The sequence below is a fragment of the Euprymna scolopes genome, chromosome 12 (assembly GCF_053919585.1).
Source record: "Euprymna scolopes isolate OS-2025 chromosome 12, ASM5391958v1, whole genome shotgun sequence".
Lineage (NCBI taxonomy): Eukaryota > Metazoa > Mollusca > Cephalopoda > Sepiida > Sepiolidae > Euprymna > Euprymna scolopes.
Genome location: NC_136493.1, coordinates 97729072 through 97789246, shown reverse-complemented (window position 1 = coordinate 97789246; position 60175 = coordinate 97729072). Strand labels below are relative to the sequence as shown.

Genomic DNA, 60175 nt, shown 5'->3' with positions numbered 1-60175 from the left:
AATTCTTAACCATGTTCTAATAATTCAACTTTTAACCGTTTCTACTCTCACTGTCTTTTGGCATGTGCATTTGCTTCTAACTACAACCGCCTTTCACTCTGACTGTTTTTGTACTTGTGATACTATGTGATACCACTCCTACCCTCATCACCAGATCTCTGGGGGAACGTTGGGAGGTGATACACGAGGGCGGGTTGTCAAAAGTAGAGTCATAACCACAATGAGAGAAAATGATTTACCAAGGACAAAAATAAGTGATCAGAAAATAGAAAAGGGCAAGTCATTTTCTGTTTGAACGAAGACGAGATGCTCAGGACTTGTAGTCCTGAGTTAATATATTTAAGAGTCAGAGTTAGTTTATGAGAGTTGATGAGTTTGTGATAGTATTATGGTTTGGAGCAGAGTTTTAGTGGATGAGCCAATCAACCAAGAATGATGCCTCAACAGACAGCTATCAACAATGTTAAGGGTTTTTTCTTTTTTTTTTTTTGACACTGACAGTATCACACACACACACACACACACACACACACTGTATCAGTTTTGGTTCTTTCTTGGGAGTCTCGTTCTGTTGCTTCTATTTTTGTATAATTGTAAACCAGTGCTTGCACTCTTGGCAATCAGCAAGATGGCACGCCCAGAATGAAAACAAGATCATGAAGGAGAAAATCATGGCACACAAGTGTTGGGTTTAGCGGCTGAGGAGAGATGTCTATGGTTTTTATTTGGATAAACCTATAATACAACCAATCCTCCTCTATGGTTCGGAATCATGGACACTTTCCAAAAAGTTGGAAACACGTCTGAACGGAGCATGTGCCCACTTTCTCACGGAAGACCCAAGCAACAAATCTATGGCAAATTTCCATTTGCATCATCTATTGCTAAAGCAAGACATGTTAAGTTTGCAGGCAATTGTTTTAGAGCAGTAGATGAGGTTATTCCTTTCTACTTCTATGGAACGCAACTATTCATTCCAGAAGTAGAATGGTCACATGCAAGTAATGTCAATGTTGAGAGGTGAGACCTGGAAGCAGTCCTGCAGGACTAGGTATCTAGTGTGAGCATGTGAACTCCATCATCTCAATTACTGTCGAAATATGATGGTTTTTATGAAGCATTTTAAGTAGGTGAGTTTCCTCGTATGCAACTTATGAATAAGCATATAATCTCCATTCCAGTCATGTAATTTACAACTCTTGTAAATGGTCACCAGAAACCGTGGTTGCTTTGAACTGGATAAGTGCAAGCGTTTATCATCACAGAATTATTATAGTCAGTCTCTATATTCACAATTGCTAATAATAATTTTGAAATATAGAAAATACAAAGTCTGTTAATATTCCTGTCATCAGATCCCTGTGCATGTGCGAGTACTGAGATTACCTCATTTTTAAGGCTGGGGGGGGGGGGGGGGAAGGCTTATTCTAAATAAATAAGTCAATGAAAACGTCATATTTTTTCCAAAATGTTTTTTATTTTATTACAATTTTTTTTTTTTTACAAGGGAGAGAAAAGTACAGTAAATATTAATTTTTTAAATTTTAACTTTCAATTTCGTTTCAGTGTTGAGCTGATTGTCAATTATATACAATTATTATTGCTGAACTTTATTTACATGTGCCAGTCAATTAGAATTTATATATTTATATATATATATATATAAGTGATGGAATGATTCCAATATATTTTTCTCCAATTCTCCGATTACTGATTCCTTTTAAGTTTTTAAATATATAGAGTTTGAGTTTGTTGTTTTTTTTAATTTTTTTTTTAATTTTCAGATTACCCATGTAATATGTGCATATATTTTGGCAAAATGCAAAAATACACTTGTACGAGAAGAATCTATATAATTAAGGTTTTCTGGTAGCTCAAAAGTCAATAAATATTCATCATCTTATTACCAACCAAAGAAAATTTTGTTTAAAAAAAAAAAAAAAAAAAAAAAAAAAAAAGGTTAATTTTTAAATTAAAAGAATCGGTTTTTGGCATTGGAAAATAGGAACAAATTTTTTTGATATCCCAAAACATTTGGATTTTTCCAATTCATCGTCTCAGCACTAATATATATATATATATATATATATATATATATATATATATGCAAAAGGCGATTTTAATCATCTTTTTTTTTTTAATCTAACAATTTAGTAAGTTACGGACAAATGTTTCTTTTTCATACTGAATAAAATTAATAGAAAAAAAAATCATGCCACATTTCTCTTCATAAATACAGGATGGCCCACTAAAAAGTAGCCCAATCTATCTAAGCTTTCTCTTAACGACCAACTGACACCACCAGACAAAATGCAATTCTTTTTCTAACAAGATGATGCTACATGCCACACATCTCATAGATCACTGACATGTTTACAAAAGAGAGAACAATAAGCAAAGGGTTATGGCCACCACGTTCCCCAAACTTGTCATGTGATTTCTATCTTTGGGGGACTTTAAAACAAAAACTTCGTGCAAAATAATCCTCACAATCTAGACCTACTAAAGGAGAACATTATCAATGCTATCCAGAGAATCAACAGAGAAGATCTATAGGCAGTATATGCAAACGTTAAACGTGCCCAGAAACGAATAGATGTCAACGAAGAGCACTTCCAGCGTCTTTTATAACACTACAGGTAATTTTTAAAAAATACTACAGGTAATTTAAACAATAAAAGAATGTTCCTCTTCTCTACTACATTTTCTGGGCTACTATTAAGTCGGCCACCCTGTATAATGTTCAAACGAAAAAATAAAAATGGAATATGCTACCTTCACATGGAGTCAAGTTTCACAAAGAGAACTGTATGATCCAAATGCTGAAGTAGCAGAGAAAATCTCTAAACAAAAACTCATTAAGGTGAAATATCTGGCTTCAAGTTTTGCATGGCATTTAACGACAATCCTCAGGTAATTAATAGGCTCAATCTCTCTTGATTATCTAGCAAGCGTAAATTTCTAAATCACAATATTCCTTAAAAATGAGCTAATGAGTGTGTAATGAAAAGATTTGGCGATTGTCCAAACTTCCCTCTACGTTAAAAAAAAAAAAATCTGTTTAATGTATACTCCTGTGACGGAAAGAAAATATCGGACACCAAAAATCATTTAAACTTCTATTTACATGATTTTTGGAGTAATCTTATAATCTGTTGAGATTGGAATTGAAGATGACGATGCTGAAGTTAGCAGATAAGCAGTCCTGTGATAATGCGTTCCACAGATAGGAAGTTCTTGGGAAGAAACTCTGCTCTGTTCATGGAAGGTCTATTTGGTTTTAAGATACATAGGAAGAACAAAAAGTCCTTTGCAGTTTAGTAAGAAGACGAGTTCTTGCTGTTAAGGTTTTTCAAAGGCAATTGTACCCAGGGCATTAACTGTGTAAAGATTGTGGTCAAATCCTGCATCAAACCTGAAGTTTCCACTTAGAGATAAAGATTCTTTTCTGGTCCACAATTCCCCTTATATTAAAAAATAAAGAAAAATCTGTGTGATGTATGTACCCATGACAAAATGAAAATATATTCCAAAAATCATATAAATTGATCAAATAGTTTTATTTTTAAATAAGGACATTAAATTTTATAACTGAAGAGCGACTGTATTGTCTGTCATTTTGAAAACAATCTAAAAGAAAGTAAAGGTAGTTAAGTAAATTTAAACTTGCGAGATTTGTTGTAATGGCTACGAATTCCCATTAATTGCTTTAAAAGGATTGATCAATTTATGTAATTTTTTAGACTATTTTCATTTCGTTTCGTTACAGATACATACATCATGCAGATTTTTCTTCATTTTTTTTTAAATATAGGAGGAATTCTGGACAAGAACAGAGATATGTTTTTATACAAAAATAAAGATTTTGTTTTTTATTAAATATTATGTTCATGCACTTATATACAGAGGAAAGCTGAACATGTATTGAATATGTTGTTAAACTGAAGCACGATGAACATTGAACATCAGAAATCATTGGTGCCAGCAGATGCAATCATGCTAAAATGTATTAAAAAGCCACAAATCGACAAGTGATTTTTTAAAAAATATTTTTACAAAGTTTTTGAAAAAAAAAAAAAAAAAAAAAAAAAAATGTACAAATGTCAAAACAAAATTTTTTTTTTTATCTTTGATTAAAAATAAATTATAAATAAATTAAACATAACCCTCTTCCCTTTTTCTCCAGATGAATTATTTTTTGGAAGAAAAGTGTTTCATCCAGAATTAAATTTTTAGTTAAATTAAAAATGAATGTGCAAAAAAAAAAAAAAAAAAAAAAAAAAAAAAAAAAAAAAGGCCCGTTTAACTTTCACTACAAAAAAAAAAAAAAGTCAAACTTGTTCAAATTCTTTGTTTTTTATAAAGACGTTCAAAAACAGTAATGTTATTTCTGTAAAATATAGCTTTAAAGTAATTTAAAAAGCTTATGGAAACATTCCTCTCCAGTCTTTAATAGATTAATTGTAACCGTCTTCACAATTTTTTTTTTTTTTTTTTTTACACAGGCATCACCACATTATCAAGGCCAAGAGGTCACTCGAGGATAAGAGTTAAAGGGTTACATTGTTTCCCAGTGGACTGTTGTGCACGTTAACATTTTACTTTACTATCATTAAACCAGGGCTGAAGGGTAAGAAAGTATATGATCTGATTTTGACTTCTAGAATTTCAAATTATCTTAAAAAAATATTTCTGTTAACAAAAAAAAAAAAAAAAAAGCAGCTCCCTTTAATGAAATTCAAATTCCTTTACAACTGACATCGCATTTTTAACAATATTTTTTTTATTATAAAAAATACACATTCTCTAAGTTAAATTCCTTTTAGCATCTCAAATTCTATTTGGAACAAATGCATGAATCACTTATTATATGATAGTTACTTCTTTTGCGAAAACCAAAACCCAGAACTTGCAACTCAAGCTACGTAGTAATCAGTCTCCTGACTCCGACTCCTTTATTTTTAAAGTCTTCCAATATTCAGACAGACTGATTCTTCAGAGATAAAAAATTTGACCGAGCATTTTTATGAATGTGATTCAGATTGTTTCCCTATTTCAAACTTTTAACATGGAATCTGATGTGCTCTCCATAAAACATTATATATATATATGCACGCCTGTGGAACTCTGTTCCATCTGCCTGCTTCCCTCCTGACTACAACTTGGATGTCTTAAAGTCCAACGTAAACAAATTCCTGATGAACCGCCCCCTTAAGTAGACACTTTATTAAATATCCACACTAACGTACTGTACTTACAATAATCCTTATCCCTGAGTGGCTTCCGGGCCTTGATAAGTGGTGACGACCTTGAAAAAAAAAAATATATATATGTCGATGTATTTTGTTAACTTTCTGCATTAAAGAGTTTCGAAAACAGTAAAAAATGTTTGGTCCCCCAACAAAAGGAGGGTGAACCTGTAAATTCACTCTTGTCCATTTGCACTTTCCTCAATAACTACGCCTTAGAATTTTTTGAAATTTTGCACAAACATTAAACATGATATGAGTAAAAAAAGTAACAAAACGGATTTTCCGGGTAAACTCCAGTTTGCCCCCACTAGGGGTGCCTTTCGGGTTAAAAATGGCTAAAATTGACACTTTTGTGCTTATTAAAAAAAATTGATGCCTTGGATTTTTATAAAACTTTCTGATAAATTGTAACTAATTGATTTCTATATAATTTTGTTTGTCTATACTTCACAATAACACTTGGCTGTGCCCCAGGGGCTCTTTTAGGGCTAATAAAAACACTCCATTTTTGTGACTATTTTACCATATTTGTCCAAAATTTTCTGTGTATGTCCATTTAGCAGTTTTGCATGGTGCTGAACTTAAATTTAAATATGTTAAGCCCTTGGGGGACTTTGGGCGGGGGCAAATGATGGACTTAGTCATTTCTTTTTTTGCATGGTGCAGAACTCAAATTTACATATGTTAAGGCCTAAAACTGCACCGTTTGTTCATTTTCACCAGGATTTGACGTATCCTGGGGACTTTTGGGGCTAAATGGGAAGGGGGGGAGCAATGCTGAACTTAGTCATTTCTTATGCCTTGTTCAGTGTGCAATCATGCATGCTTCACTTGGTTTTTTTAAAAGTCACTAAATATTTGTAACTTTTTAGAGGTATAAAGTGATCATTTCCATCTACATGAACATAAAAATAAACATCTCACACACACATATATATATATATATATATATATATATATATGATGATTGCAACGTCTTGTCTGACGAGTACCATTCCCTCGGACACTTAAAGTCCATGAGCCCAAAAATGACTTCCATCACCGCAGGACCATTTTAATGGACAAATGCCTGAGGAAGTATCTATACACAGATGATGTTACAGAGTCTTAGCTTTGTACGATAGCTAAGTCTCTCTCTCGGTTCAAAATGTTGAGATCCAGCAACAAGCAAGAGCAAGAGCCAGCAACAAGTTAAACTGCAGATCAGCTTAATGCGAGTACTGGTCTCCCGCTTTGTTTTTTTTTTTTTAAATCAGAGATTTGCTTCTCCTAGAAAGGTTACCTTCTCCACGGCTTACATATGCACATACACACATCAACATTTTATATATATATATATATATATATTATATATACATACACACACACAAACATTATACAAGGTGGCCAAAAAGTCACTGAAGTGTTGAAATTCTTTGTCATGTTACCATTAATGATTATTTTTTTTTCTATTTTAGATATTTTACAGATAATATTTTGGAAATTAATTATGAATAAGTATAGCGTTGAACAACATAAGCAAGTTATGAAATTGTTTTACCAAAATAAGAGGTAAGTTTAGTGACTTTTTGAACACCCTGTGTGTGTGTGTATATATATATATATATATTAATATATATATATATATATATATATATATATATAAAAACACACATGTTGAATACTTAAAAGGGATACACTATTATTGTGGGGGTCTGCATACCAACTTGAATATATAAAAAAGGAATCTTATTCATTTCTCATAATTTTCAAGTTATGAATAAAATTTTTCAAATGCTATTAAGGTGTTCAGGGTTTGGGGATAGATTTTATAAAAATCCACATTAATTGCAGGGAAACATTGAATGGGTCTCAATTAGGGACTATTATAAATCAAAAGAAATTTATTTTAATATCACATTATTTACATCTTACACCAATCCATATGGCATATATTTTCGAACCTGCATTAAATATTAAAAACCCACATTAAATATTCAATATTCGTTTAATATCAATCAGATGGTGAATATGCAAAATCACACATCAGGTAAATTTGTTCACCATTTTGTTTTGATTATTCACATAATGTTGACACATTTTAAGCATGTTTTTCTCAAGTTTACACATGTAATACTAAGTTGATTTTAACTCATAATGATTCCTCATTTATGAATATTTAACAAAAAAAATAACATAAAACCATTTTTAATGACAATACAGAATTTTTTTTCTCGTATTCTGCTTTGTTCACAATCTTTAATGCTTAACAATATCTGTTCGTCAAAATTTAAACACAAAATATGAATATGATCACTTCACCAGCCTTAATAGATTTGTTGTAATGCATATGAATTCCCATTAATTTTCCTTATAAAAATAAAACTACTTGATCAATTTACGTGATTTTTGGAATATGATATTTCATTTGTCACATCTGCTTACATCAGACAGATTTTTGTTTATTTTTTTAATATGGGTGGGATTCTGAACAAGAACGAGATATATTTTAGTTTACAGGATATAAAATACTTAGGATTAAATTAGATATACATAAATAAGTTTTTTTATTCTAAAATTTTGTGAATATTATTAAGCACCAAATTTTCAGACTATAAAAAAATAAATAAATGAAAAAATATCAGTTCAATTTTTAGTTGGGAGCAGTTTTCTATGTATGTTTAAAATAAAAATATCCCCATTTTTATTTTTTAAGCTGGCTTTAACAAAAGAATCCCCTTCTAATGATTTAAAAGTAAAACTTTCACTTGGTATGTTTTTATAGAAATCGCCCCAGACAGGGTATGAAGCTACCTGATGTCAAAAAAAAAAAAAAAAAAATTACTTCAAGGTAAAAAAACTAGCTAACGATAAATATGAGATTAATAGACTATGACTCAAAACAGCAATTCTTTTTCAAAAACATCACTCCTGGAATGTGAGGACTAAAGGACAAAATAAAAGAAGCAAGAGTTATCAGCTACTGAAACTAAACCCAAACTACTTCCTACTCTCCTGTAATTGAAAAAACTATCACACTTACAGTGGATCTTGGGTTTAGTTTCGCCAGCCGCATAACTCTCACTTCTTTTATTTTGTCCTTTATCCTCACATTCCAGGAGCGATGTTTCTGACAAAGAGAGAAGAATTGCTGTTTTTTTGGGTCAGAATCTATTCTACCTAACACTTATCGTTGGCAAGTATTTGACCTTGAAGTAGTATATTTTTTAGCTCCTTACATGAAGTGGCTTCATGCCTGGTCTGGAGCAATTTCCAAAAAAAAAAAAAATACAGAAATGTTTTAATTACAAAACTTGACATATTTTTAGACTTTGTTTTATCTAAGAATTGAAACAAAATGTTCATCTATTTCAAAATGACTTTGTATTTTCAAAAAAAAAAAAAAAAAAAAAAAAAAAATCATTCAGTTATTTGTCTTTAATTCCTCATCTCGGATATTTATATAAACACTGGTTATATCATCACCGTCACCCATTTTACCGTTTTTTTTGGTCAGAAGATTGATAAACTAAAATCGTCTCAAAGAGAGATGGAATTGTTTCTTAAAAATAAAATTAAAAAACAAAACAAAAACAAAACAACTTAAATCTCACCAATGATTGAAGCACAAAAAGCAACACAAAAAATGAGACCCAGAGTCAATAAAAGAAACATACCCCCCCCCCAAAAAAAAAACTCTTAGAATGATAAGTACTGCTTTCAAAATAAGAGACATTAAACATGTATATACGTAAAAGAAATGAAAACTTATTAGGAGTAAGGTTTTATTTATTTATTTTTTTTTTATTGTCAACATTTTGCTAAATCTAAGGATGAAAAATAAAAATGTATTAGCTCCTATTGCTACTACTGAAACACCACTTACCCTAGGTAGGTTGAACCGGTTTCCTCCAAAGGAGGAAGTTTCATGGGAATATCAAATTGACAAGTGGTCCCCAATCATTTGTATGTTGGCCCCTGTTAACCACAGGTAGACATGAAGTAAAATAAAATTAATAAAATATTCAAAATGAATATTTTATTAATTTTATTTTCTTTTACTATCAATACATTTCTGTAATTCGTCCTGAGGAAGCTCAGAAATAGCAAAAGAAACTATAAAAAAAATAATAAACACAACCTTACTTCTACTAAAAGTTTTCACTATTCTTTGTACTTATTTTATCCATATTTCATTAAATGTAATCAGGTTTCAATCACAGATTTCCTCAAACCGTTATAATGCTCTAATATGTATTGAGCACTATTGAAATAAATAATTTATCCCAAAATGTTTTAAGATATTATTTTGGAGATTATATATATATATATATCTATATTTTATTTGATATAAAATTTTATTTATACAAATATTTTTGAAACTCGGTCTGAAGAAGTTCAGCTGATTTCTAGCTGGAACTGAAACATTACCTGCAAATGTGTAGCCAAAAATGCTTGTATAAATAAAAATTTATATCAAATAAATATACAGCTGTATTTATTTATTTGATCAGACTTTGGGTAAGAACGATCAATGAGCAGGACATTTACATCATATTTAATGAGATATATATATATATGTGTGTAGATTACAGCTTCAGCTTTTGTATAAGCTATATTGCCTGAAAAGGTCTCTAGTTACTAATAACTAGCTGGCCGAAACATGCTCATGAATGTGTAGCGACATTAATTCTTATGTAAAAATGTATAAAGTATTTCTTGTCCTACTTTGGTATTGAGCACTCTTGTTCACTGGTTATTTTGCTTCTGGAAAATATTAGCCTAGAATTATTTATATATATATATATATATATATATATATATGCTAATTTTTACTTGTAAAAACACTTGCTGTCACATGTACTCTCAAAAATCCTGATGTCAAATCCCCATTTTCTCATTGATCTTCGCTTTTCCTGGTTAATTAAAAAGCCAGAAGTTATTTTCAAAGGCAGAAGATAAACGTTTATGGTAATTTGTTTCCTTGTTCGTTTGTGGAGTTTCTTGTGCTTCAGACTCTGTTCTCATGAGTATCTTTTGCCCTTGACGTCACAGTTTGAATGATTTGTTCAATGAAAGGACGTTCCATTGGATTCACAGCCATCAGCATTGTTATCGTCTCCTCCAAGTGTTTGGAGTACCTGTTTCAAAAGAGGATGAAACAACATTTTAAATGATGCAGGTATTATGGTGCATCAACCATTGTTATTTTGCTTACAAATAGATTTGAGATAAAATGTTTTTTTTAATATTCTTCAAACAATCTAGACTCAAACTCTGGTAAGTATTAATCCAAGCATGAAAGCACAGAAACATTATGAAAGGATATTTTAAATAAAAATTGTACAAAATTGGTCAAGTTTAGTTTTTCAGAAAAGTTTCATTTTCAATCACTTTTTCTATCAAAATATACAGTTCTTTTTATTTTTTGGGTCAAACTTTGAGCAAGAATGATCAAGAAGTATAAGATTTACATCATATTTAATGAAGTATATATACATTTTGATAAAGGACAGAAGATTATCTGAAATAGTAAAATAGCATGTATTGTTCATAATCAAAATATATATACACATGTGTATATATGTATGTACACTATAAGAATACTGGTCCCGTGAAAGGTTCATAGCATCTGTATATTATTACGCTTGTCGCTTCGTCTGTTATCATCATGACCATACTTTAGATTGAAAATGGAATATTCCAAATGGCTAATAAACGGGTCAGTTTAATAAAACAAATTACCTCCCTTTGTGGTCACTCATTTTCAAAAAAAAAAAAAAAAAGTCAGTCTTTTTACAGTTTCAAATTGGCTATTTTATTTTATAATTAAAAAAAAAGTCATGTTGAGATGAGACTAACACCCTTTTCTCCCCATGTTAGGAATGTTTTGGTTTTTTTTAAATAATAACATTATTTCAGTCCAGTTAGTTTTAAATTTGTTGTTTTTTTTTTGTTTCATATTTTTTATTCATTTGGTAAAACTTGCAAAGAACGTGCTGTTTTACGGTCGTTTTAAAAATTGAACGGGAAATTGAAATTTTGTTCTGTTTTAATTTTTTTTTTTAAATTGCGCATGCACCCCCAAAAATCGAAAGTAATCGAAAGAATAACAATCATGTTATATATATATATATATATAAAAATACAAGATTTTTTTTATAAAAATAAAATTTTATTAACAAAAATGAAATAATTTAATTTTTAAATGAAAAAAAAATAAATAAATCATTTTTTTTTAATTTTTGAAATCATGACTATAATAATATATACAAAATCCGGACAAATTAAAATATCCTATTTCAGCATATTTTACAGCCGGGCAAAGCCAGGCCCCCTTCCCTAGTCTATATATAAAGTAAAAATGTCTCCACGGTTAATAATGTTTGGGATTTTTAATCAAACTTTAAATGATAGAAAAAAAAAAAAATGTAAGAAAAAACCTGATGCTTCTTAGAGTACAAATGAAACCAAAACTCTTAAATGGACACAACTTGTAATAACTTCAACATTTGGTTGTTTACTACTTTTTTATTGTTTTGGATATAAGCAGGGTACCTCTCATTGAAGATATAAAAAAAAAAAAAAACTGGGGTATCTATTCTATAAAAGGTACTTTGAATTGTAACAATTATTAAGCTCAATAAAATTGAATTTTCACTTTCAGAGCATTTATATCATTAGTTATCATTCCCAAATCAGATGTATTTAATTCACACTCATAAGTTTTTATGAAGTATGTCTTACACATTTCGGTAAATAGCAGAAGACCACTAAACAACTCATAAAAAATAAATAAATAAATAAATAAAATAAAACTTATGAGTGTGAATTAAATGTCTTCTGGTTTGGGAACAAGATTATATATATAAAAAGAGAAATTCACATAAGTAGGTTATCAGAGAGATGCAAGTATCACTAGTGATATGTCAGTTGGTACCAATCTAAGGCTATGAGCGAAATCCAAGTATAATTGATAAATATATATATATATATGGTACTAGTGCACTTATTGATCAGTGCTGAAATAATAACATTATTTAAAAAGCCATTCTTAACATGGGGAGAGTGTTTTGTACTTATTCTATACTTTAACCTTACAATTGAATAAAAACCATATCATAAAACTTTAATTAAACTTGGAAATACGATTTAAAAAATAGCACGGATCAGTAAGTGCACTAGCACCATATATATATATATATATATATATATATATATATAACTACTTAATTTATTCACATAAAATTAATATACGAAAGTATAGATTTATGCGTAAACTTTAAGTATTTACTTCAAAAGTGCTCAATATGTAGGTAGAGCTAGTTAGTAATTTATAAAATATATATGGCGATATCGCTACACTGAATATTCGGCGTTTCATCCATACTAGGACTCCTCAGGCTTATGCGCGAATACAACCACAGAATTCGCGCATAAGCCTGAGGAGTCCTAGAGTGGATGAAACGCCGAATATTCAGTGTAGCTTAATCGCCATATATATACATATATTAAACTTCAATTCACAATTTTTGAAAACATGTTCCTTTTTTTTCTCATGAGTATATGTTACAGATCTGTTTCGTTAGCAATCTTCCAAAAAAAAAAAAAAACATTAAAAAAAATGTTATCACTGTATTTTTGAATGTAGAAACGTTATCACTGTATTTTTGAATGTAGCAAACTTCAGAAAATTCTATGGAGAAAAAAAAACATACAAACACAATCTTTACATGTCACAAACAATCAAATTCATACCTATGATGTTGAGTGTTTAATTTACATTGTTGGTGAGGTCTCCATCTTTTTATGTATGGCTAACGAAATAGATCTATAAGATATACTCTTGTGAGAAAATAAAAGAATGTGTTTTCAAACATTGTGAATTGAACTTATATGCTGTGAATATCATTGCGCATCAAACAAATGTAACATATTTGGTATTGTACTATTTATATTATTGTCTATCCTGATATAACTGGAAAAACATTACTCTTTGAATATTTACAAGAAAACCATAAAAGTAAGTGTGTGTGTGTGTGTATATATATATATATATATATATATATATATATACACACACACACACATACACACATGACTGAATGGTCTACCAAACTACTGTACATTTTTAATCTACAGATTTAAAACTTGATATATAGGAGATTTGGACATGTGAAGCTGGTAAAAATAGCTGCTAAGAGGTCAAAATCGAAAAAAAAAAAAAAAAAATATGGAACTTGGCAGTTTTAAGTCAACTTAAAGTGCTCTTGTGCACTTGCACAAATATACATTTATACATTAATGTCAGTTAAATTTTACCGTTTTCTTCTTACGATAGCTAAGGTTGGAGTGCTAAGTGTTTGGGTTTGATTCTACCTGATGGCACCCAAGTAATATTTTTTTTTACTTTTGAAATCACTACTAAGTACAATACAATCTATATACTTAAAACAGTAGATGTATGTGTGTGTACAAATATTTAACCAATAAACTCTTAAACTACTGATCACATAACACCAAAATTAACAGAAAATAGTAATCATACAGCAAGGATAGTTTATAACAAGTAAAAATCTTTGTTTGGATGGATGACTAATGCATATAGAAATATGTCGGTTAGTTGAAATGCAAAAATGTTTATTTCAACTTGCTGACATATTTCTATTACTTTTGTGCATGTGCAAATTCATTCATAGCTTGAAGTGGTTTCATTTTAAATCTTTCTTATCTATCTGTCGATAGCTCAAACAGTAAGGAATATAGCTGGAGTGCTAAATGTTTTGGTTTTGATTCTAGTTGATGGCACCCAAGTCTTTTTTAATAACTTTTTAAATCAGTACTATACATTAGATACAATATGATATTCAATAGAAAATTGGCTCTGTAATAATAGATAAGAAATTTGCATTAATTAAAATATTTTTTAAGCAAACTTTATGACCAGGCAATACCAGGCGGCATACTAGTAAACAAATGGATAAATGTGAAAATTGTTTAAATACATCATTATTATATTACAATCAAAACAGGTTGCGGCTAAGCAAATTAATGATACAAACAAGTATTTAGAAACATCGTAGAGACAAATGGCTCATATAGAGAAATTTGAATGGATCATTTGCATAACTATTTTTTTTAAACAGTTCATAATAAATTAACATAAGAGAAACTTAACTTCGATATTACAATGGTTCCTCTGACTTGGCTCAGGTAACTGACCCTGTGGGTCTTTACATTTTTAAGGAAATCAATAGAAAGGTAACAGCTATAAGAAGGGCTCTTATAGAGATGATGTGCTGTGTTAACTCTAGTAATAGAAATTTAGCAAAAAAAAAAAAAAATGTTAGAAATTTTTTATTTTTTTATTTTTAGAAATATTGACCTAAAAATAACCATTGACATTATAAGGAACAATAGCACTCGTATTAACTCTTCTAAGCTCTTCCGCGCACACTACACTCACATCTTTCCTGCCTATTTGTTTATTCCAATACCTACCAACTTATCTGCTTAACAACTGCAACCCTTCTCTCACCAGCTACCCTGAATATATCTATCTTTATTACTCCCAACCCTTTCTTTTATTAGAGCTGTAAATCAGGATTCTGGCCCTTAATTAAAATGTAAAAACTTGACAGTTTTTTTTTTTTGCTTTTATTTTAAGAGCATGTCTCAATGAAATCAGAAGTTTACGTTACTCAATGAAGGTCATCATTTGACTAAAACAGGATCTTTGTTATTGTCGTAATCATGGAATTTGTTTATCTAAAATTTCATAAAAATATATCTTTCTCTTTTTATTGAGCACTGTCAATAACATTAGATTCATTTTTTTTTTTTAATAATAATTATATAAAGATATATTTGTACAAATCTAAAACGTGAAAAATAATTTTATTGAAGTAAAATCTGTAACATCTGGCATTTCTCTTTCGTTAGTTTCATTACGTCAGTAATCTTCAAGTTTATTACTTCTGTTTTCCCGATATGGCGTCACAGATGGGAGGCACATATGTCAAAATGTTCATTGCACTCAAACTAATTATCATAGGTGAGGTTTCCCAATAGTTTAAAATGATGACAACTGATATCAAATGTTGATCAAAAGTTAATAAATATTTTCAAAATGCTATCCAAGCATATCAGAAATAGAAAAATCACTCAGCAGAAATTGTCCATTTTCTTTCACCAAATTTACCTGGAAATATGCTCTATATACTATCGAAATAAAAATTTTCCAATTTCGTATTCAAATATAGATGTTAATAGCATAAAAATCATTTACATAGCTTGATGAGGCAATACTACAGCTACAAATACTGATGTTCCTGATACCGGACAACACCAAATCACATTGCCGCCATTGTCTTATTTCGCTTAGTCACGTAGGCAGACAGAGCTGTAGAAACTGCAAATTAGATGACCGAATTTGGCCAATCAAATTAACCTTTTTTGTTAAATGCATGGGCAGAGGGATGTGCTGAGATCAGACAAATGTTGGAAAAATTACTTCTGAAGTGATAGCCAACATGAAAAGGAGTCCCCTCATGCAATGTCATCACTGAGAGTAAAAAAGCAGCAGAAATGATTCATGTCGAAACACGTAATGTTGTACAGACAGGAAAAGGCAAAAGCGAAAAACATAACACAGGTATTTTGAAATGTGTCTTTCTGGGCAAATTTTATGGATAATTGAACTTTCCAGCTTCTGAACGAAGACGCACAAGGCCTAAAGTTTGGAGTTACTAACCCATTGGAAGTAATGAAGACAAATGAGAAGATATTTTAGTTCAAACGGAGATAACATTATGAACGTGATGCAGCTCAAGTTGGAAGTATGCAACTTTCTGAGAAGGAAGCTTTTAGCACAAGATCTTTCATGAAAGATGGTGTAACTAAAAAAAAAAAACATAATTGCAACTTCTCTTCCGATTTCCAGATTTTGTAATCATGCCCATATTCCTTTATTTTCTTTTAAAGTTGATGAGTTCTTTTCTTCTGATAAGTTAAAGGCAAATTAAATTAAAAAATTGACAAAATAATTACATAAATGATTCTGCACTATATGAAACAAGTGCTGTTAAGAATTGAGCATTTCAACATACTTAAAGAAATAAATGGTAAGATGGTCAACATCTTGAAATTTGAAATATATTCTTTTGTCATTTATTTGTATACTAGCATGGGTGCCCGGCATTGCCCGGGTGTTTAGAGGTGTGTGTTGAGCAAAAAAAAAAAAGAAAAAAAAAAAAAGTGGTAGTAGGAAGGCAGGCTCGAACCCGTACCACAAAGGAAGAAAAGAATGGCAAAAAAAAATGTGACGTCTTTGCTGTTACGACCACCACTAAACAAGAAGTGACGTAGGTTTAAATTAAGGCTAGACAATCGAAAAGAGGGGATGACTTTCGAAAATATCGGTGAAAAAAGCGACCCCTCCCTGTAGAAAAGTGCCCAGTTGAGGATGAAGAAATTAATGCTTTTAGCCAATTTTTCGTTATTTGTCGTCTGAAGGATGGAGCTTCAAAACGATACTGATCTTGTGAAAATCCATCACCTCTGTTGAAGGTTTTAGGCAGACATGCAAACATACATCCATACATTTATATATTGGTAGCTCAAATTTTCGAGCCAAACCGATTAAAAAGCTTGTCCTATCTCTGAATACCCTTTATGTAAAATTTCAAATGTTTAGACCAGAAATTGTCTGAGTAATTTGGTAGAGACCACAGAGGTCAAATTTTTTAAACTTTGACCCCTATTATGACCCCTTAACATTTATTGTTTTGGGCTCAAATCAAGTTATTAAGTTAGATCCATGTCCAAAGAACCTATATCTAAAATTTCAAGTGTTTGGACCCAAAATTGTCAAGAGTTTGGTAGAGTTCTCAGAAGTCAAATTGTTGAACTTTGACCCCTTAACAGCCAAATTTCTGGCCGAAAACGGATTACAAAGATTTTCCCAAATCTCCATACCCTGTATATCAAATTTCGAGTCTGTAGACTAAAAACTGACAGAGTTATTGTGTAGGGAAATGTACACAGACAGACACACACACTTTCAGATATATAGATGATTTGTAGTTACATAGAGTTTCTTAAATTAAAAGATTGCTATAAATAAAAGGTGAAATATAATTGAATAAACATATTTCCCCATATATATATATATATATATATATATATAATGCTCTCTATCTTAGGTTGAGCATTTGGGAAGTGATACACAAATTACCATTAGCATATGAAGCGATGCTCTTTGTGTAAACAAATTGAGCTTAGGTACTTTGGACAATGTCAAAACATTAATTCACTACCCGCATAGCAGTAGCTGTATAGCGCAACGGTTAGAAGCTCCGACTGTCGTTCGGGTGATCGGGTTTTGATCCTGGCTTGAGGTAGTTGCTTGTCTAGCTGCACTGATGAGCTGTGAAACAGTACTATATGTGGCTGACATATATATATATATATATATATACACACACACGCACATATTCTTTCGTTTGTGTGTGTCCGATTAAAACTCACAAAACGACTAAGGAAATGTATATTAATTTATCATAGCAATGTTTTATCAAAGAATTATATATTTCTAATTTTATGTCTTTGCAAAATCAAGAACATATAACATTTCAGAAAGTACGGTCGATAATAAAAAATATCTTAAAATTTAATTTGAAAATTTTGGAAAAGATTTTATTAAATAATTAAAACTATTGTTTTTTGGAGATTTTCAGTGTAAAACATTTTTTTTTTTTTTTTTTCCCCTTCAAAAAGGTTTTCTTTGAAAAATGTACCTTACATTAAAAGTCTCAAAAATAAATAAATAATGATGGTTTTAATCATTTAATAAAATATTTTATAAAATTATTTGGTTTTCTAAAGTTTTCAAGTTAACCTTATGAAATAATGTTTTCAAAGATGTGATCAAGCTCCTCCTATTCATCTTGGAATTTGTAAATTGCTGTGTTTTTTTTTATATAATGAATTTGAGAAAAATTTATGTAAATCAATAATTAATTGAATTACAAAGGAATTGCCCATTACTGGTGGAATGGGAAATGTTTATATTTTGCAAACTTTCTAATTATTTAACAATTAGATAATAATTAAGGAAATTAAAAAAAAATAAAAATTAACCTTTTGAGAGATGACATTATAGTCACAAAAAAAAACAAAACAATATTAGAATAACTCAATTTCCATGCAAGGAACAAATTTGAAATATTTAGTATTAGAAGGTGAGGGACGTGCATTTTTAAAAATTTTATTTATCTACTTTCCAAGAGGTTACACAAGGTTAAATGTGGGTTTGACGAAAATGTTTTAATGGAATGAACTAGATTTAAACTTAGAACACCCAGGTTTTAAGTCAGTATAGTTAATCACTTAGCTACTATCACAATTTTTTTTTATTTATAATGAAGTAAATATTAAAGAAATTGATAGAAAAAAAAAAATTGAGAAAAAAAAAAATTGAGAAAAAAAAAAAAAATCAATTACCCTGTATTTTCTGGAAACTTAACATTTCCTCCGAGGACGGCAAGAGCAATGCTATTTCCTCTTTGGTAATCTTGCTCGAACGGTGATTCCAGAAAGGCTAAAGCATACAACAGACATCCCAACGACTGAAAATAGAAATAAACAAAACAAATAAATCAGTTATAATAAACTAATATATAAAATAAAAGTGCATGGAATCGCTGAAGTATTAAGGAAAATAGTGGGACTAGAGTTTTGCAGACAAAAATAGACAGGAAATGTAAATAATTATCGGGGAAGGGGGGTTATTTTTTTCTTTTCTTTTTTACTGTAGATTTCTGTTTGACTTCTACTGTGTGTTAACTGTGTATTGCTGTAATTTCAACCTTATATCTCCCAGATGGGAGAGAGAAACAATATCCCTACTACAAGATCATAGGTAAATTAAATTATCACAAATACCAAACCATTAAATATGGCACAACACAATAATAAAAGCTGTGAGACTCTGAAGAAAAATTTGAGTGTCATGATTGGCAGGTGGTCCCTTGATGGGAGATAGTGTTAATATCCTGTGAATGTTGGTCTCAAAGACCAAATATAGTTAAGTAGAAACGACCAACACAACAAACAAAAACTGATCCGAGGAAAAAAATGGACCACAAAAGAAAATAGGGGAGTGATGGGATGCTACTATAAAAGCCACCCCACCCAAAATCTATATATATAAAAGCGAAAATGTATATGTATGTATGTTCACTTTTTGTGTATGTCTGCAAAATGATTTTTTTCAGCAGCTTCTCGAGGCCGTTGCTCATTTTTAAAACTTTTTATATCACGTCAAAATCATAATATCTATGAGTTATGAACGGGGGTCGCGTATGTATTTAATTTGCCCGACTTTCAAAAGCTAAATATTCAACATTTTTCGATCGGCGCGTGTAAATTCGCCTTTTTCATATAATAAAAGCAAAACTAATAAGAAGGTTGTTGCATCGTTTCCAGTGCGATCGCCGGGAACGTCCAAAAGCAATCAGCTTTGATCAATGCGGTGTTTTCCTTATATCAGACAGTTGCTATTCAATTTGGACAATCCCCTTTCAATGGGGAGCTGGTTTCCCCCTCCCCCATCATCTTGGGGAAGCCCCAAACTATCCCGCAGTAAATGAAAAAACGGTCCCGCAGTGAAACAAAGTAAACAAACGCCAAAAAACTGCCCTGTCACCGTAACGCTCCCGCAATGATCTCATTAAGCAGCCACCTGTCAATCAAACCTCCTTGACATGACTCACTTTAATCACTCTTACATTAACATTGTTGCTGTATCGCAGGTGCTCAGGCTCAGTCTATAGGCCCCAAGGCTCTGGGTTCAAGCCCACATGCCACTAACCCACCATCTTCTTTTTTTTTTTTTCCTTTTTGTTCTGATTTACCCCCCTCCCAACACACACACCTACAAATACCCGAGCAACGCCGGGTATCCCCCCCCCCGCTAGTATATATATATAAAAGTAAACGTGTCTGTGTGCATGTGTACATTTCCCTATGCAATAACTGTAAATTTTAAGTCTACAGACTCGAAATCTGATATAAAGGGTACCGAGATTTGAGAAAATCTCTGATCGGTTTTCGGCCAGAAATTTAGCTGTTAAGGGGTCAAAGTTCAACGATTTAACCTTTGAGAACTCTACCAAACTCCTCGGACAATTTTGGGTTTAAACACTTGAAATTTTAGATATCGGTTCCTTGGACATAGATCTAATTTAATAACTTGATTTGAGCCCAAAACAATAAATGTTAAGCAGTCATAATAGGGGTCAAAGTTAAAAAAAATATACCGTTTTTTTTTTCCTTTTTTTTTTTTTTTTTTTTTTGCTCAACATACACCTCCAAACACCCGGGCAATGCCAGGCTGAAATGCTAGTTTTGTATAATGTCACATCAACCCTTAAGCATATAGCTTTCAAGACCACCTCTCACTTGGTCAAATAGCGCGGTTCAGTTGTCTCTACCAGATTCTTCTTTGCAAAGGAATGTTCTTCATGCAAAAATAGAAATGCAGTGTCTTCTGTATTTCTTCGATGTAGTTGAGTTTATTGTACTTCAACGGAGTTTTTCAGAAACACATCAAGTTCTCTTTGCTAGCCCTTACATCTTTGAGGAGGAGGAGGAGGAGTCTTGCAACTCAGTAGGCTATATTTTCAAAACATGCTGTTGCTTTCTTGCTCCCAAGGATAGCCCCCCCCCACTTTCACAAAAAACACTCGAGCTGAAACCATTATCAATAATTTCTCCCACTCTTTATCTGTACCTAAACCTAAACGTAGATTCCATGAACAAAACTTCTTTCTTAGACCTGCACTCCTGTGGAACTCTGTTCTGTTTTCCTGCTTTCCAACTAACTACAATATGGCTTCAAGTCCAATGTGAACAAGTTCTTGATGAGCCGTCCCCTAAAGTATTCCAATTTACCAAATTTCCACTACTAATGATTACTATATTTTTCCATCGACTTCCATACACTCATTAACCCTTTCCCTCAAGTGGCCTCTTGGCCTTGATAAGTAGTGACTCCTTTGTAACAAAAAACAACTTTCCAAAATCATTCCTAGATTCTGTGACATCACAACTTGGTGATAAATCATGGTATGTATCAAATGAGTATGAAATACTTATTAACGTAACTCTTGTGTCACATCTTGTCAAAACAGACTTACAGCTGTGTTCATGACAAGTTTGAACTCAATAACTTTGTCAACTAAAATTTATACACTAGCTAATTTCTGCTTGTTCTCCATCGTAATGTCACAAAAAGGCTCCCTGAATCAGACGAAGAGTTTATGGGGTGTGTCTACTCATAGGGAAAGTAGACAACTGCAAATCAAGCAAGACATCTTTGAGAAAGGACGATTCTCTGAGCTAGAACTGATGGAAGTGAAAAGGTAGGTGATGCAACATTTCTAAATATTTTACAAAAAATATAAATAAAATGTGGCACAAGGCCAAAAAGAGGTGAGATAAGAGTCCAAACTAGCTAAGTTTAATTTATGACCATCATTCATACCACACTACAAAAAAAAAACAATTCATAAAATGACTATCCTACTTAAAACCCACATATATAAAAAATATACAATGTTAAGGGGGGGGGGATAAAAGAATTTATACATAATATGAAATATATACGATGCAGAAAATTTATTAAGTAAAAAGACCGCCAATTTCTAAAGATGTAGAAAATATGCAAATTTGCCAGTCCAAAAAGATGATGCAGGTGCCAACGTTTTATTATATTCAATGCTTCCTTTGAAATTTTTGAAGGAAGACTTCCATTTCTGACAAATTAAGCAATTTGTCACCTGATTGATTGGGGAACTAAAATTGCGTGATAAAAAAGGGGGGGGCGGGTAAATAAAGAAAAGGAAGGGACTTAACAAAAGGATAGATACACTCGAGTGAAAACTCACAAGTCTGGCACAAGATAAAAACTGAAGTTGCAGAAACGAACGACTACACAACCACATAACTCACAGACAAATAAAAGTTTTAAAAACAAAGCTCTATACGAAGATTAAAACCAAGATCTCAAGTTTTATAAGAAATTTGATGGTGATAAAATTTTTGTATTGAAATTGTTTGCAACGATACTGTGGAGTCTGCATTCATATTGGACATTAATAGCAAAGACAACACTTTATTTTGTTGAAAATTTTAAATTATAGAAATTAAAAAAAAAATAAATAAATAACAAAAATGGTAATTTTTTTACTCTTTCTCATCATAAACAAAGCATATTGCCACTTGGAATGTAAGGAGCTACTATTTGAGATTGTGTCTAACAAGGGACTGTGCAGAGTTGAGCAGCGAGATGTCTGTTCACATTATATTTAACTTTCTGCAGGTGAGTACAGTTAGGGAAAAAGGAAACAAGGAGTAAATTCCAAAGTCTATCTACCCAAAGGAAAAAAAACTATTAGAATAAAAACCATTTCTGGCATATAGGGATCTCAACAGTGAAAGGGTGAGATTTTGCTGCTTGTTAGGTTAGTCAGGAATATGTACGTTGAGGGGGCACATGTGCTATGAGTTCATCAGTGCACATTCAATTAAAGTACTTGTAAAACAGGCACAGAGATGCAACATTATGGTGATGGGACATAGGGTGAAGCTTGGTTGATAGTGCAAGAGCTATTAGATTTGAGACTCTTTTTTTGGACCCTAAGAGTGAGAGACTAGTAGTAGGTGCACTAGTCCAGATGTGGCAACAATACTCCATACATGGGTTAATTATTATTATGTAAAGATAAAGGATACACTTTCGTGCGAGTAATTTTCTAGCAGAGTAGAGGGAACTCACTTTCTTTGCAGCAGCCTTGGCAGTATCCTTTGTGTAGTTATCCCAATTTATGTTGCCTGTGAATGTTAAGCCAAAGAGTTTGAAGGATAGGCTTTCAGGTAGCGTTGTCATGACAAACGGTGGCTGAAAAGCTTTTTTTACAGTTCTTAAAACAAAGAAGTTTAGTTTTACCATGTATCTATGGCCCTATTCCAAAACCGACTTAAGGTTGTTTTCTAGAGTTTTTGCCATTGCCTTGGATATGTGTACATTCATAATATGGGATTCATGGCTAAAAGCAGGAGTTTATAGGGTATTGTAGCAGAGTGTTGGAGCTATATCAGTGCTCATTCATTTTCAGGTAACATTGGGTGTGCATAGTTATAGGATATATATGAGAAAACAGTTAATAAAATATGTTAAAAAACACTTTGAAATGAGTTAAAAACATATCACTAGATAAGTGGATAGTCCTTAATCCGCGGAGTTTCAAAAAAATACTTTCCTTCTCATCAGAGGGTAGGAATTAGCAAAATGTGAGATCGGATTTTGATTATATATGTTTTTAACTCATTTCAAAGTGTTTTTTAATATATTTTATTAACTGTTTGCTCATATTATAAACTATTTCCTATTTGGTTTTATCGAGCTTTTACATCTGGCTGAGATAATTTTATAAATATTAATTCTTTAATATTTATAATATACTTTAATTTTACCATCTTGGATCATTTTGGTAAATTTAATTGTAATTTTTATTTTATATATATATATATATATATATATATATATATGATACATATTACCTTTTCTAACTGCAGTAAAAAAAAAAAAATCATTAAAAAAATAAGTCATCTCACCCAGATGTCTGTCCGTTCATCGATGTGCGCTCCATTTTCAACATTAAATAACTCTGGGGCCCGATACTGCATTGAGCAACGTTCAGCTGCAATATCCTGAAATTAGAAAACAAAACTAATGTGAAAAGAGAATAGAAATAAAAAGAGCAAATGTTAGATTTCATATTTCTAAACTTTGGAGATAAGGTTTGGTTATTTGTATTATTTTGGATTCTTCAAACTACTGTTCTCCTCTTGAGTGTCATTTTCACATTTCGGTTGATGTAACCTCCGACCTTCTTCAGGTGTATCTTGCCGAACTCTGGAATCTGGACGGAAGGACCTGTGGCACAGTGATTTGAAATAATCAATTGTAAAAATAATACTCTCCTGAAGGTTGGAGGTTCAGTTCTCAGTGTAAGCGATTGAAAAGTACAATTGCAAATTACTTCAGACCTCTATCCAGTCATGGCTGATGGAACAAGAGCATGCTACCCTTGTGAAGTAAATAAAGAGTTCTGATTTACATTCTGTCCAGATTCCTGAATTCGACAAGATACACCTGCAAAGGTCGGAGGTTACATCGACCAAAATGTGAAAATGACACTCAAGATGAGTTCAAAGAATCCAAATATATATTTAGATTGTTTTCCTAGCTCTCCAGATTTTAATCCTAGTTGTCACTAAAAGTTTTTGTAGCTAAAGCAATGTCCAATTTAAACAAAAATTACCTGATCCTAGCATGAATGTGATCCATAAATCACATAGAAGCCATTATCAAAGGTGAAGGAGGCTTCTTTTTATTTATTTGTTTAGTAATTTTTTTTTTTTCTTATTATTCACCCCAAACATGGCATATTGCCACTTGGATGTAAGGGGCTACTATTTTGGATGATGTCTACAGGAGCACTATGTGGGGAGTTGTGCAGCAAGATCTGTTCACATTACATTTTAATTTCTGCAAGTTAGTACAGTGAGGGAAGCAAAAGACAGGGAAGGAATACCAACATCTAGCATTTCGTGAAAAGAAACTATTCAGGTAGAAGAGTCTCTATAGATCTCTACAATAAAGGGGTAGGATTTGCTATTTGTTAGGTTAATCAGAGGTATTTATGTGGAGGGGGCACAAGTGCTATGAGTTTATCAGAGCACATTTCATTAAAATACTTGTAAAACAAGCACCTGGATACAAAATTCCAGTGATGGGACAGAAGCTGGAGCTATGTTAATAGTGTGGGACCTATTAGATTTGAGACTCTTTTTTGGAACCCGTCTAAGAGGGATAGACTAGTGGTAGATGCATCAGTCTGGATGTGGCAACAATACTCGATGCATGGGTGAATAATGGCTTTGTAGAGATACAGGATATCATTTTTTTTGCACACTAGAGAGAGAGAGAGCATACCCTGGCAATGTCCTCAATGTATTATGGTAATTGTGCATCAATGTTATCATTTTTTTTATTTATTTATTTATTTTTTTTTTTATTACATTTTCACCCCAAACAAGGCACATTGCCACTTTGGTGTAGGGGGCTACTATCAGGGGAAACATCTACTGGGGAACTATGTAGGGATTAGGGCAGCGAGATGTTGGTTCACGTTGCACTTGAACTTATGCATGTCAGTACAGTTGGGGAAGCAGTGACCTGGAATGGAATTCCAAAGTCTAGCAGTTCTGGGGAAGAAACTACTGGAGTAGAAAGATCTTTTACATCTAGGGATCTCTACAGTGTGGGGGTGGGATTTTGCAGCTGTCGAGGGTGTTCACGTTGTGGGGGCACAAGTGCTTGCAATGATAAAATAACATTATTTAGAAAGCTGTAACATGGGGAGGATGTTTTGTAATTATTCTATTCTATTTACTGACAGGTTTGAATTGTTTTTTAGCACAGTACAGAGAGAGAGAAAAAAAGAGAGAGAGAAAAAAAGAGAGAGAGAAAGAGCATACTGTGGCAATGTTCCCAATGAATTAGGGTAATTGTACATCTATGTTATCACGATAAAATGACATTATTTAGAAAGCCGTAACTTGAGGAGGATGTTTTGTAACTATTCTATACTTTCACCTAACAATTTAATAAACAAAACAGCAACAAAGACCTCTTCACGCAACTTTAGCTTTTGTTGTTCAGTCTTATTAAATAAAATTACAAAACAATATTTCTTATTCTTATCCTCAAAAACATTTTTCAGTTAAAAAGACATTTGTTTGTAAAAGTCATTTTTGTATACATAACTGTCCTCAAATACGTTACACGACCTATGTGCACACGTGTATGTGCGTGTTGGGTTTGTTTGTTTGTATGCCATTTACCCTAGGTGGATTGAAATGACTTCCTCAAAAGAAGAAAGTATCAAGAGAATATTAGATTCACAGGCAGTTTCCAGTCGGATTTCCACTGGTTATGTTAGATAATTCACAGCAGAACTTACTTGCAAAGACCGTGCCTCTTGCATCGTCCGGATGTCCACTCGCGCAGGGGCAGCGGAACCAAGATCCATAAGAACTGGCGAATTGTCATCAGCAAACATGACATTGGCTGGCTTCAAATCTCTTCAAATAAAAAAATTAAAAATTCTTGTTAGCAAATAAGATATTAATTAATTTAATATCAATACAGGATTTAAAAACATTTTTGTGAGACAAAAAAAATTATGATGAATTGTTTTTCTGGCATCTTCTCACAAAAGTTACAATAATTCCAAGTTACAGTGTATGGATAGACATTAATATATAATGATTATTATATTTAAATGGTTAGCAAATAAGATACATGGATCACGATATGGGATCAAAAATGGAATAGGCAAATCAGGTCTTGGGTTTCCCCAAGTCATCCTGAGCCAACCAACAGCCATCTCGGGTTTATAAAAATGCCCAAGCAGAGGCCATACCACCTCAGTTCACAAAAACCCATATACGTAGAAGCACTGTCAACTGATGTGCTAGCCAAAGAAAGAAAAAAAAAAAACAAATCATATTAACAATTCTTGTTAGCAAATAAATTATTATTCAATTTAATATTAATACATGATTAAAAAAAATAATGGAGAATTATTTTTTCTGGCATCTTCTTACACAATTTACAAGGATTCCAAGTTACAAGATATGGACAGACATTAAGTGTAAGTTCCAGTTGAAAAATAAAAAAAAAATTTTTTTCTTTTCGACTAACCAAAATGCTCCGCGCCCAAATTTTCCCCAAGTCGTCCCAACCAGGTTATAAAAATGCCTGAACAGAGGCCACACCATCTCAGTTCACAGAAGCCTGTGTATGTATAAGTACTGTCAACTGACATACTAAGAAAACATCATGACAGACAATCCACCAGTTCAGCAGCATTGCCAACAAGAAGGGACTACTAACATCCCAATACCAAACGGAGAAGAAAAGTACATAAATTTAATCCTTTTGGTTTAGATTTTTCTTATGAGCATATGCTTCTTTATAACAATTAGCAACTACAAATCATGATATGGGATCGTGTGGGCCCATGTAAAAAAAATGGAATCGGACAGATCAGGTCTTGTTTTAGGGAGAGACGAAAGTTATATTCGGTATCCTAAACTAAAATTTTATTTTTACTATCTTAAAACTTTTATTGCGTGTACACAAAAATATTTACAAAACAATCATGCCAAATTTATTTCAGCCATCAAATTATGATCATTCAAAGTTAGAAAACTTTGCGCCATTAGTGTTATTGGCCTACAAGTCAATTGTCACAGTGTATAACTAAAACGCAGGCTTTGAACAAGTGAAAAGTCTTTAGAAACGTATCATGTCAACTTTTGAGAAATGAAAATTGATCAAATTGAAGCAATAATTATTAGATCAAATTCATGTAAACATTTGACAAAATCCCATTAGCTCTAATAAAAAAAGAATGTGAAAAAAAAAAAAAATGACACAAAAGTGTAGCTTTGACTGTTTATATACATTGTATTTCAACAACAGTTAACACATTGGATCTTCTTAATATGATTCATAATGTCAGATATAAATCTAGATTTTACTTTTAATAGTAAATCCATTAGGAAATCACCATGTAAAACCAGACAGGTACCAATTTTTTAATAAAGCAAAAATGTAATCCACTAAATTTTTTTTTAATTAGAATCATTTTTGTGAAATGATAACTTTAAATGGCAAACCAGAAGAGTAAGTGACTAAAAGTCGGCAGCAAACGGTGTTGTCAGATTCAGTTCCTTAAAACTTCATGCACAATTTAAATAAATTCCTTTGAGAGTTTCAGTTTTCCAAATTTATTAAATTGTTAAGAGAAAATACAGAATAGTTGAAGTTCTTCTCATGTTAAGAATGGTTTTCTTATTTACTTTTGTAAAAGAAATTATTAAAAAAAAAGACATTTTATTATATGTCCCTTTTTTATTTAGAATGCCATTCTTAACATGGCAAAAAGTGGGCTTTGTTAACCATTCTGTAATTTTATCTCATAAATTAATAAATAGAAATTAGTACAAAACCAGAAGAGTAAGCGATCTAAAACAGGAAATCATTACTATCAGGAACTGAATCTGACAGATCACCGTTTGCTGCTGATTGAGCCACTTATTCTACTGGTTTGTTGTTAAAACCTGTATTTAATTCCAACCATATTAACAAGTGCCTTTTTTTAAAGATGAAACTATCTTTATATACATGCATACACAATATCGCAAACATTAAATTTGAAAAACAGTGGCATCGGCCACGACAAAAAATAGTAACTTAATTTGAAATAGCTTAGAAAAGAAATCTAATAATGACTCGTTTAATGTCTTTTTTTTTTTAGAACGATTTGTCTTTGATCTTGAAATACGCCCAAGTTTCCAATATGATTTTCATTAGAGTCAATCTTTTACCCTGGTGCATTCCTTTGACATCTTCAAACAGCCAATAGTTGCTGGTGGCTAGATTGGTGAATAAGGTGGATGCAGAAGCCATTCGAAATGCAATCCATAGTTTTACCATTGTTGCAATTAACTTGTGACACACTGCATTATTTTGGAGAAAGAACTTTTTTTTTGTGGCAGTTTTTGGGCTATCTCTTTAAGTGCACCAATAATGAAATATTCATTATTGATAATTCTTCCTTTTTTTAAGACAATTAATTAACAAAATACCTTGCATAGCCAAAAATATGGAGACCAGAAAAGAAACTTAGTAATCACACAATAGAAAGAATGATACGTTTATAACAAATAAAAGTTAAATTTTATTTACATCCAATTTTTGCTAAAAAATGTAAAAGATATTTGAAGTTAGAATTAAAGGGAATTCCAGTATAATTACTCATTTCTATTCTAAACTAGGTTGGTTTGTGATACCTTGTTATGCAATCAATTTTAAGATGACAATTTTCGATAATCAATACCTGTGTGCGTAAGGGGGGTTGTGAACATGCATGGCTTTCAGCCCCTCACAAATACCGAGGAACACGTCCCACAGTCTATCTTCATGAATTTTGTCTCCTTTCCGAGCTAACAGTTCGATTCTGTCTTGAAGAGATCCTCGCTGGAAAAGAAAAATTTTATTTTTTATTTTTCAAGAACTCAAATATTTTGTGAATCATCATTCTTATTTTCAGCAGTTTTAAATTCAGTTCCAATAAAATTAAAATCAATCATAATATGCTACTTAATTAATCTTATGTTAATTGCATACACATCTTTTTTAATAAGAGACAGAAAAGATTTTTTTTCTTTTAAATTTGAGAAGCTACACATATCTTGCATAGCTCAGCCATTTATTTAAACATGTAAACTTAATGTCATTTATAGGTAATGGACAAGATTGGTGTCCGAGAGAGGGGGGGGGTCAGACATTAAATTCTTTTTTTTTTTAATTAAAGAAAAGAGGAAATCTTTATCCTCCTATGTTTGCGACAGAGAAGCCAATTTGTAAAATCTCATTAATTCATAGAAAAGTTCAAACATTTATAGAACAAAGTGCTCCAAAAAGAAAATGAACAAATCTTTATCTTTTAAATTTTGGAGGGTATCCATTCTTGGCTAGCTCAGCCATGTGGGATCTTTGTAGGAAATAGACAAGATTGACATAGGTGGGGAAGAGGGAAGACAGAATTTTAAACTTTTTTTTTTTTTTTTAAATTTAAAAAAAAAAAAAAAAAATTTTTTCCATCTTTGCTTGCAGATATTTAAAGCACAAAAACTCATCAATTCATGGAAAAGTTCTGACATTTATAAAAATCAAAGTGATTCATAAAGAAAATAAAAGAATCAAATAAAATAAGTTAAATAAAGAAGCAGTCAACCACCTCAGCAAAAATAACCTTCTTAGTGATATGCAATATGGTTTCCGTTCTGCTAGATCTACAGCAGATGTGCTTACGGTTATATCTCAATGGATTAGCGAATCTCTTGATGGGATTCCTTTCTAGGGCAATTGCTCTTGACATATCAATGGCCTTTGATAGAGTATGGCATAAAAGTCTACTTCACAAGCTCTCCAGCTACGGTATAGCTGGAAATGTCTTAATTATTAAATCATTTCTCTCTGATAGGTTCATAAGAGTAGTGGTTGATGGGCAGAAATCAGAAGCTCACAGTATTAATGCTGGAGTCCCTCAGGGGTTCATCCTGGGCCCAACTCTCTTCATCTACATCAATGATCTTCCAAATCACATCCTTAGATCATTCGTAGATATTTATGCTATGGCAGCACATCAAAGGCTGTAAATGACAAAGTTCTCTCTGATTCTCTCTCCTCTGATCTTGAGCATGTGATACAATGGGGAAAGAGTTGGCTGGTTACTTTTAATGCATCTAAAACCAAGCTTCTATCTTTACATCATCAATGCTCTGATCCCCATCTGGCATTATTTGAAATGAATGGCTCTTTATTCCTGATCTGAAATAGAATACTTACATCAAATCCGTTGCCAAGATCACTGGGAAAATAGTGGGAACCTTTTATCGATCCAGTAGATATCTCACTGCTGATGCAATTCTCTACTTATATAAGAGCCGGTACGTCTAAGGATGGAGTACTGTTGCCACATCTGGGCAGGAGCTGCTAGAAGCAGTTTATCCTGTCTTGACAGAGTTCAAAATAGACTTCCTAGCCTAGTAGGGGATGCTCTTTTCTCTTCCCTGCAACTTCTTTCTCACAGAAGAGACATTGCGAGCATGTCTCTGCTTTATCGTTATTTTCATGGCAAGTGTTCGTCTGAACTCCAATCTATGGTCCCCCCCCCACCTTGCCAAACTTTCATGAGAAACACTTGTCAATAATTTCCCCCACTCTTTATCTGTGCCTAAACCTAAACAGATTCCATGAGCAAAGCTTCTTTCTTAGAACTGCACACTTATCGAACTCTCTTCCGATTGCCTGCTTTCCAGCTGACTACAATATGGTCGTCTTCAAGTCCAACGTAAACAAGTTCTTGATGAGCCGTTCCCCTTAAGTAATCCAATTTACCAAATTTCTACTAACAATTATGGTATTGTCCCATTGTACACGCTTTAACCCTTATTCTCGAGTAGCCTCTGGGCCCCGATAAGTGGTGACTCCTATGTAAAAAAAAAAAAAAAGTGTCTGAAAATTTAAAAAAATAAAAATGTACTAAAATAACGGCTTTTGTATATTTACACATGATTGGTAAGTTACGGCTTTTCTATTTTGAAGATGAATTTGGTATTTTAATCCCACTGTCAGTAAAGGAAACAGCCAAACTTAAAAATAACTAGCTTGGGTGCCCGGTGTTATCTAGGTGTTTGGAGGTGTGTGTTGAGCAAGAAAAAAAAAAAGTGGTAGTAGGTAGTTAGGCAAGCTCGAAGCCGTACCACGAGGAGGAAAAGAAAGTGAAAAAAAAAAAAAAAACGTGACGTCATTGCTGTTGCCTCCATTGCCAAACTGGAAGTGGCAAAGGTTTAAATTAAGGCTAGTCAATCGAAAAGAGGGGATGACTTTCAAAAATATCGGCAAAAAAAGAGACCCCCTCCTTGTAGAAAACTGCCCAGTTGAGGGTGAAGGAATTACCGTTTTTAGTCAATTTTTCGATATTTGTCATCTGAAGGGTAGAGCTTCAAAATGATACTGATCGTGAAAATCCGTTGTCTCTGTTGAAAGTTTTATACATACATACATTTAAACAGACAGGTGAGATTTATATTATAGACATAACACATCATTTAATAAGTCCCGATCCTTATCAATAAAACAACTTTTAGACTTTAATCGTCAACATAGTCACCCAAAATGATACACAGATTTGAATGCTTTTCTAATAATTTAATGTTTTTTTCTGTAGAACGATTTGTGTCTTTATCCTCAAAATAAACCTCAATTTCCAATATCACATTTTCACTGGAGTCAAATCTCTTTCCCTGGAGCATTCTTTTGAGGTCTGCAATCAGCCAGTAATTGCTGATGGCCAGATCTGGAGAATAGGGTGGGTACAGAAGCAAATCAAAATGCAATTCATATAGTTTTACTATCGTTGCGATCAACTTGCGACACTATGCATTATTTTGGTATAAGAACTTTTTTAATTCTTCATCTGCGTCAGTTTTTAATGACTTCTAAGTAAAGCCATGTAATATTTTCTATTGATAGTTCTTTTCTCAATATAATTGATTAAGAAAAAAAATATTGTGCATCCAAAAATATGGACACTAAAACCTGCATCTATGGTCATTTTGGACAGCTTTCACCTGCAGCTGTTCACTCAAATGATTGCTGATTTGATTTTATAGTGAAGTGATGTATCCATGTTTCATCCATTGTCACATAATGACGCAAAAACTTTTGTGTTGCAAACAATGTTCCAAATTGTTGTTCTTGACTGTGAGAAAACAGCATCCATTTTGAATACAGATTTTTCACTGACAAATGTTCATACAAAATGATGAACACAGTTTCCTTCTGATATCTTCAATTCCTCTGCTATCCCACACAACTTCAATTCATGATTGACCAAAACGGGTTTGTGGCCTTTTGCAATATTTTCTGGGACAGCTACTGAACTTGAGTGACCTGATTATTCATTTATGTCTGTACAATAAAATTTAAAGTTAACATACCACCTCGTAATCGCTGTTTCATCAAAACAGAGTCCAAATAACACTTATTAATTTGCTTGAACAGTATTTTATCTCATCAGAAAGTAATTAAGATGCTTCCATTATTTTGAAAATTTATAGCAATAGCTTTACATATATGCCAGTGGCGCTCACCCTACCTGGGTTGAGCTGGCTTCCTGCATTTTAGCCTGATGATGACCCTACGTGGGTGAAATGCAGAAGATTCTGTGCAGCTTAAGTGCCATATATTTTCATAACTTATTCATATATCTACATATATATAAAAGTCACTTTGTGTGTATGTGTGCGCGTATGAGTTCGTTCCCTATGGACTCGAAAATGGCTGGGTGGACTTTTTTATAATTTCATGCTAATGTACTTCATGCGTCTGAGAGTGTTCTTAGATAAGTTGCCTATCAGAATACTGATAATCGAAAAAAATTACATAAAAGAAGCAACGGTCCAATTTTGACCAAAGTTAACACCTTTATACAGCCTAACATCACAAGTATATTTGAGAAGTTTTACCACCGCACAAACAGAAAGGCTTGGTATAAAAAGATCGATATTAAGCCCTTTGATAAAACAGGGATGTGTTCGAAATGAATGTTTCTGTTTAGAACACAATTGAACCATGATACTTTACTTTTGCATTTTAAACTTTAAATCGAGTCATTATATAAAAATAATCTCATTAAATCAACAGTAGGTTCTCTACAGTGCAATGTAGACTACAATGTATTGAAGAATAAGCCAATGCTGGAAGGTATGTGAGCTACCTCCCGGTGCACCATGGTAGGTTCCCGACTAGAGCAGGCAATTAATCAATTTGATTGAATGGGCAATTTCACCGATTTCAATGACAATAAAAACATTGGAAGTGTGGAACATTTGTTGATCATTCAATCTGGGCAACATCGAGTCTCCCTGCTAGTGGGAGTATAAAATTCACAAGCAGTTCCCAAGGTAGATTACAACGTTAGGATTTTGCAGTTCTTGCAGGAAGATGTCAATGTTCTCCTACATACAGTGCCTGGTATTTCCAAATGGTTACCCCTGCTCAATAATGACCACATTCAACATTGCTTAACTTTGGTGATCTAACGAGAGAACCAGTGTGTCAACATGATCATGCCGCTTGTTACACTTCACTTAAAACAACTGAAATTTGTAAACTAATAATCTGATTAGGCACATACTATTTGAAGGTTAGTACTTAAAAATCATATCAATTTTTATTCATTAGAGGTGCAATATATATATATATATATATATACTCGGGTTTTTTTATATTCAAAAGTAATGGACTAATGAATTCAACGAGGTTGTTAGATAGTGCTCAATAAAAAGAGCTGATAATACTTGTTTATTGTTATATAAACATGCTCACATCCCGCTGCTACAAATAGCCACTTGTTTCAATCAAACAACAGATATCATCAGGCAGCGACTTGACTATTCAAAAGTTCAAAATAGTCAAGTCGCTGCCTGATGATATCTGTTGTTTGATTGAAACAAGTGGCTATTTGTAGCAGCGGGATGTGAGCATGTTTATATAACAATAAACAAGTATATATATATATATATATATATATATATATATATATATATATGAAATTGGTATATTTAGGCAGCATTTTTTCATTTAAGCAAACATTAAATGTAACGGAGACACTTTGCTTTGTGATTCCTTTTTATAATGTTACGATTTTCCGTATATTCTTTTGTATATAAAAATCGAAAATATTAATATAGGTTCCATAGCTGCTACTGTCACGAGCGCTTTTGAGTCATCCACGAATCATTTCCAGGTGTTGAGGGAGTAAAAGTGCGAAGAAGCGAAAACGGAAATTAAAAAGTGAAAAATAAAACGTACATTAAACCACGTTAAGTGATGGTAAGTTAAAATATATAAAGTCGATGAGAAGTCGATTAAAAATATAGGTCGATTAAAAATTTGAGTATTAAAATCAGCAAGTTCGTTGGCACTGTTGGCAAAGTTCGTACCTTATGCGCTATGCAAGATATTTTAACACATTGTTGGGTTTTTTTTAATGCAATATTATTTATAGTAGGGTGATGAGTTCTAATATATGACGCTTCAAGAATTTTTTTGATATAAAAAAGAATATACGGAAAATCGGAAAATTAAAAAAAAAAAGAATCATAAAGCAAAGTGTCTCCGTTGTATTTAATAATGTTTGCTTGAATATAGATATATAGGGGAGGTAAAAGAATCTATGGTATTTCGAAGCCTAATGCTTCTCGTCAGAAGAGGAGAGAAGATGCTAGATAATATATTAAGGATGTGACGTCTAGTGATAGCTACATTAGGATCAAAATAATTGTGCGCACAACAGGCTCATGACTGTGTAGCAACATATTGCTGCTTGTGTAAAAACAAATAGAAAATATACCTTGCCCTACTTTGGTATTGAGCAGTCTTGTATTAACCTCATTAAACTTCATTGGATACTTTACCTCTGGAAAATAGTAACCTCAGATTATATATATATATATATATATATATATCTCAGGCCCAGGACTTAGTGTGATTTGTTTTATATATATATATATATATATATATATATCTCAGGCCCAGGACTTAGTGTGATTTGTTATATATATATATATATATATATATATATATATATATATATATATATATATATAACTACTTCATTTACTCACACAAATTTAATATACGAAAGTATAGATTTATGCGTAAACTTTAAGTATTTACTTCAAAAGTGCTCAATACGTAGGTAGAGCTAGTTAATCGCCATATATATATATATATATACACACACAAGAAATACTTACTGAATAATAAGGCATGACAATATGCATCTCGCTGCACATGTCTGTGTTTTTTGCATACCTGCCGACCGGCACTAACACAAATTCTTCCAATGGAATCAAATTTGGATGTCTGAATAACCTCATCACTTCTACTTCCTGCATGGCAACGTGTTCATCTTCTTTTGAGTGGCACTTTATACGCTTTAAAGCAAATGTCTTGTGACTGCGAGCATCTTCAATCAGATCAACATAACTGAAACCTCTGAAAAAGAATAAAACAAAAAAAGACATTTATAAAAAATGAACTGTAATTGGTTTCTATAACATGCACGAGAGAAAAACAGATGTACATAAATCCAAGACAATGGCAGAATCGTTAGAAAATGACCTCCAGACCGCAGCGGAATGGGGCTGCAAATGGATGGTAACATTTAATGCTAGTAAGACTAAGCTGCTCTCCTTTAACAATTACAAGATGCCTTTCCAAACGCCTATATCCATGACAAATAACATCCTACCTGAGAATTCTACCTTCAAACTCCTCAGCCTAACATTTGCAGGCAATATGAACTGGAACACATTGCAAAGGCTGCTGCAAAGAAGGTGGGTTCCCTCTATCGAGCTAGAAGACTACTCACACCTGAAAGTAACCCGTACCTCTACAAGACCACCATTTGCCCATGCATGGAATATTGTTGCCACATCTGGGCTGGTGCATCTACCAGTCTCTCCCTCTTAGATAAAGTCCAAAAAAGAGTTGTCAATTTAATCAGTCCCAGTTTATCAACTAAGCTCCAGCCCCTGTCCCATCGCCCCAATGTTGCATCACTGTGGCTGTTTTACAAATATTTTAATGGCATGTGTTCTGACAAACTTGTTGCACTTGTACCCCCCCCCACTCGACGTACATATCCCCAACAAATCCGCTAAGCAATAAGATCTCACCCCTCCACTGTTGTTGTCCCTAAATGCCAGAAAGCTTTCTATTCTAATAGTTTCTTCCCCCGAACAACTAGACTTTTGAATTCACTTCCTGCTGCCTGCTTCCCTGGCTGTACTGATATGCAGAAGTTTAAATGTAATATAAATCTTGTTAATCTTTCCTAGACATGGCCCCAAATAGTAGCCCCTTACGTCCAAGGGGCGATATGCTTAATAAGGGGTGAACATGAGTAAAAAAAATTTATAATTAATTTATAAAATAAAAAAAAAAAATTTTTATATTTGGAAGTATAATTTACTCATCCAATAAATAAGGAAAAGTAGAAAGTGGACGTTGAGTTTACTTTTGGTAACATGCTTCCTTTAGTTTATCCTTTAGTCCTCGCATTCCATGAGCAATATTTCTGACGAAAGGGGAAGACTTGCTGCTGATTTCTGGGTCAGGATCTATCCATATAATACTTATTTTTTTGATCTTGAAGTGATATTTTTTTAGCTCCTTACATCAAGTGGCTTCATGATCAAAGTTTAGTATCTGTTCTCAGTCAGAAGAGGAGATAATTTTCTTGATTAGCACAACTTTTATTTTTGACTCATTCAGAATACCCTATTTTTGAAAAGCTTGATATCCCCCCGCGTTAAATCCATTTTGTATCACATCCAGTCCCTATGGAAAAACACTATTTCAGCATTAGATCATGATAGATCTGTTCTTTTATTTTAGGGGAGGGACAATGATTTTGTTATTAGTGATGTTGTCTTCACGGCTATAAGAATGTCAGTCCTTTCATTTTATCCTCTTACAAAAAGGACCTGGAAGTATTTAAGTTTTTCACTACAGGACTACAGTGATGGTAGCGATGGTAGAGGACTATTTACAATGATGGTACTGATGGTAGAGGACTATTTACAATGATGGTACTGATGGTAGAGGACTATTTATAGTGATGGTACTGATGGTAGAGGACTATTTATAGTGATGGTACTGATGGTATAGGACTATTTATAGTGATGGTATCGGACTGTTTACAGTGATAGTACTGATGGTATCGGACTATTTACAGTGATGGTACTGATGATATAGGACTATTTATAGTGATGATATAGGACTATTTATAGTGATGGTACTGATGATATAGGACTATTTATAGTGATGGTACTGATGATATAGGACTATTTATAGTGATGATATAGGACTATTTATAGTGATGGTACTGATGATATAGGACTATTTATAGTGATGGTACCGATAGTCAAAGTCAATAAAAAAAAAGTTCATACCTTCTCCAATTATTTACAACATAAAAAATAACATCCACCCTCCATGGTTCTTTATCTCCCCTTTTAACAAAAACAACGAAAAATAAAAACAAAAAGAAACCCTCAAAATGTAATGAAAGCTTTTTTATCCAATGATGTAAAAAATCATTCTTATATCAGGATGTTTACAGAAAGACAGTTCAGTTTTAGCAGACTATGATTTAAGTGTAGTATCTGTTCTGTACTTAGAGTATGGAGGAAAAATCCTCAGCTGGGAAATTTTTTTATTTTTTCATCCCGACTCAGATTACTCCTGATATTTATCTCCATTCCGCATCAGAATGATGTGACAAGACTCAGAAAATGAGATTTGAAGAGTTAGCGCCAGAGAGGAAAAAAAATAAACAGCTGGGCTGCTTCATCCACATTCTCCAGTAGGTACGCCTCAGGCAATTAGCAATAAACTAACCCCTTCTTAAAAGGAGACAGTAAAACGTGGGAAAGTGAATCTTCTAGAACTGCACAGTATTACAATACAAGCCAGGAGAAATTTACATCAAGCAAAGTCTCCTGAATGTATAACTCTATGAAATGGCAGTAGCTCCCTACATTCTCGTAACGTGTTAATTAAAAAAAAATAAAAATAAAATGTACAGCAATGTGTCGGCTGTAAGAGTTACGGCCTCTTAGTGACATATGACTAATTCTGATCAGTCAATCTCATGAAATAATCACAAGGAGCATATGACAAAAATGACAAAGCATATTAACAACTAATGATTTAGATGTATAAATTATTTTTTTTTATTACAACATAAGGTTCAATCTCCCTGAAAACAAATGTTCATACAATACTCAATGAGCCGAGAAGTGGGGGCGAACACACAAGAAACGTCTTTTTTTTTTTTTATATTATGAGAAAAAAGTTTCTCAAGCCTAAAAAGAAAACATTTAAGCATGAACGTCATAATATTGAATTGGCTGTTCACTGGGAATGGATGAAGGGGATGGGATAGTAGAATATAACAAAAATTCTTAGCTGGTAATCCAGATAAAATAAAACATCCAAAAGAAATAACATGTCCTTTTTTTTTTTTTTTTTTTTTTTTTACACAGTGATCACCACTAATCAAGGCCCGGAAGCCACTCAGGGATAAGGGTTATTGCAAGTACATTACGTTAGTGTGGAGATTTGATGAAGTGTTTACTTAAGGGGGCGGTTCATTAGGAATTTGTTAACGTTGGACTTGAACACATCCAAGTTGTAGTCCGGTGGGAAGCAGGCAGACGGAACAGAGTTCCACAGGCGTGCAGTTCTAAGAAAGAAGCTTTGTTCATGGAATACGCGTTTTGATTTAGGCACAGATAAGGAGTGGGGGAAACTTTTGACAGTGGATTCAGCTAGACGGGTGTTTTTCGTGAAAGATTGGCGAGGGGGGACCAGAGATTGGAGTTCAGACGAGCACCTGCCATGGAAATAACGATAAAACAAGGATAGGCTCGCAACGTCTCTTCTGTGGGAGAGAGGTTGCAGGGTAGAGAAAAGGGCATCCCCCACTAAGCCACGAAGTATATTTTGTACTCTGTCAAGGCAGGATAGGCTGTTTTTAGCAGCTGCTGCCCAGATATAGCAACAGTATTCCATCCTTGGACGTACCTGGCTTTTATATAGATAGAGAATTGCATCAGTAATGAGATATCTTCTAGAGCGGTAGAAGGATCCCACCATCTTTCCAGCGACCTTGGCAACAGACTTGATGTACGTGTTCCATTTCAGATCAGGAGTAAAGGTCAAACCCAGAAGCTTGTCAAAACACAGGGCCTCACCTAGATGAGAGCCATCCATCACAATTGATGCCAGTTGGGGATCAGAGCGTTGATGATGATGTAAGGATAAGGATAGTTCTTAAAACTCTGTGCACAACAATATAATGCAGGTATCAATCACTCCCTTCTCTCCGTTTCTCAATGTGATTATTATTGTCCCTCTTCAGTAGATATTTCCGTTGTCTGTCCTTTAGCAAATAATTCCTTGCAGTATAGCGGAAAGTCAGTTCTTCCCAAAGTTTTGACTTTTGCAACTCTGTGCATCGCATGATGTAAACTTTGGCAGTTAACCAATCTAAATGATGTAGGCTGAGGTATCCATCTTTTCTTTTAGCGATTTTATAACTGTGTACATCATTACATGTAGAGACGATTGAAATTCAAACAGATTTAAGTTCTTTTGCAATTCTGTGCAATGACAAAGTCTGCAATCAGTTTCATCCTTTTTCCTCAGGCTCATTCCTGGGAGTCGATTTGGACATGCAGTGGTTAGGATTGATATGCTGTGGATCCGCATTATAGTGTGGTTGATAGGATGCAAGGCTTTGTGTCTTTTCACTAAGCCGGCTAAATTTGGAATGTCTTTTTTTGAAGCGCTGTCTGCAGATGTGGCCTCGTTTCACGCCACACTGTTCCTGTTGGAATTCATTTAATTTCTCCTTACCTTGGGAAGGGAAATGGCACAAAAAAGAAAGAGAGAGAGAGAGAAAGAAAAAAAGACTTACTGGGATGTGGGTAAGGTCATACATCTGGATCATTTTCACTAGGATTCAGGTCGTGGGCATTAAAAGGATGGGGTGTGGGAGGGTGTTTGACTGCCTGTCTGATAATTATATAAGTGTGTATGTGTGAGGTGGCTCTGGCTTTCCGGCATTATAGCTCAGTTATGATTTTACATCACAACAGGACCAGACACATACCTTGGTCAATAGCAATGGCTTCGGTGCCAAGAGGTGGGGGGGGGACTCAGCTGCAGTCTAGATCAACAGGAACTTGTTCACATTGAACTTGAAGGCTATCATATTGTAGTTTACCAGGAAGCAGGTCAGCGGAACAGAGTTCCAAAGGTGGGCAGTTCTATGGAAGAAGTTTCGTTCATAGAATCTGCATTTAGATTTAGGCACAGATAGAAAGTGGGGGAAAATAGTTGGTAGTGGTTGTAGCTAGACGAGTGTTTGTGTAAAAGTTTGGCAGGGGAGGGGGCATAAATTGAAGCTCAGACGAGTACTTAACATAAAAATAATGATAGAGCAGAAACAGGCCCGCAACAGCTCTTCTGTGGTAAAGAGGTTGCAGGGAAGAGAAAAGAGTACCACCGACTAAGTTTCTGAGGCAGTTTTAAGCTCTGTCAAGACAGAATAGGGTTCTCTGAACAGCTCCTGCCCAGGTAGCAACAGTACTCCATCCTAGGACATATTTGACTTTTATATAGATAGAGGATTCTATCAGCAGTGAGATATCTATTAGAGCAGTAGAATGAGCCTACCATTTTTCCGGCGATCTTCGCAACAGATTTGATGTATATGTTCCATTTTAGATTAGGAGTGAAGATCAGTCCAAGAAGCTTGTCAAAACATGGTCCTCCCTAAAAACGGACCATTCATTTCAATTGGGGTCAGAACATTGATGATGAAAAGAAAGAAGCTTGGTTTTAGATGCATTAAAATTAATCAGCCATCTTTTTCCCCATTGCACCACATGCTTAAGAGATCTTGGTAATTGCTGGCCTTTGGAAGTGTTGTCACAGATGGTAGTGTCATCTACATAAATGTCTATGAATGATTTAAGACTGATTTCAGAGATCATTGAAGATTAGGAAGAGAGTTGGGTCCAGGATGGAACCCCGAGGCGATGCCAGCATTGATACGAGCTTCTGATTTCTGGCCATCAACAACTACTCTAATAAACTTATTAGAGAGAAAGGATTTAATAATTGAGAGGGCATTTTCAGCTAATCCGTAGCTGGAAATCTTATGAAGTAGACCTTTACATCATACCTTATCAAGAGCCTTTGAAATGTCAAGAGAAATTACTGGGGATACAGTTAAGAGACTTAGCATTCCTATCCTAAAGACCAAAGGAAATGTGGTGAAACAACAATGATGAAGATGATAACAGTCAACAAATAAATAAATATACAAATTACTCATCTTGAAGGATTCCAATAAAAATAAATTTAAAAAAAAAACAATATCTTTTTTTCTCGAAATAAATCTTTCCCCATATTAAAAATCGACCTCGCAACAAAAAAACCAAAACAAAACAACCCAAGTTTTTTTTTTTATAGTGTGCATAAGTTAACCAAAACTAGTATAACACCCAAGATTGTATTTTTCATTTTGCTTATCTTCTGGGGTTTGTTGAGGACAGGACGGTCTGCCGTGTGTTAGATGATCCCGTCCCCATGTATTTAATGGGGACTGTATTTATTTAATGGTAGAGAAATTGAAAAGACAAAAGGTCGCATAATGAAGACGAAAATATGCCGTTAAATATCAACAAAACAAATGCAATTTATTTTCATAAATATACAGTGATAGGAGTGAAAGGAAGATGAGTAACGTTACTTGCGGTTGACTGGCTAGTCAGGAACACGGTGGTGGCTCATGGCTCCACCGGAGCGGTGTTTGTCACATGTTGACTGTTTGAGCGTTCAGCAGAAAAGAGGGTGAAATATGAGAAACGGGGAAGTGACGTAGCTAGGTCGCTCTTCTGAGTTAAAGGGCGACAATCGATTTAGGCTGAGAGTGTTCAACTCCCACAGGTTCTTAAAAGCCTAATTCATCCCAACTGAATTTTACCAAGTACTCCATTCACTGCAGATGCAAAGATTTGTAATGCAATGGATAGAGTAATTCGTAAAATTCAGTTGTAAAAGTTACTCTTTTGGAGGTTGAAGGTTCAATTCTCAGTGCGAGCAACACTCAAAATACAATTGCAAATTTCTTATGTCTTTTACACAGTCACGGCTGGCAGAATGAGAGCTTGCTACCCTGGTAGATTATATAAAAGATTTCATTTGAAATTCTCTGCAGATTCCCCGAGTTCAACAAGGTACAACTGAAGAAGGTCAGAGGTTGCATCGACGGAAACGTGAAAATAATGCTCAAGATGAGAACAGTAGTCCAAAGAAACCAAATAATACGAATAAACAATCCTCATCTCAAAAACACTTATATTGTCTACAATATAAGTGTTTTTGAGATGAATATAAAATTTAGGATGCAACAGAACTCGCACATTTGAAACAACCAGCTAAATGTTGCTAATGAACTACAATTTTTGGGTTTGTATTACTGTACACATAGATTCGAAAAAGTTGTCAAAAAACAAATATATAACAAATAAATGTTATCAAAGGCAAGATAAGTTACTTTTCTACCAAACTGGATATATTTTTTGTGTTTTTATTCAATGTAACATATTTATTCAGCTCGAAAAACATACAGTGTTTACCGATGTATTGGAACATTCAAGATGGCGTCTGATTCTCTCTTTAACACGGTAAGTGTGGGAAAAGATGTTATAAATAAAAAAACCGGATAAAATACTGTTAAAAACTCGCTCAATATATGTTACCGTGACATCGGTTGACATATATTCGGCGGGTTTTAATAGTATTTTGTATAGTTTTTTATTTATAACATCTTTTTCCAAACTTATGGTGTTAAAGAGGGTGTGAGACGCCATCTTGAATTTTCGAATACATCGGTAAACACTGTATGTTTTTCGAGCTGAATAAATATGTTACATTGAATAAAAACACAAAAAATATATCCAGTTTGGCAGAAAAGTAACTTATCTTGCCTTTGATAACATTTATTTGTTATATATTTGTTTTTTGACAACTTTTTCGAATCTATGTGTACAGTAATACAAACCCCAATTTTTTTTTTCATTTAACTCATGATTTGCCATTTTTTTTTTTTTTTTTTTTTTTTTCAGATACCCTCTTCAAGTAATTTGGTTTATACTGGTGCACAGCATACCTTTATGTAGAAACGTTTCTGATAAATAACAAATCTGTAATTAAAACAGCTTTTTCGGCTCATCACATGTTAAATCAGAATGATACGATTCCAGATAGAAAACCAATAATGTTGTAAATTTCAGAGCAACGCATTCTGCATGTAACCTTGTAATGCTTGAACTCTAGATAGTGTCTGGTTGCTTAGTTCTACGGCATATCAAACCTTTTCTGGTTATTTAATAACAAATCCAGTAATTTTGCAAAAAGTTTTTATTCTTCAAGTTCTTTATATCTTTAAATATTTATTCATGGAGTCTGGTTAATTTTGTAGAAGAAAATAATTTTTGTTTTTGACTGCTGAACATGATTGAGTTTTGCAAAGGAAACGGAAAGAAAATAAAAACATCAATGCTTGGTGCATTTTAGATTAGAAAGTCAGTTACGTCACATCAGATGCGCTAACAGGTATTACCACTCTGGTCCAAAGTGAACCTAGCAGCAATGGTAACTAAGGAGCAACTCCATATTCGCTAAAACCCCGAAATGGAGGGGAGGGGCCTAACCACTTGAGGTCTTTTAAGGTTGTACCCAGGACATCTTTTCACTAGTCTCCTACTTGTTTAACTCAAGCATGTTTCTGCCTTGTGATCGTCTGATCAGTCAAAAGGATTCTACACAAGTTTCATTCATAATAATTAATAATTGCTTGTTTTTTTTTGTTTGTTTTTTTCAATTTTCTTATTTTATATTTGCTGGAGATGAGGCATCCTACTGGATGTAAAAAAAAAAAAAAAAAAAAAAGTAAACGGAATTGTTTTTTTAACTTTTTATTTTACGTAAAAAAAAAAAAAAAAAGGTAGTTTGAATCAAAATCGAATTTCCTTTAGAACATGTTTATAAAACAAACATCACAGTAAAATCTGTACGTTTTGCCCCCATGCTGTAAATGCAAAAAATAAGAATGAGATTCAATTTTTTTTTGTACAATTACACATCAAAACTCTGGTAATAATTAGGAATTTTGTTTTAAGTAAATAAAGCAATATTTTTTAGACTTTAGAATGGGGGTTCATTTTACTATATAAATTAAACGTAAACTGACCACTTAGTTTTTGACCACATAGCATAGTAAACAAAATTCTTATACTGCTTTAAGCTAATGTTGGGATGAATGAAGGGAATGGGCATTTTGGAGTTGGAAAAAAAAAATGGTTACTTGTTCTGTCCTACATTATGTAATCAAGAACTGAATGATTATTTTATGTTAACATTACATAATAAACCACACTAATTATTAGACGGCTTGGCCTTCGGGACAAGATCAAAGTGTAGTATCTTATAAACAAGATCAAAGTGTAGTATCTGTTCCGACAGATGCTGCACTTAAGATAATTTGTACCAGTCAATGGAGGGGAAACCCTCTATACTGGGACAATTATTATTTTTGGTAACCAGAGTGACCCCTTTTAGGGGAGCTGGTTTTTACCTCACATTAAAAACGGCCTTGTGCCTAATTTGCTCAGTGGGGGAGCAAATAAACACCATCTGTTCTTCAGATGCTGCACTTCTATTTCTTGTTCTCTTTCGGTGGAGGAGAAATCCTTCACGACTGAGACAATTTTTATTTTTGTACCTTTTCTCCACGTTAAAAAACGACCCTGGTGTCTAACTCTGTCCTGTGGGGAGGCATAGTAAATAGGTACATAATAAACCACACGTTCACTTTAAAGTCTAATTTTTTTTTTTTTGTATTTCTATGATACTGACATGTAAGCCCCCTCCAACAATTTTTTTTGTATTTTTGTTGACAGAATGAGGGCAAACAGATGAAATTTAATGACTTTTGGTTTACTTACCCTTCTCCTAGACTTGAACGTATATAAAATCGTCGATTGTTGATAAATATTGTTTCTTTTCCGCAAACGCAACCCATTTTGAGGAATTTTAATAAACTTAATCCAGCATAAGAGTTCATAGGGGCAAACATTGGATGTTTGTTTTTTATATTTGTTTTTGTAGAAAAAAAAAAAAAAAAGATGACACGGCAAAATAGACTGTAAAGAAAGAAAGATACAAATTAAATGTTTCCGCATTTTTCAAATAAGGATTGATAATAGGGATCATATATTCAGACAGTGCTTATATAGTTTTACTCCAATATTAAAAACTGCTTGTAAAAAGAAAATTAGTCCCTGGAAGCTTTCTGCTAGGCAGTTTCCAGTAGCGGTGAAGACTTAGAATAGTCCCTTCTGATTTTTTTTAATTCTTAAAAAGGTGTTTGAAATTTGAAAAATAACAAAGCACCCATTAAAATACCAATTTCTTAATGTGTGTGTGTGTGTGTATATATATATATATATATATATATTTTTTGAAGATTTCAGCTTTAAGATTGCTGCCATCTAAAAAAAAAAAAATTTGTTGTTTAGTTGTACAAATAACCTCAAATCATGCCATCACTAAAAGAGACTGATGGTCGACACCAGTATCTCGTTTAATGTAAACAGAAGTTATGGGGAGGAGGAGGGGGATGTAAAGAGAATATGATTGTTGAGTCTATGTTATCTTTTAGATCAAATTGGTAGATATAATAAGCAGCATTTATGGACGAGAAAAATAAAACAATCAAAAAATAAAAATATAAATTAAATACTGAAATAAAATGTAGTTATTAACATTTGAATCCAAAAAGATAAAAATTAAAATCGCACGATTTATCTCAAAAGAGGTTCAATCTTCAAAATGCAAACTGTTGAAGGGATTTTAGCTTTAAAAAAATGCTGCGTTCCAAAGATTTTTTTTTTTTTTTAATTAACCGTTAAACCACATGATCTCCCGATCTTTGGCTAGTGACGTTTTAAGGAAGTGCAAGATAAATATTTCCAATATTTCCTCCTGTATCAGAAAACACGCTATATGATATACAAATATCTATACATGATGTTGCCAAGCTAATCAAAAACCTTGATTCCAGTAAAGCAACCGTCCCTGACATTATTCCAATTATAGTACGCAAAAAACTTCAACTAGAACTAGCGCCCATACTTCCAAAACTGTTTAAACGTTGTCTTAACGAGAATTGCTTCCCATCACCCTGGAAAATCTCATCAGTATGCCCTGTATTTAAGAATTTAGGTGATTGATCATCTCTCTCTCAGTACAGGTCAATAAGTCTCCTGTGCGTCATGAGTAAGTTGCTGCAATCTGTGTTAAATAGAGAAGTAATCAACTATCTCAGCAAAAACAACTTTCTTCGTGACGCACAATAATGGTTTTCGTTCTGCTAGATCTACTGCAGATGTGCTTACAGTTATATCTCATAGGATTAGCAAATTTCTCGACAGAGGCAACCTTTCTAGGGCAATTGCTCTTGACATATCAAAAACCTTTGAGAGGGTATGGCATAAAGGTTTATGTCACAAGATCTCCAACTATGGTATAACTGGAAAGGTCTTCTCAATTATCAAATCATTTCTCTCTGATAGGTTCATAAGAGTAGTAGTTGATGGGCAGAAATCAAAAGCTTATAGTATTAATGCTGGAGTCGCTCAGGGTTCCATCCTGGGCCCAACTCTTTTCCTGATCTACATCCTTACATCATTCGTAGACATTTATGCTGATGACACTACAATCTATGGTAGCACATCTAAGACCATAAATGAGCACGTTCTCTTTGATTCTCTCTCCTCTGATCTTGAACATGTACAGGTACAATGGGGAAAGAGTCGGCTAGTTACTTTTAATGCATCTAAAACCAAGTTTCTATCTTTACATCATCAACACTGATCTCCATCTGGCATCAATTAAAATGAATGGCTCTCGTCTTGGGGAGGCCTCATGCTTTGACAAGCTTCTGGGCTTGACCTTTACTCCTGATCTGAAAGGGAACACATACATCAAATCCGTTGCCAAGGCCGCTGGAAAAATGGTAGGATCCCTCTATAGATCCAATAGATATTTCACTGCTGATGCAATTCTCTATCTATATAAGAGCTGGTACGTCCAAGGATGGAATACTGTTGCCACATCTGGGCAGGAGCTGCTAGAAAGGACTTATCCTGCCTTGATAGAGTTCAAAATAGACTTCGTAGCCTTGTAGATGTCCTTTTCTCTTCCCTGCAACCTCTTTCTCACAGAAGAGATGTTGCGAGTTTGTCTTTGCTTTGTTATTTTCAAGGCAAATGCTCAACTGAGCTTCAACCTATGGTCCCCTCCTCACCAAACTTTCACAAGAGATACTCATCTCGCTGAAAACACTATCAATAATTCCCTCCACTCTTTATCTGTGCCTAAACCTAAATGTAGATTCCATGAACAAAACACCTGTGGAACTGTCTTCCGTTTTCCTGCTTTTCAGCTGACTACAATATGGTTGTCTTTAAGTCCAACGTAAACAAGCTTTTGATGAGCCGTTCAACTTATATTGTCCAATTGACTACTGTCCACTCTTTAACCCTTATCCTCAAGTGGCCTCTGGGCCTTGATAAGTGGGGATGCCTATGTAAAAACTTTAAATGGGTAATATATAATCATATAATAATGCAGGATAAAGTTTTAAAATGATTAAATGTGTTTTATTTTATAATTTAAAATTAAAACAGAATAAAAATAAAATTTTGGGTACTTATGTGCTTCCATCTTACAATTTAATAATAAAGATATCGTAAAACTTGAGTTTAGACTGAAAAAACTATTTAAAAATAGCACAATACTAAAAATGCATAAGCACCAAATTTTGGTTTAATTTTACAGTAGATATTGTTGTCAGATGCATATGATGGCAGATAGTAACGCGCTATTTTTAAATAGTTTTTTCAGTTTAAATTCAAGTTTCGCAATATCTTTTTTATTAAATTGTAAGGTGGAAGCACAAAATAGTTACAAAAACACCCTCCCTATGTTAAGAATGGCTTTCAAAATAACGTTATTTCAGCATGCCGCACGGTACCAAAATACATAAGTACCCACAATTTTATTGCTCAAGTTTTTAATTTTAAATTATAAAATCAAACACATTTAATCATTTTAATTTAAATTAAATTTTAATCACATTACATTTTACCCATTTAAAGTTTGTGAAACCTGTAAACAAACTTCAAGATACCGGTGTCGACCTTAAGAGTCCCGTTTACTGATTACATGATTCGAGGATATTTGGGCGCTTTTGTCAACGGATCATTAAATCTAAGGGAGATAACCAGCATAAACATAGTAAAAATAAGCATATTTTGCAAGATATAATTTAGGACGCTAAATAATCAGAACAATGTAAGAATGTTTAATAGAAAAAAAAAAAATGATTACACGGTTACTGTAGTAGAGTTCCAGAAATTGCTGAAGCAGTTTACGGAAAGGAAACAAGTTAGTGAAGTTAATCCACGAACTTAAAAATATAACAAGGTTAAGTAAAAGCAAAAGTAAACAACCTGTTACAATGAAACGTCGTAACGATGTCAATAAAAAAGCGGGTATATCAAAACCATAGAAAGCAAAAATAACATGAGCCTCTACCGCATTTCTAAGTCAGAAATATTTTTGTTTCTCAAAGAAAAACGATAGAATGAACATGACATTTTTTTTTTTTTTTTTTTATAAAAAGAAAGTTTCGATTTTTTTTTAAAAACTTATTTAGTTTTTGGGGTTTGTATTATTGTCTGTGGTTTTGATATACCCGCATTTTTATTGGTTACAAAATGGGTGACTAAAAACAGAAAATGAAAAAGACATTAAAAATCAACCGTTCTTCAGTTTAAATTTTTGTTATTTATTTCATGCTTCGGTTATAGTTTAAAATACTGATTTCTCCGTTGGATTTTATCGACAGGTGCGCGAAATAAAATGGCATCTCCAGTTTCGGCGATAAAGTGAAGTACAAAAAACAAAACACACACACACACAGTCACTTAATGAAATTAGAGTACTTAAAGTTGTCGTGTTATTTTTAATGATATTTTCAAGTTTAATTGGAGTTTTACGGTACCTTGTTTATCAAATTGTTAGGTGAAAGTAGTAAAGAATACAAAACACCCTCCCTATGTTAAGAATGGGTTTCTAAATGATAAAGCGCGATCTGTATGCTGTATAAGTACCCAAACTAATTATAATTTTATAACAATTTGGGGTGCATATGCACTTTTGTTACCGTGCTGAAATAACATTATTTAGAAAGCCATTATGGTAGGGGAGGGTGCTATTATTATAATTATTCTGTACTTTCACCTAACAATTTAATAAAAAAAAAAAAAAAGGGTTGTTACTGTACACAGATTCGAAAAAGTTGTCAAAAAACAAATATCAAAGGCAAGATAAGTTACTTTTCTACCTAACTGGATATATTTTTGTGTTTTTATTCAATGTAACATGTTTATTCAGCTCGAAAAACATGCAGTGTTTACCGATGTATTGGAAAATTCAAAATGGCGCCCGACTGTCTCTTTAACACGGTAAGTTTGGGAAAAGATGTTATAAATAATAAATTAGACAAAATACTATTAAAAAACAACCGAATATATGTCAACTTATGTCACGGTAGCATATATTGAGCGAATTTCTAACAGTATTTTGTCTAGTTTATTATTTATAATACCTTTTCCCAAACTTACCCTCTCCGAGAGAGGGTCGGGCGCCATTTTGAATTTTCCAATACATCGGTAAACACTGCATGTTTTTCGAGCTGAATAAACATGTTACATTGAATAAAAACACAAAAAATATATCCAGTTAGGTAGAAAAGTAACTTATCTTGCCTTTGATAACATTTATTTTTGACAACTTTTTCCAATCTATGTGTACTGTACAGTAATACAAACCCGTTTTTTTTAATTCAATTGTAAGGTTAAAGTACAGAATAGGTACAAAACACCCTCCTCTCCCCATGTTAAGAATGGCTTTTTAAATAACATTATTATTTCAGCACGGATCACTCTCTGCATGAGTACCAAAAAAAGATATCGTAAAACTTAAATTTAACTTTAAAATACTATTTAAAGAAAATAGCACGGTAAGAAAAGTACAATTTGGTTCAATTCAATGACCAAACAATGCCGTAATAATATTGTCTAATTAGGATATTGTTTGCTATGAAATTATTAATTGAACTAAATTGTTAATGTTTCAATGCTAACCATCTTAAAGCTGAAATCTTCGAGGCTGTTCATTTAATCTGTCTTCGTTCAGTGGAAGAAGTCCTTCTAGACTGAGGCAAGTTATATTTATGTTCCATAGTTTCAATCTAGAGTGCCCCCCCCCCCTTGGGAGATGGGGACCGGATTTCCCCCACAATTCTACCTTCGTGGGGAAACAAATAGGAATAATTTAATGACCAAACAATACCACATTAATTAGATTATCTAATTACGGTACCATGTACCAATTGTTATAAAATTATAACTAATTATATTTAAGACGATGATGTTGTCTCAATAAGAGCCATCGTAAAGCAGAAGTCTTCAATAAAATAAAAACAATAAAAAATATGAAGTAAAATTGATAACTGTAAAGTAAATGTCATTTATTTTAAATATTTCACGACACTTGTGCAGTTTACGAACAGTTCTAAAATAACATTATTTAACACGAAGATATTTAAATATTCTGTACTGTCCCATAACCATTTAATAAATAAAATATACGGAAAAATTGAGTTAAATTTGAAAATCCCAACTAAAAAAAAAACAGCAGTCCTTAAACTGCACAAGAAGCACCTTTTTAACAACAGGTACTTACTTAAGCAGTTTACGAATAGATTTTTTTTTTTTTTTAGGTAGGATTTTCAAATTAATTTTCATTTTTACGGTATCTTTTGTTTATTAAATTGTTAGGTGAAAGTACAGAGTATAAAAAAAAATGTATCTCATTCACCATGTTAAGAATGGGTTTCTAAATAACGTTATTTCAGCACGATCCGTGTTCTGCATAAGTACCAAATAACAAAAATTATTAAAACCAAATTGTTTGTTTTGTTTTAAAATTAATTTGAAAAGAATGGATTTTTTAAATAAAAAAGATAAAATATTAAAAATATTTTGAAAAGGTTAACAATTTAAAAAAAAACGGGTGTGATCGATCGACATGATCGAAAAAAAAATGCCAATTCACATAAATAATAATGTCACGTTATTTACAAAAAGTGAAATAAAAAAAATAAATAAACAGATAATTACTGGTTTTTGTTTATAAAAAGAAAAAGAAGAGAGAGACGTTATTTTCTTCCAGTTTCAGGGTCGAATTTGGCCAGTCGGCTCAAATAATGGCAAGAAAAAATACGTGGCTAACATTTTGGATAGGAAAACAGGTATACTCCAGCTTGTATGTTTTTGAGTGAAGATATGTTGCACGTCAACCTCCTTAGTTGTTAAACACATCTCAATGCTCGGCTGGGAGGAAGGTACGGGTGAGGTGGGGGAAGACTTCCGGTAACACGTGATCATTACTTCCGGTTAGTACGAAACCCAGACGAGAAAATAAATAAAGTATTGGAGGTTATCGCGCATATTCAAGCGTGGCATACATAAATAGAAGGCCGTTCCACTAAAGTCATGCTACCCGCTGACATCACAGAATAAAGTACAATTGCCACGGTTAGGCGAGAGACGATTATTACGAGAATGTCCATTTCCTGTTTGGATTCTCAAAAAATATTGGCGAGAGATTTATAAAACTGGTTATATTCTAGTTCTAGAGTTTGGTTTGCTAGGGTCCCCGACCCGTTTGCCTTTTTATTTTATTTTTTTTTCAATTTCCCTATCAGTTTGTTCAAGCTGAGGATTCTAATGGATGCCAAATATTCACCCTCTATCTTATATATTCCAACTTAGAGATCTTGTTTTAAGATCCTTTTAAGTGCAATTGTTTACATTGTAGTGACCACTGACTGACCTGCTACATCCAGCTAGAATAAATGACAGGCAGGAGCATTTCCACAGATCACCTTTTTGAAATGCCTATGCGTTATTAAAAACGCGTAGGAACATGACGTTGTGAAGTGACCACGTGTATATATAAAAGCAAAGGGACTACGTTTACGCTCCCTTGCACTTGAATACGGTGATCAATCCCGAAGCAGCAAGCGGGTACTATAAAGGCATTTACCCGCCAAAATCAAAGCAGTTTCTCTCCAAATTCTCAAGTGCAGCAACTGCAGCATAGTTCGAGGAAGCTCCGTCTTCGTGAGATATTAAAACACCCGTCATGGTTTTATGTGGACCATAGATGATGATCTACAATACCCATCGTGGAAATTCACCACATCCAGCAAGAAATCCAACCTCCTTTTAAAAATTTGTATCCCAAACCACTGTCCTTACGATATGAGCACTAGCAGTGTCTGAAACCGACATTAAAAATGCGTGATAAAAATTGAATAATTCGACCCCCTATCTTTCCAAGCTTGAAAAACTACTCGAAAAATGAAATTCAAAACCTAATTTTTTTTCAATAAAGGAGCAAACACCAAATTAAAAAAAAAAAACAGGTTTAATAGCAAATTATATAATATTTGTTTTTTTAAATCGGTTTTCTTTAAAAAAGATTTGAAGAAAATGAACAAAATTTTACTTACTTCGATTATAAAAAATATATATAAATTCCAAAAAATCACTTACCTATAAAAAATACTATTCAATGGGTACTTCCATTCTTCATTGTTAAGAATTTATCCATATTTATATTTTAAATTCCATGTAATTTTTAAATAAAATAATTTTTTTAACAACTATTTGAAAATACTGCCATTACGTAAGCATTTTTACAGTGTTAGCGAAATGGCGAACCGGTGTTGTTCTTGTTTTGAACTATGGATGGACAGAAGGACGTAAAACCCACATTTTCGCATTAGCCGTCTAGCCTTTTGTGTGAAGAAATATGTGTCCCCATAGCTGAAAAATAGTCACATTTTACTTATAAGTTTTTGCGTTAAAAAAAAAGCAGTCGATGAATTTTTTTTTTCTTCTTAAAGAAATACATGAATTTTTTATTTAATATATTTTAATTCTTCTTTATCGAGTGAATTTTTTTTTAATATCTAACAAAAGAAAACATTGAATGAAATAGAAAAAATTGTCGTCAGCATCCAATATTTACTTGACAATCTAAGAATAACATAAGCTTCCACTTAAAAAAAAAAATCAAAAGGTTAACATTTTACAGGTAAATTTCTAAAAAAACACTTCTTTTTTTTTTGTTTTAAATTAAAATATTTTATTTATTGATCTTTTATCTTCAATTTGTGATATATAAAACTTTGGTGAGTAAATTAATTATTTAAATTTTAATAGACATTTCAAAATGGGGGGGGGGGAGTGAATTAAAAAAAGGAACACGTTTGTCTAAAATATTATATTTTGGTTTATTGGAAAGAGCATAAAATTTCACATTGACCCTGAAAATATCGTAAAAATTGAATGAATAGAATAATTTTTATAGATTTTTAAAGTTTAAAAATTGAAAAATATTTAACTCGTAAAATTTGATTTCACTACATAAAATAAATGGCTGCATGAAGGCGCTCCGCGCCAGCACTTTGTAAACACTGTTTTTTTTTTAAATAAAAAATAATATTTCTATTATTTTTTAAACAACTTTAATAGTATATTTTGAAAGTATATTCCATAAAGAAAATAAACAACCCACTTTAAAAAGAGAAATTACAAGTTTTTTATATTTTATTCGCAGTTTTGTGTTAGGGGTATCAAAAATTCCCCAAAAATTCTGATACACATACAAGCACACATAAGTATTCACTTATATGGATTACAGACTGTTTGCACCAGGAAATAAGCCATATTGACTCCTGTCTGCCCTCCTGTGGTACACCTATCATAAAAATCAGTACTTTCAAGCCTTGTGCCATACACACAAAATCTGCACATCAATATTGTTCAAACACAAGAAAACTCATACGTTGGAACACTTAATTTTAATACTTCTTTTACATAAATAAATGTTATTTATCTATACTCCTATAACTTTTTTTTTTTTTTTTGGTGAAAGTGCACTGGGGGACAACCCGAAGACGGTCAATGTACACTAGTTCAACCGGCAAAGGACTTTATTCCGAAAGCCGTTCTTTACAACCTTCCTAGAGCTAGTGACTCAAACAAATTACCGGTTTGCAAACCTAAATTGCTTAAGGAGTAGATAGGTTCTGTCTATCACCCGGCTTCCATACTTCTTCTTTGCCTATTAGTCAGGCGCAGAGATACTATCACAGTGATTCGACAGAAACACCCAGTGGTAGATCTTGTTTCTTGTCTAGGGCAATGAACGCCGCCTCTCCACTCCCGACACACACCACCCCTAAAGCTGGGAACTTGAGAGTGCTTGAGTACCATATATGCCTGAGCAATTAGATTGGGTTGACCGTCCTCTGATGGGTTGAAGGTGCCGGATTGACAGTTACTGGCTGCTGTTTCCGACTGGTAGTACAGGAGCCCTAACTCTTTGGTAGCGCTTAGAGCGGCTGCTCCATCAACAGTTGTATAATATCAGGATGTTTGCAGTGCCATGTCGCGCATGGAAAGGGACCCTGCACTCATCCCCGGTGGGCTTTCCTGAGGCCACAGTCCTAGTTGATGGAGGGTCAGCTGATGGTCTACTTGTGATGCATGTGTGATACTCTTCATAACCTCCTGTTCGGCTCCCCCTAACCTAACTGAAACTCTTTAAAAAATATGATGACAGTACAATCTAAAAATAAGCTTAAACCAGGCTTAGGGTCAAACAAATCCAACTTGCCTCCTCCCTTGAGGCTTGCATTCACAAATATCCGTGGGCTTAGAACTAATTTAGCTGATGTTGAAGCATTTCTCCTAACAAATACCCCGGATATCTTAGCACTAAGTGAGACTAACCTACACTCCTCCATCCCCTCTAACTACTTTAACATGCCTGGATATCTCCCACTCTGCCATAAGGACTCTGACAGACATATGCACGGACTTGGAGTTTACATTCGTAATACCCTTCCCTTGACTAGAGAAACAAACCTAGAAACGGATGATCAAGCCTTTATGTGCTTTAGACTAATCATGCAACACAACATAAGCTACTTTTACTTTCTCTACCGCTCTCCCTCAACCCAAGACTGCACCATAATAAACAAAGTATCTGACAGCATAGACACAGCACTCTCCTTCGACACTAGCGCCCAAGTACATGTATTTGGTGACTTTAATGTCCATCACAAAAACTGGCTTGGATTCTCTACTTACACAGATGCAGCGGGCAGCGCAACTCATAGCTTCTCTATATCTCACTCCCTATCACAAATTGTTACTTTTCCAACCCATTTCCCTGATCAGGAAGAACAACACACATCACTTTTAGATCTGTTTTTGACCACAGTTCCTGATGATTGTATAACGAAAGCCGACAGCCCACTTGGGAACGCTGATCATGCAGTGATAATGGTTGAAATCGCCCTAAACTCTAGACCCAAAACTGAAGAGCCAGTGCTCAAAACAACGAGATATTATAAAAAGGCTGACTGGGAAGCCATCAGAGATCTTATTAGAGACGCCCCATGGGGAAATATTTTTTCTCTTCCTGCTGAACAGCGTGCAAACGAGACCACTGAATGGTTCAAAACTGCAATCGAAGCGCATGTTTCCATGCGGAAATTCTATAGCAAGCCCCACTCTCCCCAATGGTTTACTTCGACTTGCGCAACTGCCATTGCTCAAAGGCAGCATGTATTCCGCAGGTTTAACCGACATAAGTCCAGTTCAAACAGACAGAAGTACATAGAAGCTAGAAGTAACGTTAAGAAAGAAATAGCGACAGCTAAGAGGGAATTTATGGAAACCACTAAAAAACGCATCGAAGCACAAAAACTAGGAACTCGTGACTTCTGGAAAATCTACAACAGTGTAGTAAATAATGGGCAATCAACAATTCCCCCACTAACCAACAATCACGAGGTTGTTTGCTCAGCAACCAAAAAGGCTAACATGCTTGCCAGTCGGTTTGCCTCAAACTCCACACTGGACCCTTCCAACCACCCTCTACCTCAATTTCCTATGCGGACAGACGCCACGCTAGACGATCTGAAAATCACCCCTGCTCAGGTGCATGCTATCATAAAAAACCTTGACACTTCAAAAGCATGTGAACCCGATCTCATTCCAGCTGCGCTATTAAAAAAGTGCTCAGCCGAAGTAGCTTCAGTTCTCTCCAAACTCTACAACAAATGCCTTAATGAATCTTGCTTTCCGGGCTGTTGGAAAACTGCTTCTGTGGTACCAGTATTCAAGAATTCTGGCGAAAGAACTGACCCATTAAATTATCGCCCTATTAGCCTCCTCCCACTTTTTGCCAAAGTATTTGAGACCTTAATTAACCATGCTCTAGTCCAGCACCTTACAGACGCTAAACTTCTGACCGACCAACAATATGGATTTAGACAAGCCCGTTCCACAGCAGACATCCTCACTGTAATCTCTGAACACATATACCATTCACTGGACAAAGCGGGAGAGGGTAGAGCGGTATCTCTAGATATATCTAAGGCTTTTGACAGGGTATGGCATGAGGGTCTCCTCAGGAAGATTAGATCATACGGTATCACTGGTAGAATACTTAACATAATTAAATCCTTCTTAGATAAGAGAAAAATCCAGGTTGTCCTCAACGGTCGTACATCTAAACAATATGATATAAATGCGGGAGTGCCCCAGGGATCTATCCTTGGACCTCTACTGTTCCTGATATTCATAAATGACCTCCCCGACAAAATTGCCTCTGAGATGGGTATATATGCTGATGACACCACACTCTATAACAGGCACGACAGGAAAACAAATGAACATATATCTAAAGTAATGACAGAAACACTAGAGGATGACCTTCAATCAGTAGTGGAATGGGGACAAAAATGGATGGTCACGTTCAATGCCGCCAAGACTAAACTGGTTTCATTCAATAATTACAAGAAACCTTCTCTACCACCTATAGCAATGGCCAACTACTCTTTATCTGAAAGTACGTCTTTCAAGCTCCTTGGCCTAACGTTCACAGGAAACATGAGTTGGAACAATTACATCGAGGGCATTGCCAGGGCCGCTGCAAGGAAGGTGGGCTCTCTCTACCGTGCTAGAAAGCTACTAACACCCGAAAGTATCCTGTACCTCTATAAGGCAACCATTCGCCCATGTATGGAGTATTGCTGTCATATTTGGGCTGGTGCATCGGCTACTAGTCTCTCGCTCCTTGACAGGGTTCAAAAGAGAGTCGCAAATCTGATAGGCCCTAAACTGGCATCTAAGCTTCAGCCTCTGTCCCATCGACGAAACGTTGCATCCCTCTGCCTGTTCTACAAGTATTTTAATGGTGAATGCTCTGATGAACTGCAAGAACTTGTGCCCCCACGACGTGAACACCCTCGACAGACCCGACAAGCTGCAAAACCCCACCCCCACACTGTAGAGATCCCTAGATGTAAAAGATCTTTCTACTCCGGTAGTTTCTTCCCCAGAACCGCTAGACTTTGGAATTCCATTCCAGGTCACTGCTTCCCCAACTGTACTGACATGCAGAAGTTCAAGTGCAACGTAAACCAACATCTTGCTGCCCAAATCCCTACATAGTACCCCAGTAGTTGTTTCCCCTGATAGTAGCCCCCTACACCAAAGTGGCAATGTGCCTTGTTTGGGGTGAAAATGTAATAAAAAAAAAAAATTAAAAAAAGGTAGGTTGAGGGTATTTATTCCGAAAGGCATTTTCTTATTTTCAACCTCCCCATAATCAACTTCTTAAAAGTAAGTGTTTGGGTGGTCCCTTAGTACACTTTCACCTCTTTATTTATTTATATTCATATTAAAAACGCTTTTTTCTATTTATTTAAAAAGACAACTTTCTTATTGCCCTCATCTGCAAAAGATCTTGGTAATTTACAAATTATTAATTAATTGTAAACAGTCATCTTAATGAATTCCCTGTTAGTTTGTTAATTTAAAAAAAAAATTTTTTTTTTATTATATTTTCAATCCAAATAAAGCACATTGCCACTTTGGTGTAGGGGGCTACTATCAGGGGCAACAGCTACTGGGATACTATGTAGGGAGTTGCTATGTGTTCATTTGATTTCCTGTCGTGCCTGTTATAGAGTGTGTTGTCATCAGCATATATACCCATCTCACAGGCAATTTTGTCGGGGAGGTCATTTCTGAATATTAGGAATAATAGAGGTCCAAGGATAGAGCCCTGAGGCACTCCTACATTTATATCATATTGTTTAGATGTATGACGGTCGAGGACAACCTGGATTTTTAGCTTATCTAAAAAGGATTTAATTATGTTAAGTATTCTTCCAGTGATACCGTATGATCTAATTTTCCTGAGGAGACCCTTATGCCACACCTTGTCGAAAGCCTTAGATGTATCTAAAGCTACTGCTCTACCCTCCCCTGCTTTGTCCAGTGAATGGGATATACGTTCAGAGATTAAAGAATGTCTGCTGTGGAACGGGCTTGCCTAAATCCATATTGTTGGTCAGTCAGAAGTTTGGCATCTGTAAGGTGATGGACTAGAGCTTGGTTAACTATGGACTCAAATACTTTGGTGAAAAGTGGGAGGAGGCTATATATGGATAATTTTTTTTTTTTTTTTGTCAGAGTTTATGTAATTATTAACAGGAAAGTTGGTGAAAACAACTTTACTTTTGCGGGGCGGATTTAATAAACAAAATGAAAGCAAAGCAAAACAAAACAAAAATTTGGTGCTTATGCACTTATGTTTCCGTTGTTATTTTTTTTAATGGTTTAAGTGCCTCCCCAATGTTAAAAAAAAGTACCTGCGCATGCACGGTCATGAAACATGGCAGCTTCCATTATGTTAAGTATGAGTTGGTTCGAAAACACTCTTTAAAAGTCATGTCAAGCTGGTCTAATGGTTATCATACTTGACTCACTGTCTTTAGGTTTTGGTTTCAATCTCAGCTGGAGTTTTTTTTTTTTTACTTGCCAGAAGTGAACTGTTTAGAAAAAACATAATACTCGCATGTACGTCTCAGTTTCTTTCCGTTTTTCTTTTTTAGTCCATTTTTTTTTTTTAAAGGAATTTAACATTTAATACCTACGGTATTTCTGTTTATAAAAAAGTAAGATTCTGCTCATTAAAATAGAATATTTATGTATATTTTACAACCGGGCAACACCGGATACATCTAGTTTTAATATATTTTTAATGTATTATAAAGTTTTGTAGGGCTTATATCTGATTTTCAGATTCCCTTACTACTTTTGTATTCAAGTTCTATCATGTATTTTATAAGACAGTGAACCGAAACCGTTGTCATAATTTGAGAGCTTCCTAATCAGGTACCTTCACCACACGAACATTTGGAAAAGTCATCCCCTTTTTTCGATTGGTTAGCCTTAATTTAAACATTTTTCACCTCCAGTTTGGCGATGGGCGCAACAGCAAGGACATCATTTTTTTT

General features: G+C 33.6%; 1 protein-coding gene across 1 annotated transcript; it reads right to left on the bottom strand.

The window, feature by feature from the left end:
* Positions 1 to 4069: 4069 nt before the first annotated feature.
* On the bottom strand, positions 4070 to 53203 carry LOC145291438 (serine/threonine-protein kinase 16-like). Its single transcript, XM_080137281.1, has 8 exons — positions 51903 to 53203; positions 45597 to 45794; positions 35763 to 36003; positions 29270 to 29409; positions 26324 to 26444; positions 23910 to 24005; positions 18735 to 18859; positions 4070 to 10372 (listed from the first exon to the last, which is right to left on the bottom strand). The coding sequence occupies exons 2-8, from the start codon at positions 45725 to 45727 to the stop codon at positions 10243 to 10245; spliced, it is 984 nt and encodes a 327-aa protein (XP_079993407.1). The 5' UTR covers positions 45728 to 45794; positions 51903 to 53203; the 3' UTR covers positions 4070 to 10242.
* Positions 53204 to 60175: the final 6972 nt, after the last annotated feature.

What these genes read in the sequence shown, in the direction of transcription:
- LOC145291438 (XM_080137281.1), bottom strand. Translation starts at nt 45,727, where the DNA reads ATGTTTGCCCCTATGAACTCTTATGCTGGATTAAGTTTATTAAAATTC. An exon ending in CGTTCAAGTCTAGGAGAAGG is followed by an intron (nt 36,004 to 45,596) that starts GTAAGTAAACCA and finishes ATTCTTTTTCAG; the next exon opens with AGGTTTCAGTTATGTTGATC. An exon ending in AAGTTTCCAGAAAATACAGG is followed by an intron (nt 10,373 to 18,734) that starts GTAATTGATTTT and finishes CTTTTGAAACAG; the next exon opens with GTACTCCAAACACTTGGAGG.